Source organism: Culex quinquefasciatus, chromosome 1 (assembly GCF_015732765.1).
Source record: "Culex quinquefasciatus strain JHB chromosome 1, VPISU_Cqui_1.0_pri_paternal, whole genome shotgun sequence".
In the NCBI taxonomy this organism is placed as follows: domain Eukaryota; kingdom Metazoa; phylum Arthropoda; class Insecta; order Diptera; family Culicidae; genus Culex; species Culex quinquefasciatus.
The window spans coordinates 130,140,281-130,212,369 of NC_051861.1; the positions used below are offsets into that span (position 1 = coordinate 130,140,281).

Sequence of the window (72,089 nt, forward strand, 5' to 3'; positions counted from 1 at the left end):
GTTCAGGTACAGTCATCCCACATATTCGGAACGGTTTCCAGATCGGCCAATGTTCAAAAAATCATAGCAAATCGATCATTGAACTTAATGGTTCGCTTTTACCTTCATTTGAAAGCTTTTCTTGCGATCTTTCGAATGCTGTATCGAACATCTGCAAATTTCAACTTTTATATGAAGTTTTTGAAGAATTACTTTGACCCTTGAAATCCACAAATTCGGAACACTTTTTTTTTACGAATGTAAACAAACTTTGGATCTCTCCAGGAGTACATATTTATTACCAAATAATGACTTCACACACTGAAACCAATGAAACTCAAGCTTAGTCATGATTTATACATGGTTTGATAACTTTGTTTGTGAAAATATCAGTTAAATTCAGGTGTTCCACAATAGTGGGAGGCACAATAACATCCCACAATTATGAAACAGGCCATTTGAAGGCAGTGTTTTGGTGCTCTGGACAAAATGGTCTTGGAATGAAGTTTTTTGTTCAAAAAGTACTACTTTTACTAGTGAAATAGCAAGATAATGTCCATACGAAGTTTCTAAAAATAGTAAGGTGGACAGAAAAGCTACTTTTGGCATGCTATTGACAAATTATCATAAAAGTGTTCCGAATTTGTGGGTGTTCCGAATATGTGGGATGACTGTACCATGGGTTGAACTGAAAAATTCGTATGAAAAGTGGGATTTGGAACTCAAAAAATCATGATTTTTGGTAAGGGTGTGTGGTGTAATGCTACACTCAAAATCAGAAGTACACCTCAAAAAAGGTTCTGTCTACACGCACGTTTAAAACTACTCAGTTTTCGGCAAAACCAAACCTACACAAAAATGAGTAAAGGGGGCATCTGTCAAATTTGAGTGATCAGATCAGGATGAATATCACTTCCACTTTCGTGGAATTCTGAGTGAAATTCAATCAAATTTGACAGATGCCCCCTTTCAAAGGGTGACGACGGATGAACTTTATGAGAATTCATCTGAAACTGATGTAAATTTACCAGTTCCTGATGTAATATTGATATTACAGAACGGATTCGCTAATTCGAATGGAACTGCATTCGAATGAGCGAATCCAAATTCGCTAATTGGAACGACTGACAGCTGTCAAAAGCTTGAAACCACGTGTTCGGAAATTGTCAACAATGGGGTTGAAACGACAACATCAGTTTGAAAACTTGTTTTGACGGATGAGTGCTTTTAAATTCGATTACGTTCGAATTAGCGAGCATTCGAACTGGGTCCTAAAATGAAGCATAGATTGCTGATAAGGTTTACAGCGATAAAGCTTATTTTTCTGAGTACAATGACCCTTTGGGAGCGTTCTTTTATTACGTAACGCGAAAAATCGGACTTTTAGACCCCCTCCCCCCCCCCCCCTCGTAACAAAATTTCCATACAAATTTTAAAAATTTTGTATGGAGCGTAACACAGCCTCCGACCCCCCCTCCCCCCCTACTGCGTTACGTAATAAAAGAACGCTCCCTTTGTACGACCAGAAAGAGTTTAAAATAGTTTTTAAATCAATTTTAAAAAATTAACCTCGCGGTCCTTCTTGACAGAAAAGTTCCTACTTGACAGCTCGTTCCAAGGGGACCATAGTTGATCGATCGAAAAAATGTTGTCTAGTCAAAAAAAAAATTTTGCATTAAAATGAAAAAAAGTGATCAGAAATGGATTTTGATCGTATTTTTACCGTTGTACATAAAAATTGACATGGGGTTTTAGTACCGGACATTCGAAGTAGCGAAATTCGAATTAACGAATCCGCTCTGTATGTCATATACAGAAAAGATAACATTTTTTCGATGGATCAACTATGGTCCCCTTGGAACGAGCTGTCACAGGTCCTACTTTCCTGTCAAGAAGGGCCGGGAGATTTATTTTTATTAATTCTTTTGCGATCGTACAAAGGGTCATGTACTCAGAAAAATAAGCTTTATCGTTTTGAACAGTAACATTACAAGTTGAGGCTTAATTTTAGGACACAATCAATTACATTTTATTTTAAATCCTAAATTTAGACATTTCTGATTCAATCGCTTTGATTTTTTTTAAATATCAAAATTACAAAATTGCTAAATTGCCCTAAAGTATTATCTTCAATACAATTAAAAAATGAAATGCCCTTAAACATTTCTCGGGTGAGTTTTCAAAAAGCCGTAAGAGCCACTGTGACCTCTGACACTAATTTTCGTTTTTCTCGAAAATGAAACATAATTTCATTTATTTCAAGTATGGGGCACTTGAAGGACGTGTAGATGAACAATCTCGAGCATTTCTGGTATTGGTTTTTCGTAAGTAGGTCGAATACCGATGCAAAAAGGACTTTGTTTACCAATGGCTCTTACGGCTTTTTGAAAACTAATCCGAGATTTATACAATTTCAACAAAAAAAAAATAATAATTGAATAATTTAATTTAAACCAAAAACGTTACTTAAAATATCTGAGATCCGGCCTCGAAAAAAAAAAAAAAACGTAAATATACTTAGGTGCTTGCAACTTTTGATAGATTTGTTAGATCTTCAATGTCTTGGACGCGTTGGAAAGGTCTTTTAAAAACCTTTCTGAAAATGTATAACATGACGGGTTTTCTTACAAAAACCACCCTTTTTACAATCTTCCGAATTTTTGTTAAAATTGTTTTTTTTAGCATAACTCTTGAAGTACTCAACTAAACTGCATAATTTTTAAAAGCTAATTATGGGACCCCAAGACGGATCGAATGGGGCCAAAACGGACAAAATCGGTTCAGCCAATGTCGAGAAAATCGAGTGACAATTTTTTGATCAACATCCCACCACACACACAGACATTTGTTCAGAATTTGATTCTGAGTCGATAGGTATACATGAAGGTGGGTCTAGGAGGTCTAATTGAGAAGTTCATTTTTCGAGTGATTTTATAGCCTTTCCTCAGTAAAGTGAGTAAGGCAAAAAGACAAACTTCTCGTCACAGTGTCCTGATGCAAACAATGATCGAGCTCGAGCTGTCACTGTCCCTGCGAAATATGTTGGCTGACGTATCGGGCGGTCAGTCAAACAAATCCAACTAGAAGTCACCTGACAAAAAACTTTTGCTAGAAAGAGATAGCAGATCTGATGCAAACAAACCCCCTGCCGCCATGTAAACATACTTTGAATGTGTCTGACTAGAAAGCCTTATTAGGTATAATTTAAGGACTTTGTTCATTGGTTCAAAAAACTCGTTTTTTCGGTTTCAGGATCGCTCCCATTTGATTTATTGAATCTAAACTGTTGATTTATTCTTTATTTCAGCATTTATTTATTACACGTAAAACTTCTTCTCTTCTACAGTGACAGTAATGTGTATTATTATCATGTTTAGTAGTAGTGCTTTCACTAAATTAACCTTCATAATTCCATTACTACATTTCAACTAGATAGCGTTTCAGCATTCAACGCAGCCTTACTTAAGACAGTATATAGTTTCGACAATTAACACCTCATAGCTACAATTGGAAATTTTATACGCACTTATCTCTACTTTTAGTTATTTAATGAACGATTTGATTTTTTTTTGTTTTTTTTTTCATCTCTTTTTCCGCAACAAAACTAAGCACAAATTTAACCGAAATTCTCCACGTAATTATGTACAAATCAAGCAAAACTCCCTCCTCAGTTGATAACGGCGGACCGCTTATCGCGGTTCTTGCCCCGGGTGATGGTCCGCGCCTTGAAGGCGGCCGCGTTGATAAACTTCTTCTCCGCCTTGGCCGCCTTCGCGTTGCGCTCCAGCTCGTCCAGTTTGGCACCGAGCGCGAGCACATCCCGCAGGAAGCCGTTCTCGGCGAGGTGCACGTTCATGCCGAAGCCGAGCGCGTTCCGCAGGCAGATGTACTGGTGGTGGAGGGACCACGTGTCCAGCAGGAGCGTTTCCTTGCCAAACTTGATGGTGATTTCCGGCGAGATGTCCTCCTCGAGGTAGCGGTGCACGTCGCGGAAGGTGGCCCGTTGGACCTTGCGGTCACGCTTGGCGCGGTACTTGTGGGCGTCGGTGGCCAGCTTCTGGGTCGCTTCGATCAGGTCGGCCAGGTCGGGCTCGAGGAAGTCCTCGTCGTGGGAGCGGCCACTCTCGAGGATGAGGGCGAGCGTTTCTCCGGCGGCCATGCGCACGTCCAGGTGGGGGCTTTGCAGCATTCCGGTGAGTTTGCGGATCGAGGGGATCATCTGGTTGTTGCTGTTGACGAGGGACACGAGATCGCCGGATGGAATCTGGGTGAGGAGGAGGGCCCACGCGCTGAGGGCTGCGCTGTGCATGGCGGCTGCTTCCGCGTTGGCACTGCTGGGTTGGTTGTCGCCCTTGAGGAAGCTTCCGGCGAAGATGCCCTCGAAGGTCTTCATCAGCGGGAGCAAATCTCCGACGTCGTCCGATCCGAGGAAGTTTAGCAGTCCCAACGCCTGGCAGCACTTGGCACGGGCATCGTACGAAGCCGCTCCGTCGAGGGCGGTGGCCAGCAGCACCGGCTTCAGCACCCGGATCATTTCGTTCATGTCCTCTTCGGCGCCCTCCAGCTGGATCACCAGCAGCGGAATGATCCGTGCCGCCCAGGCCTGCTCGGCGCCCTTGCCCTTCTTGATGCTCTTCTCGATCGCGTCCAGCAGCGTCATCTTCCGGTCGTCGATAAAGTCCGGAATGTAGTGGTGGACCAGCGTCTCGTTGATGACCTGGAACGCGTTGATGCGCGTCTGGAGCGACTTGTCCGAGGCGTTCTCGATCGCTTGCAGCAGCTTCTCCTCGTACTTTTCAAAGCCACCGGTGGCGCCCCCGTCCGGAGATCCGCCGCCATCGTTGTCGTTGTTGTTGTTGTTGTAGCCGTCGGTGGCCGTCGGTTCCTGGGACGCGTACGAGTACACGCTCGCGTTGTCGTTCGACAGGTCGTCGTCCGAGTCGTTGTTGTGGGAGTTGCCGTTGGCTGAAATTTAAAGAGAGAGAAAAAATACGCAAATTAAAATTGAGTCGACACCATGCAAAAGCGACGTCGTTGTCTTTGTTCGCCACTTAGCTACTTTGCTGAATGACTGACTGCTGATTCATTGCAGTACCTCGTGCAAGCAACCAGATTGCACCTGTGTCGGTGAATAGCGGACAGGCTTGACACGTTGCTCTCAGCTGATTGGACTTGCGCACATACGTGGAACTCCGTACAAATTCTCTCTCAAAAAGTGGGCCCAGAAAGATTTGTCTAGTGGTATAATAAGGATTTTGTCCACGACATTGTCATGGCATCCTTTGACCAAAGAAATTTCACTATACCAGATAGACAGAAACCAAATGTAAACAATCAAGCTCTGCTCACGGATGCGAAAATTGGTATTATTTAATCGCAGCTGAGAGGTATTTTCAACTAAAACATTTCAGCAAGTAATATTACTGAAATCTTACTGTAGAAGCTTCCTTTAAGCACATAGGAAAAGTTGCTGACCCCGTCAAGCTGCTTGAAGAAACACGACTGTCTGTAGTACAAGTCCAATGACCAATCACCAAAAACATTAGCAGCAACTCCACAAATTTTGTTAGATTTATACTTGCGTGAAACCAATATGGAAAACTTATAAGTAGGTTAATAAACTTAAATGATTTGAACGGCATTATATCTAAAAAAATTTAAGGATTATTCCATTTCCAACCATTTTTTATTTATTTTGTCAATCGTATTGATTGACTGTCCCAGTTTCATCCATGGATTACTTTGATTGTGTTTTGACAGGTTTATACCAGAGTTTCACCGGGCAGCAATATACGAGGGGTATAGATTTTGAAATCTTAATGTTTTACACAGTTTTGAAACCCCTCGATCCCATCTGGCAGAAAATCTTGTCTAATTGTTGCAGCTCTCCACCGCTAGAGGCAGGACCGTACGATTCTCTCTTTTTGAAATTAAGTTCCACCTATGTGACTTGCGTGGCAATTTTTTTTTTTGACGATTGAACTGCTTTCAATCATTTTAAAATCCTTGATCGACAATCGAAACTTAAAGTCGTGTCACAATCACGCTGGTCGTGATCGTGGTCAGGAAATTGTTTTTGTTATATATATTTATTTTTTCATATTCTAAAATACAGATGTTACTTTGCTTGGCACCTTTGTTTGGGCTACAGCTACAGCAGCTGCGCCATAACAGCTCCCCTCTCCCCCCCAGCTAGACAGACGACAATGCAATAGCTAACATTTTGCTTGCTTTGTGTGTTTGTGGGGGTTTTTTCCCCTCCCTCTTGCTAGTGTAAGTTTTGAGTAATTGCGAGCTTACAACAAGTGTAATGTGTTGTTTTTCCTCTAGTTGTTTTTTCACAGTGTTGTGCAATTTGTGATGTGTTTATGTGATTTGATGTTTTGGTGGATTTGTACTAATTTGTGAAAAACTTTCATGTATTTACTGGAAAATTACACAATTTTTCAGTTAATGGTGAAGATGAAATCTTTTTATTTTAAAATTTACTATTTATATTAATTTCTCAAGACGCCCACATGATTGAAAAAATAAAATATAGATTTTTTAAAATCAATATTAAGATACAATGTTTGAATTTCATGTGCTTTCCTATAAATAATTGTAGAAAGTTTTTGCTGCAAATTTTACTCATCATTCAGAAAATTTAAAATTGCAGTTGCATCCGAGATGACCCGAAAAAATATGGCAAAAATAAAAGCGGCCAGGCCTACTACGTGTTGCATTAACCGCAGAGTCAAATTTTGTGAACGGACCACATTTCACCGAATCAACAGGGGTGGAAGGATGCGTGGACATACCGTACCAAACGCTTCGAATTCGTAGTGTAATTTTCTTCAATAAGATTGTGGTGTTTAAAAATAATTTAACAAGGAAATCGTGATGAAATTCGATTTTTTTTTCTGGGGTATTTAAAAATAAGTAAGTAAAGTTTTATCAAGAGTTTAAAAATAAAAAAAATAAATTTAAGAAATAAGGCCTTGTTTTTTATATATATAGCAGTTATAATACCGTCATCAGGGGGGACATTGGGTCTGGGGGGTGAGATTGGGTCATACAAAAATGCTGAAATTTGTATGACCCAATCTCACCCCCCAAACCCAAAGTCACCCCTGATGACGGTAATCAAAAAATGTCTCAACCATTATTATTTTGAGGCTTATCTTAAAATAAAGTAGAATATCTAAAAATACAAAAATCGTTCGTAACCAAATGTTATTTTCCTGATTTTTTTACTGTCAAAATATGATAAGTATTTATCCAAAAATGGGTAAAAATAAGTGTTTAAAATTTGAGCCAATTGAAATGTGGTGGTTATTTCTTTATAAGGTCCATTCTCAAAATATAAACATTGGGGCCATACATAAACTTCGTGGGGAGTCAAAAATTAATAGTCGCAATTAAATTTACAAGCCAGAATTTCAACACTACAAAGGCAAACTGCTTGAAAAACTCATCATACAGCAGACAAAATAAATTTGCAACTGCCTTCTGCACATACTTAAAGTACGCAAATGCTTGATAAAATTCGAAAGTTTAGAAAATTAAAATTTAAGAAAATCATAAATTTAAATAATCTTAAAACGTAGAATAAAAATAATATTTTTCAGAATTTCAAAAAAAAAAATCAAATCTTGAACTTTTTCTTAAGTTTGTATAAATTCTAAACTAAGGCTTCAAAAATTTATTTGAAATTTTTGTCCCTTGATTCTGATCCCAAAATTCACTTTTTTATAGGATTAAAAAGTCTTCTTGTGATTGAAAATGCAAAAATAAGCGCTAAACATGTATTTTTAATAGTTTCAATAGATTCAATAGCTTTTAAACTTTTTTAAAAAATATATATATATTCTTTTTTTTAAGGTTTTGTAAGCTGTGGGGTTTTCTATAATTGGGTACTAAAGCCCTATGCCAATTTTTATGTACAACGGTAAAAACACGATTAAAAACCATTTCTGATCATTTTTTTTTTTCATTTGAATGCAAAAAAAATATTGGCAAGACAACATTTTTTCGATGGATCAACTATGGTCCCCTTGGAACGAGCTGTCAAGTAGGAGCTTTTCTGTCAAGAAGGACCGCGAGGTTAATTTTTCAAAATTGATTTAAAAATCCATTTTAAACTCTTTGTGGTCGTACAAAGGGTCATTGTACTCAGAAAAATAAGCTTTATCGCTGTGAACAATAATATCAGCAATCTAAGCTTCATTTTAGGACCCAATTAGAGGAGATCTTCAAAAGAAAAATTCTCAAATTGAAATCGATAATAATTATTATTTGTTTGCCTTCTTTAATTCCATGAACACATGAAATTACATTTAAAATGGCCTAAAATTAATCGAAAACCTTGAACTTCATAATTTATATATTTTAAAAAAAGTTTTAAAGTTTTGAAATGTTTATTTAAAAAAGCTTAGAATTTTTCTGAAACCATACAATTCTAAAATTTTAAAGACTATTTGTTTGAATTTGTATGTTAAGTGTATGTTACGTGTGTGTGTGTGTGTGTGTGTGTGTGTGTGTGTGTGTGTGTGTGTGTGTGTGTGTGTGTGTGTGTGTGTGTGTGGGGACAGAGAGAGGGTTTATCAATCTCTAATTTTGCATAACGTAATAAAAAAAAAGTTCCCTTGATCGAATGCAACAGATAAACTAGACAAACTTTTATTTAATAGTAGTTTATGCAACAAGTTGCAAAAAGAAGATTTTTCAGCACGAGTCGTACATTTATCCAACGAGGTTCACCAAGTTGGATAAATACGAAGAGTGCTGAAAAAATCAAGTTTTGCAACGAGTTCCATACAACATTTTTTTGCAAAGTCAAATTTTCATGTATTTTGTCAATAAATCGTTTAAATAAAAAAAATATGTGTTGCTATTCGATTCTGTTATTTTTGGTACAGAAAAGTAGGCTATTTCGTCGTTCAAGAATGACAGGAAAGTAAGTATTTTCACGAATTGCAAAAAACACTTTTCCACCTAAGAATCTTGGATTTTTTTCAAAAAGCTAGTTTTTTTAAAAAATATAATAATAATAGGGTAAAAGCCTTAACTCAAATGTTATGTACAATGGTAAAAAACCACGATTAAAAAAACATTTGTGATCACTTTTTTTAACATTTTACCTCAAAAAAATTAATTGACAAGACAACATTTTTTCGATGGATCAACTATGGTCCCCTTGGAACGAGCTGTCAACCTTTTCTGTCAAGGGCCGCGAAGTTAATTTTTAAAAATTGATTGAAAAATCCATTTTGAATCCTTTGCGGTCAAACAAAGGGTAATTGTACTCAGAAAAATAAGCTTTATTGATGTGAACAATAATATCACAAAACAAGATAAATTTTATCAAAAACTTAAAAAACTTTTTTTTGTTATTTATTTTTAACTATTTTTGATTATTTTTATGAAGTCCTTGATTTACCAACCTATATGAAATTAGAGTCAATTGTTTAATAAAAATGTTAACATTTCATAATGTGGCCGCATTTCTTCAATCAAGCAAATTCAACTATTTATTTGGATCACTTGAGTCGACACCATGTTTTGGTTGCACTAGTCCAACTGGCACGGAAAATTCGTACACAAAGAGCGAGAATCACATCGAAATTCGCTGCTTTTCCTCCTCCTCCACAAGGAAAACTAAACTGCTGCCACGATAATTTTAGAGCACTTATCCGAGCAGAATGTTTGGCATTCGTTTTGAAATTTTGAAAAAGTAATCTTCAACCAAGCGATATGGAATCACTAAGTTTTAGATATGTCCAAGCTGAGCTTGCTCAACTTTCAATTTTTCTACCTCACTCTCTGCTTTGTTGTTGCCTTCGTTTCGTCCCGCCAAGGCCACAACGTCCACGACGACGACGCACGAATCGAACCGTTCCATCATAGCTAAACGAAACCAACTTGAAGTCGAATAGCCTTGAACTACTTAATTTAAGCGTGTTTCTAACTTTGAATAATTTTCTGGATTTGTTCTAACAAACTCACCCTGGTGCTTTCTGCGATTTCGTGGCATTTTGCAGCTGCCTCCGCGACGACCTCCGGCTGAAGTGGATCTCACCTTCGAACTGATTTCGCGCTCGCGACCAAGATCTTTCGAAATCGGTTCGACTTGACTCTCCTTCTTCTCGTTGGCAGCAGAAATAAAAAAAAATTGCTCTCGCTTCTTTTTCCTGGTTGTGTGTTGGGTGAACTTGTTGTTGGCTTTGTGTTTGATTATTTCTCGCTAATTTTAAACAAACTGCTTCTCCGATTTTACTTGTTTGGCTTAACTTTTTGAACCTTCTTTAAAATTCACTTATTTGCTCGTAATTGCCAAAAAGTTGCTGCGATCAGGACCTTCTCCCGCGTTGACCGCACTTTCTACCGTTAAACTGTCCGTCGTTGGCTTTACCACTGAAGCTGTTCCGGCCCGCGGCACCAGTTTTATTCAAGGCAGCAGCAAAATCAAAACAATCAACAAACGACGACGACGACGATTCACTGACAGCAGCAATGTTGTGCAATGAAAAACTTTGCATGGTGTGCTGCGATTGAGATTTCCCCCTTTTTCACCGCTCTCCTTCCTTCCTTCTGCTTCCTCGAGAAGCTGCGGGAACTTTTTTTTTCTGCGCTCCACCAATCAAGAGGGAAAAAAAACGTCGACCTGGCCTACTACTCCTGCTCGCTGGAATTGACTCCCGAAATTTCACCACACTTGACAACAGTAATCGCCCACGATCGCGCACCTTCGATGACGATGACTAATCCGGGCAGAGAATTCCTTCGAAAATTACGATTTGCAAACGGCAGAGAGCGAAATTCTGAATCACCACCACTTGGCTGAATGAAAATCGATTTTTCACACGCGTGTGCGAGAAGTTTCGCAATGAATTTGACAGCGCTGACAGCGCGCGAAAATGACGTTTGCGGAGTTTGGTGCACGGAAAAAGGGACTTGCTCACATGCGGAGGTTTTACTGATTTCGATGCCAACATTTCAAAAAGCATCATGTACAAACCATGCGTTTTGAGAAAAACGCATTTGAATGTTGAGCATCCATTTTCAATTACCATTTTTATATAAAATCAAAATAAGATGTTATAATGATAACAAACGATGAAAAACGTTGTTTTTGTTGATACTTGATCATCCATATTCAATAAAACATTATTTCCGTAATTTTGTTTGAGAAAAACAAACATAACTTCTTTTGAAATCACCAACGTCGATATCACCCTGCTGTCACTGAGGGGGGTGCTTTGTTATGATTCGTTTTTCTTCGCCGAATGTGCATGGCGCTTTTTTCATGTTGCTTTTTTTTTCGTCACGAGGTTTATGTAGCCTTTTGTTTGACAGTTTGACAGGGCTATATAAACAGGGACTGCTGATGGCAGAGATTTTGTTTATGTTACTTTATTTAAAATCATGATTAAACAGACTTTACTGAAGTAACTTTTGCTCATTTTTGATGGAGAGGTAGCTTATTAGAAGTACTTTCAGAATATACAATAACCCAGAAAGTGTCAAAATGTACATGATGCCTTTTGAAATGTTACCGTCGATTTTTGAGTTGAGGCACACGGAAAAAATGCACTAATTTGAAACTTTTTTTTAAATTATACACGCAGATTTTTTTTTGTAGAATCAGCCTGTACGAGGCTTGAATGAAAAAAAAAAAAAAAATGATGAATATAATCAACAACAAAATTGCGTTGAAACAAACCTTGATTTTCTCAACATTCCACAAAAGTCTTTGTTGTTTTGAAAATGCTGCTTTGACGTTTAGCGTTGATTCAACAAAAATCATGATTTTCAAATCAACAAAACGTAACTTTAATTTTTATATTTCAGGCTAGTCTGCAGATCGGAAGGAAAGGGGTCAAGAAACAGCTTTACGAACAGCAGAACAAAGGAGAGGGAACGTTTTCTTGGGGCTTTTCTTCACCCTCTCTGACTTGCTTGCGCTGCCGCTGCTTCCCATTTGAAATTTTTCTTGACCGATTTCTTCCGAAGTGCATACCTTACATTCATCTCGAAAATATTATGCATCGGTGGTCCCCTGCCCAGACACGGAATTTTCTGGCAGAATTGGTTCTACTAGAATCCTGCTAGAATGATTCTAGCAGGCTTGTCAGAACTCTATAAGAATTTTGCTAGAATATTCTGACAGAGCGAAATCTGCTAGAATTTTGTAAACATTTTGTAAGAATATTCTGGCAGCGCAAAATCTGTCGAAAATGACGTCATTTTCGCCAAACCACATTGAGACCGCCATCTTGTCTGGTAACTTGTGTTAAAATGTTGCCATCAGAAGAAAATTTTGCGTCGACGCCGAGGTCGACGCTGTTCCGTTGGTCGCCTGGCCACCCACAAAATAGTAAGCAAAATATTGATAGATTGGTTACTTGTAAGTTATCTTAAGTTTTCGATTTCGATTCCACAGGCGCGGTTCCCACTGCCTAAACCTGGAAGGCTCGACCAACTTTTGGAAAACCAAGAATCACATGGCCCACGAGGAAATTTCAAAGCAAGCAGCCTCAATTCCGTCGGCCGCTAATTGGACACCATCTTAGATGGCACTTTTCCCGGACCCCGTTTTCCTACCAAGAGCACCGGGTTCGGTTCGTGACTCGGAATTGCGGACATTGTACGGATATGGGTCGAAGAAAATGTTTTATTTAAGATTAAGAGACACATGTGTAAGTTAAAAGTAAGTGTACAATAAATGTATGCAGTTTTTTGTGTTATATTTATTCAAATTACACATTTTTAAATGATTGGTTATTTCCAAAATTCTCTGCCATTTGATTCTAACAAAATTCTAGCAGGATTCTAGCAGGTTTTTTTGCCGTCTCATTCTAGCAAAATTCTTATAGAATTCTAGCAGGAGGCCTGTCAGAATAGTTCTAGCAAAATTCTAGCAAGATTCTAACAGTACCGGTTGATTTCGCCGACTCCTGCTAGAACCGGTTATTGCATTTGAGCTAGAATTCTTTGAGAATTCTTGCAAAGTTCTGGCAGGATGATGGCACAGTTCTAGTAAGAATAGTTTCGCTCTGCTAGAATTCTGTAAGAATCCTGTGAGAACGCCGTGACTGGGAGTTAACGAGCAACATTCGGTGACTGGGTTACGTTCTCAACAAGTTGGGGTAGCTTCAAATCAAAAGATGCTGACCCAAACTCGGACTCAAACTTTTACCACAGACAAACAGACGTGCAACTCTTTTTCAAACCATCGCCAACTAAAACCGTCATTTCAAATTCAAATCAGTCAAAAAATGGATGCCGTAGTACCGCAACAAGACACGAAAGTCGTTGGTGGCGCCACCGTATCCCTTGGCCCTTTGACGTTTCAGTGCATCACCGTGTGTGTGTGCAATGTTTTCTTTATAGCCAACACGTGGGGAGAAAATCCAATGTTGCATTGTAAAGGCAGTAGGTCTTGTAGGTTCGAGTGATAGACAACGAATGAATAGTTTTATTGCTGCACTCCAAGTCATAGCCTATTCTTATTAATAATTAATTCAACGGTTGCTTCGCCAACATCCCCCCTCAACCGTGAATTCCGAGAGCCTTCCGTGCTTCAACAAATTTTGAAACAGCTACCGGCTTCGTGAACACGTCCGCCTTCTGCGCCTCCGTTGCGACGTGCTCCAGCTTGATCAGCTTCTCCTCGACATTCTCGCGCACAAAGTGGTGCCGAATATCGATATGCTTGCTCCGGGGCGAGTAGCCGATCTCCTTTTCCGCCAGCTGCACCGCGCTCATGTTGTCACAGTGGATCGTGACCGGTTGAGCGACACCAAACAGCTCCTTCAGCAGTCCGCGCCACCACAGTGCTTCTTGAGTAGCAGCTGAGACGGCCATGTACTCCGCTTCCATTGTCGACAGCGCCACCGTGGTTTGCTTCCTGCAGCTCCATGAGATCGAACCACCAGCCTCCATGTAGACATAGCCAGTGATCGATCGACGGGTCTCGGGATCGTTTCCCCAGTCCGCATCGCTGTATCCGACGAAGCCCTGGTCTCCGTGCTTCGAGTAGGTCAGCTTCATCGTCTTGGTCCCCTTCAGGTACCGCAGCACTCGCTTGGCCGCAATCCAGTGTGCCTTCCTGGGTTGCTGCTGAACTGGCTGACCGCGTTCACCGCGTAGCAGATATCTGGCCGGGTTGATAGCGCCAAATACTGTAGTCCGCCTACCAGTTCACGGAACGGAACTTTCACCATCTGCTCCCGTTCCTCGACAGTGCTCGGGCACATCTCCTTGGTCAGCTTCTGAGCCGGATCAGCAGGCGTCGAGACGGCATTACAATCGGCCACGTTAAATCGCTGCAGCAACTCGTTGATGTACTGCTCCTGGTCCAACATCACCTTGCCGTCGCCTCTGGTCACTCGCATGCCAAGAACTTTGCTTGCCATACCCAAGTCTTTCATCCGGAATCGCGCCATCAGGTCCTTTTTCAGCTTGGTCACCCACTGCTGGTTGTTCGAGAACACCAACAAATCGTCCACGTAAACAGCAACGATAAGGACCGTGTTGCCCTCCAGCTTGAAGTAGACGCACGTGTCGTACGCCGAACGCTTCAGCCCAGTTCGCTTCAGCTCGGCATCCAGCTTCTGGTTCCATACCCGGCTGGCTTGTTTCAGACCGTACAGCGCCTTCCGCAGCTTACAGACTTTCGTGGGGGCACCTGATTCCGTGAATCCTTCCGGCTGCTCCATGTAAATCTCCTCTTCTCCCAGGTCACCCTGCAGGAACGCCGTCACTGCATCCATCTGGTGCACCTTGAGATCCAACTTGGCAGCCAACGACATCAAGTATCGGACGGTAGCGTACCGGACTACAGGTGAGAACGTCTCACTGTAGTCGACGCCCTTGATCTGCGAATAGCCCTTGATCACCAAGCGGGCTTTGTAGCGCTCAACTGATCCATCCGAGTTCGTCTTGAGTTTGTAGACCCATTTGCAGCGTAGAGCTTTCCTCCCCTTCGGCAGATCGGTTAGTTCCCACGTCCGATTCTCCACCAGCGCTCCGAACTCCGCAGCCATCGCACGTTTCCACTGGTCGCTGTCGTCTCGAGCAATCGCCTCACGGTACGTGTCAGGCTCGACCATCATCAGGGTGGAACGGTTCTGTCTGGGTTGGGAATCTTTTTCAGGTAGGGTACTGCACACATAATCTTTATACTTGCCTGGGGGCACGTGCTCCCTACCACTGCGCCTTACCAACACTTGTGGGTCCTCTGGTTGTGGAGGGAGCACCAACGGTTCTTCCTCCGCCTCAACCAGCGAATCGGCATCGCCTTCGACCGACTCGTAATCGCTGAAGTCCGACTCGTCTTCTTCGGGCTCAGCTTCCTCTTCAGCAGCTGGACCGACCTCGATCGGAATACTTGGCACGATCAGCTCCATTTCTTCATCTCCGACCTCAGGCTCCGTCAAAGCAACGTCAGTCCCGGTCGACTTCTCGTCCAGGAAGATGACGTCTCGGCTTGTCACAACGGACTTGGTCCTCTGGCTGTAGACCCTGTACGCCTTCGAGTTGTCGCTGTAGCCGACGAAAATGCAAGGTTCCGACTTCTTGTCCCACTTTCGTCGTCGCTCCTTCGGTACGTGCGCCATGCACTTGGTCCCGAACACGCGGAGATGCGACAGATCCGGTCGCTTGCCCGTGAACTTCTCCTCCGGTGTCACCGACAGTCCCTTCGCCGGTGATCGGTTGATCACGTGCGAAGCAGTTGCCACTGCTTCCGCCCAAAATCTCTTGTCCAGGCCAGCGTCGAACAGCATGCTTCTCGCTCTCTCGACGTACGTACGGTTGCGTCTCTCAGCCAGACCGTTCTGTTCCGGATTGTACGGAACGGTCTTCTCGTGGTGGATACCAGACTTGCGCAGGAACTCTTCCATCTCGCGGTTCACGTACTCACGACCGTTGTCGGTACGAATCCGCTTGATCCGCTCACCTGTCTGGTTCTCCGCAAACGCTTTGAAGTTTTGAAATGCTTCCAGCACCTCAGTCTTCGACTTCAGAAAGCACACGACGGTCTTGCGGCTGGCATCGTCAATGAAGGTCAGAAAGTAGCGTCTGCCTCCGATCGACTCCGTCTCCATCGGACCGCACAGGTCCGAGTGGACCAGTTCCAGGACTCGCTCCGCTCTCTGCCCTCGCGCGTTGAACGGTTGATGCTGGTGCTTGCCCTCGATGCACGGTACACACTGCAGCCCGTCCTTCACGTCGAACTGCGCGCCAGTCGTCATCTCTCGTAATCGCTTCATTCCGCTAGCAGAAAGATGTCCCATCCGGCGATGCCACAGCTCGAACTGGTCGTCTGCTTGCACCAGATTCGCACGAGATCGCTTGGTTTCGGTGAGCTTGTAGAGACCGTCCGTCTCTCGACCAATCGCTACCACCGTGTCACTCGCGTCCAGCACCGCACACGCGTCCTTTGTGAACTCCACACGAAAACCTTTCTGGCACACTTTACTTACAGAAAGCAGGTTAATCGCCAGGTCCGGAACGCACATCACGTCGGTCATCGTCAGGTCCCGGATTTCTCCATCACAGTCAGCTTCCAGCTTGACGGAACCCTTTGCGACGACGGCAACCTCCGCGTTGTTGGCCACATTGATCTTGGCCGACACACTCGATGGGTTCTCCAGGATTGCTTCGTTCCGGCACATGTGAGTTGTCGCTCCGGAATCGATGATCCAGTCACCACCGGCTCCTGCCGGTGACTCCACCGCGTTGAACGCAGCAAAGAACGAAGTCGCATTCCCCTTGTGGTTACCAGACTTCTCCTTGCTCTTCGCGCTCGTCCCGTTCGTGCACTCCGACGCGTAGTGTCCCAACTTCTTGCAACGGAAACACTTGACGTCAGACTTCTCTACGGGTTTCTTGAACTTCTGCTGCCGCTGCTTGCTGTAGAAGGCGCCCTCGCTCTCGCTCGAGCCCGATCCAGCCTCGACCTTCACCTCCTGCATGATCGTGGCCTTCACCTTCTCCGCCGTCAGCTTGACCCCGGACGACTCCAGTCCAAGAATCATCGGCGCGTACTTCTTGGGCAGGCCTTTCAGCAGCAAACTCGACACCCAATCATCGTCGACCTTGAAGCCGACTTCCGCCAGCTGGTTGCAGGTCACCATGACCTCGCTTACATACTCCTGGGTCGACTGGCAGATGATCTCCTCCACCTTCTCAGCTCCCACCAACCGAATCCCGGTCAGTTTTCTCAGGAGACCGATCCTCCGGGTGGAACCGCTGTCCTCGAACGTGTTGCGCAAGATGTCCCAAGCTTCGCGCGCCGTCCATGCCGCGTAGGCCCCGGTCCATGCTGAGGCAGATAGTCGCCAGTGCTTGCTCCGAGGTATCCGCGTCCACTTCCGGTTCTCCTTCTACAGGATCCCGTACGGCGCGCCAGGTCCGTTCCTTGATTAGGACCATCTTCGTGGCAAACGCCCAGGAGTTGTAGTTCTCCGAACCACGCAGCACCTCCTTCACCGGCAGCGTAACGGAACTTCCGGGTAGCCTTTGACCGCCAGGTTGAACCGCCGCCACGCCTCGTCCAGCGCCAGGAACTCGGACTTCTTCATCGGCCATCGTTTCAGGACAAACTTCTTCCAAATTCTTCAGTGAAAAATTTTCTTCTAATTGTTATTTTCTCCAAACAGCCGTTGCTACGGGACTGTCTGGGCCCATAACCTAAAGGCAGTAGGTCTTGTAGGTTCGAGTGATAGACAACGAATGAATAGTTTTATTGCTGCACTCCAAGTCATAGCCTATTCTTATTAATAATTAATTCAACGGTTGCTTCGCCAACACATTGTTAATTTGATTTGGTTAACTGCGGTAGATTTTCTTGAAATAATTCGATATGGTAGAAGTGTGACTTTCGGTCGATGACATCTTGACCAACGATCTGTTGTTTGGTAAAGAGACTTGGAGGAGGAGACAAAGACACGACACTGGAGTTCAAGGCAGTCCAGAGTAGATTAACTGAACATTTTGAAAACAGGACATGTAAAAGAATAAATCAGTTTAACACAATTTAATTGATGGACTTCCACTCCCCTTCACCTCTAGCAGCTGCATTGGTTTTTTCGTCCGACCGACATCAGTTAAACATGCTCATAATTTGGTGAAATCCGCCAGTATAAATGCTATTTCCTAGGTTGTTCCCCTTGAAGACCTTGAATCTGAAGCAACCCATTCGCCTTGGCACCGTGGCTATTTTTTTTTAATGTAACATGAACTAATGATATTGCCACTCCGCTAAAACTAAATCGGAACCTCCAACCCTTTTACATGCCCACATCCGGCACAGCCAGTTGGATTAGCTTGGAAGATAACAATCACGCAACCTGCGATCAGTTTTATTCAATCTTACGCGACTTGCCCATCACACCGGTTCTCATCTTATTTCCTAAACAAAACTGCAGGTCACGGGGCAGAACATGCTGCGGAATACTAGGTGGAATGTTATTATGATGGGAGTTTAGCAAGATTATTCAACTTTCCAGCCCATCTTTTGCGAATTTTCTGGGCATAGAATGAGAAAACAAAATCGACAGCAAACATAAACAAACACCTGTCAGTTTTCATTCGTACACGCTTAGAGGGGGTGGGTACACGCTTAATTTGGTTTATCGAAATGATGATGTTTTCGCAACAGGACTGCAGATAGCGCTAGTGTGCAGCCCAATTTCGAACTTTCTTTAGTAAACGATGGATTTTTTGATAAAATTAATGATGATTCACGTCTGTTTGTCTGTGCTTTTACTTCGGAGCATCTAAAATTAACAAAAATGCTATAAAACCAACCTTTAAGCTTCGGAAACACAAAGTTTCTACAACAATAAAAACAATTTTGACAGTTGCACTCTTAAGAAAAGGATTCCAAAGATGGTTGCTACACTCAAAACAATATTGTCCGTAAAAAAATAAACAATTCTGGACTGGACTGGTCTGTGATACCGACAAGATAAAGAGGTTTTTTGACTAAATACGGAAGTTTATTTACGGTTTTATTAATCTGCTTTTATTGAACATTATAGCAAATGAGGTTCGCACTCAGATATCTGTAATTTGTTTTTCTCTCCGTCTCACCTACAACAATTATTTGGATCGGTTTTAAGTCTGTATCTTGTCGAATCATGCTTCCTAGGTCTAGTGAAAAAAAAAAATTTAACCCAAAAATGACGAACTGCGTCCTGCGAATGATGTTGGCTGACATATCGGGCTGTCAGTCAAATAAAATATCAGCTAGAAGTCGCCTGACAAATGTAAACAAACTTTGAATGTGTTTTTAAATTTCCTAATTACACAACCATGACACAACCATTAACATTAACAAAGAAACTCGTACTTTTTCGTGTTTGACAGTTTGCCAAACTCGCAAGACAAAGCAGGCAAACTGTCAAAAAGTGCGACTTTGCTTGTTTGTTTGCCGTAAACTCTGTTACTCTCAAAAACTCTGTTAAAACATCAATCAACTCTGTTCTGTATTCTGTGATTTTTGGGATAGAAAAATCTGTAAAATACAGATTTTTCTGTATGGCTGTTGAGCATTCCAGGCGCATGACCCAAACAACAATATTGTGGTTTTTGAAATAAATCAAAATAACAGCGCGAGTGTTTTTCATCTCGCGAAGCAATTTTCTGTTGTTTCTTTTCTGAGTGTACCTCAAATGTCACACGCGAAACCAAAACAAAATTTCGCCGCGGCACCAAACTGAAATGTCGCCAGTTGAGCTGCGACAAGACTCGCGCCGCGTCTTACACGGAGCATGGAATCGATCACGAAAATCTACCGGAAATCGTTCTGTGAGCGTGGATTCGACCATCCGGTTGGACCATTTCATGATGTCTAGCTTGGAGAGTACAATTACGGCGCTTTTGATTTTCAAATTGGTGCAACTTAACCAAGACTTTTTCCCTTCTGCGTCTTTTCCTGGAGCTGGAAACTGACTGAACTTCATAAATTACCCCAAATGAAACAGTTCTAGTGGTAGTAGAATTAAAAACCAAGATTTTAAACAATAATTTAATTTAAACATTCCATTTCCTTGGCAGACCAGAAAAGATAAGCCACGTTTTTCTCATCATCCAAAGCCGTCAAAACAAAAAAAGCAAACACACTGATTCAAAATCACTTAAACATGCTTGACAGATATTTCGCGACAGAAAATCGTCGCGAGAGTTAAACTTGCTCAATTCGGTTTAGTGCCGCGGCGACAATAAATTCAGCTAAATTTTACACCGCCTACTAGTTCAAACCCTCAAACCGGGAAAGGGTAAAATGCGAACTGCAAAAAGTGTAAAAGTTACACCTTTGCCAGTTCAGGGGTCCGAACTGAAAAAGTGAGATTTCGACTTAGCGTTTTTTCAGACCATGGTGCACGCACGTTTAAAATCACTCAGTTTTCGTCAAAACCGAACCAACTCAGAAATGAGTAAAGGGGGCATCTGTCTAATTTGAGTGAATTACGCACAGATCTGGGTAAATTCTGAGTGAATTTCAATCAAATCTGACAGATACCCTCTTTACTCATTTCTGAGTAGGTTCGGCTTTGACAAAAACTGAGTGATTTTAAACGTGCGTGTGGTTTCATGATGAAAACAACAAACAACTGTCATGTCAAATCCCTGCCAGATATGTTGGCTTTACATCGGGCGGTTAGCCTACACAAACACGATTGATACGCCATTTTTGTGCGAAGGAGAAGACAGAAAATGATAAAAATTAGTCTTAGAGGGATTTTTTCGGATCATGTCTTCAACAAAATAAAGTTCGCAAAATACCCATCTAGTTTTGTATATCCGTTTGTTTTTATTTCTAGCTCTCGGTTGTTTTGGTGGATATTTTTTTTTGTTAACAATGTTTCGTTTTGCTTGTTTGTTTGCTCTGCTAGCTGTTTTTGATTTTTGATTTTCTGTCCCTGGTGCGCACACAATTTGCTCGCGCGCCCACTCGCTCGACCTGTGGCTAAGCAGAATTGTTTTTCGTTTGTTTGCTTTTTCAATGCAAAAAAAGAGTTGATTACAATAGGATACTAATATACAATAGTGTGTGTGTGTTTTTTGTTTGTTGATTGTGTGTTTCGTGTGTGTGTATGTAATACATGTATCGCGTTGATATACAACAATATACAACTACGGATGGCCTATCATCATTCTTGCTGCTGCTGTGACACGCACGTCCAAATAAACCAAAGGTTTAGAGCCCTAAACAAAGTTTACACACGCGTGTAACCTAAACAAAATTATGGCATGCTTGGATTTCGCTCTGATTGCTTCGCAATCTTCGGCAAACTGCTCAAAACTGTGCTGCGTGATTTTCTGACTTTTTTTTTAAAGGTGTGACTGCCAAAATGAAAGAAAAATACTGCGTTTAGTGCGTGGTTTAGTGTGAGGATGAGAATAATTACGATAGTGAGGGTTTGATATTTTTTGCGTGATTGTGTGTTGAAAATGTGTTTTAATGTTTTTTATAAATTTAACTTTCGACAGTTTTGTATCGTGTTTCCCTTTTTTTTCGCCGTCAAAAGATTTATTGGTTCAGTGTGTGTTTTGTGTTTCGATTGTTTTGTTAACATCAGCAATTTTATTTCAACTTTTTTTCTCTCTTTTCATTATTTCTCTTCACTTTACTCTCAAGATTTAATATATCAGTCTTCTTTGGTACGTGGTAACAGGAAAAAAAGCAGTTCAAGAGTTGTTTGCTTTTTCGTGTCGACCTCTATAAGTTTGTCTGTTTTGCTTAGCAGAAGTTTTAACCTTTTTCTTTTGTGTGTATAAGTTCTAAAAAAAAGCAATCGCAATGTGTAAGTAGTTTGAATTGATTAGGTTTCACGTCTCTCTCTCTTTTACTCGAATCTCTCGCGCGTTTTTCTCTTTCTTCAAGAACAATTGTTTGTTGAGAGTTTTCCAGCTTCCTCTTTGCATACTGCTTGTTGATGTTGTTGTTGTTTGAATTTCCGAACAGCGCCGCTTTCGCTCAAACGCACGTGACTAGATTGTCTTTCTAGAAACAGTATTTACTTTGTGTGATTGTGTGGGTGGCGTTACTGGCGTTACGGGGGGAAAAAAGTTCGAAACTTGATTGCGAGATCAATTTTCGGAATTTTCGTCGGTTGGTTGGTATCTATTTACAGGCCCGATTTTTCTCAGTGTGGCCGCCAGAGCTGTCAAATTACACGAAGAAAAATAACCCACCGCATTGTTCTATCTTTCTTTGAAATCTGATGTTTTTATTGTTATTAATCCTTTAAATAATCTCAAATTCTAGCGTGTGTTTATACAGTAAAAAAAGCATTTGCAACTTTTATTAGTATGAGCGCTTGGCTCCGTCTCCCGCTCTCTTATTCCGTACAGGGTTTTTTGTTTAAATGCGAATGACCTATTCTGTTTTTACTGCTGTGTGGCGCTGACCAGTAATTCTAGTAGACCTTTAAATAAATATGTTTCCTTACGTGCTAGTACCTAGTTAAAACTATGCCTATTTGTAAAAAATATAAATAGTTTTTTGTTTCTCTGATACAAAATCTGTTTCAACTGGAATAATTTCTTTAAAATAAGAAATTCCCAATTATTTTTCCGTCCCGCGCTTCGACCTCGTCTCGCGACATTTTTTTTATCTGAATACCCTGCATTACAATTTCATACGTAAGTTTACGTTTGTTTTTTTACAATAACACTTAATAAAAAAAAAGAAACAACAGACACATCATCTGCCCGCGATTGAAGCTTTTTTTCCTAGGACTGTTTTGCCGTGTTGGGTGATTGTGTTGGTTGCATGACTCTCCCTCTCTCTCTCTCTCTTGTATAGGATACTGTTTTGTGATAGTTTTTAGATAGTTCTCGCGCTCGCCTCATCATCACACATCGAAAATAATGCGTTTCCGTTTTGGCACACACTCGTCTCACTCTCACACCCTTTGTATCACTGCTGCCTTACACGCTAAAACGAGACACACACACACCGCATTCACTCGCTCTCTCCCTTACAAAAGCTCTCGCGAAACTCCCTAATCAATTCAACTCTTTACGGATATGGCCGTCGTTTGCTTTTGGTTTTGCTGCTGCTGTTGCCGTCTCCGGTGCTGCTGGTGCCGGCCGGCCGTCTTCGGACACTGGCAGCACTCGTCCGCGGGGATGGCGTTCTTGCGGGCGCCCAGGTGCTGCCGGGCGCACACCGACCGCGCGCATCGCTTCCGTTCGCACTTGATGTGGCCGTCCTAGGGAAAGAGAAGGGGAAAATTGCGTTAAAATGTGATTGTTTTACATTTTAAGACGAAATCTCTCGAAATTTTGACTCAAATTAGCTTAAAATACGCGAAAACATCAGTTCAAATCGATTAAATCAATCAAAATTGCAAATTTATCAAAACTATTCAAATTTGACTAACTTTTACTCAGTTGAAATTGTCAAACTAAAAGAAAAACAAATCGGAAACTTCAACTAGTTCCACCTAACAGTGCACATGACGTTTCGTCGCAAGCGACGCCAACGCCTCTAGTTGTCATCTGCGGAAGTTCGAATGATTCTTTTCTACACTGCTCACACAGAACGGCTCACTTTGCTTAAAATTTTGACATTTCTAAAAATACTCATTTCTGAGTAGGTTCGATTTGGACGAAATTTCGTAAACAAAAGCCGTTTTTCGATCAATTTCCGAACAAAAACCAAGAAACAAGCGAAAATTCTTACCTTGCACGAGCACTTGACGCACTTTTGCTCGCCGTGCGTCGCCAGCACCGGGTGGAACTCCTGCCCGTTCTCGTACACGTTCGCGTTGTACGAGCAGCCGCCGTTCGCGAGGATCGTCTGCGGGTTGCGCAGCGTGCCGACGCTGCTGCCGGCCTGGTCGCCCATCTCCCCTGGGGCACCCGTGCCGCTTGGTTTCGATTTGATGACCTAGAAAATTAAATTTTATTAGAAATCGGCTTTTAAGTCTGATTTAAAGTCGGTCTTACCTGAGGGCACACCTTGCAGCAGGCCTTCTTGTCCGGGCGGTACGCGACCTTGTCAGAGCAGTTCAGCGGGGGGCACTGCGTCCGCGGACAGTTGATTTCGAGCGAGTTGGCGTCGCAGGTGCACACGATGCAGGTGTCGTACCCGTTCGGCGGCAGGTACGGATGCCAGGTGGCGCCCGCACTGTGGAAGTGGTCACCGAGGTGGCAGCCGCGCGGTTTGGAAACGAGCGCCACGGCCGTGTCCTCCGGGTAGCGTGACACTGTGGACGGAAGGGTGCGGTTAGACTCACTTGCCGCGGCCAGCGAGACAACACCGGTGGTGGTCTTACCTGCACAGGTCGGACAGCAGTCGCCCTTCTTCTGCACAATATCCTCTTTCCGGCACTTCAGCGGGGGACACTTGATCGGTTCGCACTTGACGCGCCGGTGGAAGCACGAGCACATGGTGCACTGTTCGGCGACGTTCCACATGTCTCCTTCGTCGTAGAAGCGGGAAGAGTGGTAGCATTTGGTTTCACCCGTCGGCAGATTGTTGTCATTGTGGGGCGTCGAGATGACCGAGTTGTTCTGGACGTCGTTGTCGTGGTACTGATTGCCGGTGCAGTGGTTCGGTACCTTGATCGACTTCAGCTTTGCCTTCAGGATTGGTTCGTCTTTCGATTTCGAGCGGAGTTCTAAATAGATGACGCTGGTCTCTAGCTTGGCCAGTTCGATCGAGGGCATCGCCAGGACGAACCCTTCGAGGTAGTTTCCGCTAAAGTCCTCGAGGGGCGTCCGGCTGATGGGTGCGTTCGGTGCTTCGATGGGCAGTTCCTCCAGGAACAGCTGCACCGGATGGTACGAACTGGGCACGCCGGCTAGGGTCACTTCGTAGTGTAGGTTACATTCGTTATCGACGGCCACCCAAGCCATGCCGACGGAGTGCGGCGGTGCGGCCGAGTTGGCGATGCGTTTCAGCAAAACCGGTGCCGTTGAGTCCCGGGCGTCGGCAACGGGGCGCGAAACGTACTTGCCGTGCACGAGGTTGAGATTCAGATCGTTCGCCACGTTGATGGCCAAATCGCCAGAGTACAAGGGCTCCAGAACACGTGGTCCCATCCGATCGACCACTCCCGAAACGTGCTCCGAACTGAAGCCCAGGTTTTCGATCTCGGCCTTCCTCTTGGCACTGTCGTCGATCAGCGTGATCACCGGGTTGTAGTTCATGTGCAGGTTGTGCGTCTGGATGTTGTAAACCAACGATCCTTCCTTGTTCAAATACATCCACGACAGTCCGGTGGTGTCCGTTCTCGATTCCGGATTGTGCGACGTCAACAACGTCTGGAACACTTCACACGCGACCCTCGTCTGCACAATTCCCTGAATCCTCAAAGCCTCCGGCTTACGCTTGGACTCGACAACCACCGTCAACTTGCCACGGGTCAGCAGTCGCAGATCGTTCACCGACAGCGGCGAAGATACCTCAATAATATTAATGTCATGAGCCGGTTTCTTAACCCGTTGCGTCTCCTCCAAGATCACCTGATCCTTGTTCTGCATCTCAAGCCTAATGTTCAGCGGAACGTCAGCGATATCATCCGGAGAAAAGATCCCATTCAGCACGATCGTCAAATAGATCGAGGAAGTCACACCACTCTTGGTAGACACGATCGCCGTTCCACCAGCTCCGTTCATCTGTTCCGGATTCGTTCCCGGTGCCGGTTCCAACAGCGAGCTAAACAGTTCCTGCGGCAGCGCCGGATACTTCCCGATCGGCCCAGCGATCGCCAGCTCAGCCTGATACTTCCCTCCCCACAGCAGAACCGCATTCATCATATCGTCCCGCAACAGCCGGCGATAATCACGCGGAACTCGGCGCCAAACGCCGCAAATCTTCCCCGTAGCATTCTGGTACACACTGAACGGACCCTCCGGCGGAATCACCAACGGGTGCTCCTCCAAAATATTTCCCTGATTGTCCACAAACTGAATCGCCCTCGGGCGAGGCGCCTTATCCGAGATGTAAAAGCTATAGTACAGGTTCTTCTTGTGGAACACGAACCGCCCGGTGGCGACAATGTTCTGCGGGTTGATCGTCGAGTACGTCGACCGGATGTCGTCCCGCTTCAGGATCGAAGAGGTGCGACCGGTCAGCAGGGCTGCAAAATCTGCAAGATAAAAAATTAATTAACCATCACGTAACGTTCGCTAGCATCCAGAGTACTCACGTTTGCTGCGTTCCTCCTCGTCCGGTTGGGCCTGCGGAAGATCTTGTACGATGTCAGGACCTGGAAAGAGGAAGAGAGAGAAAAGAGGGGGTTGCATTATAGTAAACATTTCCGATTACGTGACGCGCACTGGAGCAGGCGCCAACGGCGCGACGTCCGTACAACAATTGAGAACCTGCAAATATTTGCGTTTTGACTCTGCCGGTGATGCTGAGCAAAACAAAAGTGGAGAGGAGGAGCGCGTGTGTTTTTCAATAGTCGGGGCTTCACAGTCATAGCAGCAGCAGTGTTCTAAAAATATCTGCCGATCCTGACGCGCTGATAATGGCAGACTAATAATAAGAGTGCGGTGTAATGTTTTCATAGCGGAGGACCCTCCGCGTCGCGGAGGAAAGCACACTGGGAGGCGCGTTATCAATTTAAAATTTAGAAATTCAAAATTTTAACGTCTATTCCGAACGCAAAATTGCGCGTTTGGATCAAATTTTAACACTTTGTGGCTAACCTCAGTTCACGGTGTAGTTTGACGTTTTCCCTCCCTTCAGCGACGGCAGCGCCTCTGGTTGTCAATTTGGTCGCGTGGAAACCGAAGCAAGCTCAAAACACGTGTGTTTTGGGAAAAGTTCTAAATTTGGCCTAGTTTTGAAGAAATTTGTTAACGTCGTCGGGTGTTTTGCCTAGGTAAGTGACCATTTCAACGTAATTGATGAAGGGACAGTGAAGTTCGCACTAGAAAAGAACAATTTGAACCGTTTTTTGTGCAAGCAAAATCGCAGAGCCCAGTCGATCAAAAACCCGAATTTGACGTAGAACTACGTCATGCTTTATTCAAAGTCGAGATTTAATCAATTTCATAAATTGAAGAAAAGGTTCTAGGAACGATTCAAAAGCGCACCGAAAAAAACGCCAAATTTCAAACAATTCCAAATAAAGGATCATTGTTTGGCGGCCCGGCAGATTGAAGAGGACCGATAGCGGTGGCCGCTCCGCCGCTAGAAAGATCGTGATTTCCTTTCCCGCAAGCGAACGAATTTCAAACGGTCGATCAGATAAGGCCTCGAATCCCGAATGGATGTCTTCATTCTGGAACGGTTTTCGAGTGGCGTTCGCAACAATGAGGGGAGGAATTTCTTTGAGCTGAATAGACCGCTTCGCTTCGAAGTACGAAGAGGAGAGGGAGAGGGCGACCGTTTAATTAAGTAATTGATTGATGAGAGAGCAATTGCGGGCAAGAGCTGAATAAGCCATTCATGCGTGATGGAGCACAGCATCACCATTTTAGGCCCGATCCCCTGTCAATATCTTAATTGGATAAGAAAAATCGAGTCGTGACCGGGCGACGATGGAAGGGAGGAGGGGTAAAAGGCGCTAAGCCCTAAACTTGGGAACCCGCCATTTTTGGGCATCTCTACGAGACCAGCGCTGAAGGCGATAAGCCACAGCCTGCTTGGACGTCAGAGAAAAAAGTCGAGCTTGTCGCCTAGCGCCACCGCCGACTTTATCTGTGCGCCTGATGGACTTTATCAGCAAACAGTCTGCCGCCGGGAGCAGCGCTGGAACGTGACCCCGGCGGAAGTTGAAGCATTTGGTGGCCTGTCCAGGCGCGGATGAAAAATGGACCTCCCCTGAAAGAGTGACGCGTGCACAAACAGCCATTAACAATTAAAATCGTTTCAATTATCGCTTCGCGACGTCGTCGCCGTCGTCGCAGCCGTCTTTCGGCGAATTTTGAGTTTGCGACAGTGAGAGGGTGAGACAGAGAGAAGAAGATAAAAATAAAATATTTATCTTTTGCGCGAGTCGCCTTTGCGCCTTTCGAGCGGTTTTTGGTTTGAATTATTTTCCTCTTTTTTTTTTCGGCGGTCCTTGTTTTAATTGTTGTTGACCGAATGAAGGCGTCCATCGATTGCATAAATTATCATTTTCGCGCGCCCGCGATTGCTGCGCGATCGTTTGCGCGCGATGATGTTTGGATAAGACGAAAGACGCTTCGGATCGTCGCCTACTTCGCCGTCCGCTGCGGGCTGTTGGACTTTGTCAGAAAAGAATTTAAATTGATGAAAATAAATTAAAGTGTCTGACAGGCCGGGCCGGGTGAGAGTGTTAGCGCGGCTTCGCCGCACCGCACCCGGTTTTCCCTTCTTCAGATTTTGATGTATTATTTTCACTCGTCAATTTTTCGAAAAAAATATGCTTCTTCTTTTGTTGTCCGAGTCGGTCAGCCCGCGGACTCAGTGACGGCTCTCTGACAGGTCAACAGAACATAAATAGAAGTAATTTGGCTTGCCGGCCGGCAACATGGACGTCGAAAGGTGGCCGGCGACACCCCACAACTGAGGAGCTAAAGTGACGAAATGGCACGTTGCATAACACCTCCTCGTCCGCGCCACATCCCCTTTCTCCAAACATATGAAAGAGAAAAGTCGAACTTCATTCATTCACAGCGCGCGTTTCGGCGAAGTTCAAGTTGAATGCCTCGCGGGCAGGCTTCTTTTTTTAGACCCCCCCCTTTTCAGCAATCCTGTCCCGCAGAACAGGTTCGGATAATCTCGTTTTTTTTTGTTGGCCCCCCAACCACAAACCCGGTTGCCGAGATCGATAACGCGATCATTCTCTCTGGGTGCACAAAATAATTTCATAACGTCAGACAATCGCACGATTGGGCAAGAAAGCATGACCTTTGCGGCGGGTTTTGCGGCGACATTTGCGCGGAAAGTTGGCCCCTGGCCAATCCGCGGTCGCGCAAATTAAGGTGGAATGCCGCCGCACGATAACGATCACCGTTGTTGTTGTTTACTGTGCTGGCATGTCAGTGTCAAAATTTATCAAGAATGCCCTTCCCACTTGTGCAGATCGTCACCACAATTGATCGCAGTTGGCGATCTGTGGGCAATGAAAAGTGACGGCTAGTTAGAGGCGTAGTCCTACGTTGATATCGTAGCTGTCAAACGGCATCAATCGAAGTCAAAGTTCGTTATTTCACGTTGGCGTGTAGAATGACAGTTGTCACCCGCTTTTTATGCCACCAAAACAAAACCGCACACGTTTAATGGGAACCGTGCAAAATTTGGGTAAATGCTCAGTTTGGCGTCGCTAATGAACGGAAATGTTGCTAGTTGGCACAATCGTGCTAAAAAGCAATCGTTTTATTTATTTGCTTGGCACTTTGTTGCATGCCAGCCGAATTAGACCAAGTTATCCCACTTACGGGCGTTTTGACGTTCACGGGGTGGACCCCATATGGGCACCCGTGACGTTTGTGGTTGTTGGTTGAAAATCAGTCAAACGGCAAAGTTTAATTGTCTGGCCTTTTGTTGATGTTTCGTGAATCGTTTAATTTGTTCAAAAAAGGAAAACAAATATCCTTTTTGACATTTTCTTGCTCAAATCGCAGAGTTCGTTTGGCGTTTGACAACGCCCAGCTTGCTGCGATGATGGCTTCTAAATTTATTTCGGTGTTCGGTTCGCTGTCGTCGCGAACGAATAACAATAATGTGCGTATGTACCAAGAGGAGTACACGAGGGGTGCAAACCAAAAAAAAAAATTAGGCTGGGAAAATGTTCCAAATTTCGCACGCGAAAAAAAAACTGAAAAACTGAAAAACTGATGAGAGGAACGGGTGAGGCGGGCGCTATCAAAGCAAGCCATGAACTGCAATACGCCCCTCAAATCTTGGTCTTCTTTGATAGACTCTCCCTCTCGGGTAGTCGCGGCCTGCTGCGAAGCTAATATGAAAAATATTCTTTTACGCGAAAATGTAAATATTTTGATTATAAAAAAATACTGCAGATCAAGAGTGTAGAAAAAAAGTGTGTGTGTTTCTGACTCACGGCAAAACAACACAAAAACAAAAACCGGGCGCGAAAAAATACACAAATTCGCTTCGCGTCTGTCAAAATTGAGGCGGAGGAGGGGTGAGGTGTTCAGGAAACGGTTTGTTTATGGTACTTTTCTTCGCGTTTTGATTGAAAATGTTCTGGCCGCAAAGTCAGTTTCATTAATTTTCCCGGCGGCAGCGTTTTAAGAGTGAGCGCTTCCGTCCGGCTGTCTGTGTCGTCCGAGTTGGGCCAGGAAGTTGGTGCGTATTTTCGGGTTTTGTTGTGACTGGATTGACAAACGTCAAAGTTCGCAACTTGAGTGTTTCCGCTTAGCCGTGCAGCGTGACAGAAGGGTTGTCAATATTGCACGCACGTTGGAACTCACTTAAAATTGAGTCAAAAGAAAGCTCTGTTGTTGTTTTCGCCACCGGCAAGGTCGTCTGTGTTACGCACCCAGAAGGAGGGGGGTTTGTTTTTGGATCACGGTTGGCCATGCCGTGTTTGTTTTTGTACTCCATCGCCTACTATTCAACAACATTGGCCCGGCGAGCGCAAATACTTGATTTGCGCGCGCTCGTGCCTAAGTAAACAAGAGAGTAGCAAGTAACTATCAGTCAACGGCGTGCAATATAGGCAAATAGCTACGTCTGGTGGACAAGGGGGGTAGAGACACCATGGATCCTTCTCGACAAGTCACCACCACCAGCAAAAGCCGCTGTCGTCGTCGTCGTCGTGTACCAGTAATTAGCAGGTTCACGAAGGAGTTGTCAACACACTGGTACTGCTGCATTAGATAAGGAATCGACAGAGACTCACACTTGGACGGCGGTGTTTTTGTCTCGCCACTGACCACAATAACCACGTTGAGAACAAAACTGCAAGGTTGTTTCCCTGGCGCCACCGTCCGAGAGACGCTACAGATGACACGGTTTTCCGTGTCGCGACGACGCCCGACACGGCTTGTGACGCGAGAAATGGTGCGGGTTGTTGATAAAGGAGATCAATTTGACGGGGTTTGTGCTGGTTTCAGCGAAAAAAAATGAGGAAAAATGTCGAAAAAACTTTTAAGCGGTTGAAAATTAAGACTAAAAGCCCCTTTTCACTTTAGCGTGTAGAAGATTAGCTGTCAAAACAACCCTGTCAGTTCAATTCGGTTCGAATCGTATACAAATTTCGTTTCAAACGCAACAACCGCAAGAACTTTTAAACGGTTGAAATTTAAGCTTAAAATGCCCCTTTTCACTTTAGCGTGTAGAAGATTAGCTGTCACAACAACCCAGTCAGTATAATTCGGTTCGAATCGTATACAAATTCCGTTTCAAATGCAACAACCGGTTCGAACGAATTCCGTGTCAGAATTCCAACTGAATTGACTAGAAAATTGAAAAAACGAACCGGTTAAGCCTACTGGAATTCTGTACGACTTTTGTCAGACTTCAGTTCGCCGCCCTCAAACAAGTTTTAGCTATAGGTATAGGTTTATTTCAAGTTACTTACTGTGTGCATCTCCTGGACAGCTCTTGCAGCATCTTCCGGGCAGCAGGATCGGCTCGTCGCAGGTCGGTTTGGGGCACTCGTTTTTGATGTTTCGGCACTGAACCCGCGCCACTATCCGGCGCTTCTTGTGGACCTGTCAGATTAGAAGAGAGAGAGAGAAAAAAAACAGACAATTAGCAAAGCGCGAAAGTGTTTTGCCTCCTGCTCCTCCTCCCTCCTCGTACGATTGAAGCAGCTGATAAGAGGCGATAGCGCAGCTCGCAGTTGTTGTTGTTTGCGATTGTATTTATACGGTTGGGGTCATTGATGGTGAGGGTGATAAAAATACGGCGCGCTCCGGAGTCCTACTTTAGTGTGGCGCCTAGCCGGTTTATGGGCAGGCGCCTGATTATGGCCGACCCAAACTTGCGCCCATATCTCTCTTTGGAAGAAGGAGGCTCTTTTATCAATGTCACGCAATTCACGGTCGTCGTCGTTTCGCCCGAATCGCAAATCCAACCGGCTTTGCCCTTGCCAAGGCGAACACAAAGGCGCCCTCTGTCCGCGAAGATAGCTCAACCAGCATAATTAATCATGCGTGTAACGCAAACTTGCTACTCATTAACCGGCCGCAGGCCACGGTAGCGCTCTATGACATAAGGAAATGTCGTTCCCCGCGGGCAAAGATCATCGCGTCATCTAGTTTGCTACTTTGAACCGGTTCCCGGTGATTGATCGATCAGCTGCGTTCACGCGCAAAAAGGTTTTGTTTTGACAGGATCGCGAGCTGTCGATCTTTTTCAATTTTTCGAGCAGGGCGGGCCAAACTATACTCTTTGTTGTATTACGCACATCGCCTCGGAAAGTTTGTCGCGATTGCGAAACGCGGCCAGACCACCCCCGGATGGTGGTTTGCGGTTGGCGTCTCCAAACCGGTTCGCGATCGTGAGATATGGGACAGCGCACTCGAGCTTCCGCGATCCGGTTTCAGCGGGTGAAAGAGGGTGCCGGATTGGCGTTTGAATTGGTAAATTTGCGAAAAGCAGTTAAACTGTTTGAACCGGTTCAGATAAAAATTCGGTTGGACTTTTACTTAAAACTCGGGGTTTCAATTTGACAGCTCTTAAATTATCATGGCATTGCTGATTCTCCAATTAGAAAAATAATATATTATTCTTTACTTTTAAATAAGTTTTATCTATTCGAATTTTTCCGGATTTTGGATGAAATTTACCTAGATTTTCAAGACTGGGTAATTTTTTACTCCTGTAAAGTTATGCTAGATTTTCATAATTTAAAAAAATCTGATTTGTCATGACTTAATTAATTTTAACAGCTCTTTCCCAGTCAATTTAATTCGAATTTTGAACACGAATTCAACTTGAATCGTATACGAATTCTTCATCAAACGCAAAAATCGGTTCGAACACGGAACCAGTTGTTACGTTTGGAACCAAATTCGTGCACGATTCGATTATAATTTGATTTAAGGATTCGAATTGAGTTGACTTGGATACGATTAGATTTTTCACTATTTTTAAATCGGTTCTTATATTCGACTTTTTCTAGTCATCCAATGAGCCTAAACCTAAAAAACTGGTAATAAATTGAACGTTTCCCGTTCCCACGTCAACCCAAGAGAGGGGAGGCTCAAAAAAAGGCGTTTCCTGCAATCTTTTTGTACTGAAAACGTCGTGTTAACCAGATTCGAACCGTCCGCGCGCGCTCTCCCCGCAAGAGCACCCAGAAACCGCACCTTCTCAGCATTGAAATTAAAAAAAAAACGCAGATACGTTCGAACGAAACAAGAAATCAATCCAACTTACCGCCACACATTCACATTTGATACAGTACATGACGCCGAACGGGGGACCCAAGTCGGCGAACCAGGTTGAGCCGAGCTCGCGGAGCGTTTTGCCAAATAGACATTCTGAAAATATAAAATAAAGGAAAGAGATAAAAGAAGTGCGGTTAGAAAACTAGATTAGCATATGTATTTTACTTTTTTTTTATTTCGATGTGTGTTTGTCATTTGGCTTTGCAGAAAAAAAAGACACACAGAGCTCAGAAAGCGGCTTAAATAATTAAGTCGATTATTGAGGGAAAAGTCGAGCTTTGTGAGCGAGAGAGAGATAGAGATAGCCGAGTGTGTCGGGTTCGGGCTGCGATAGCCGGTGCATAAGTCGACTGGCGGCACTCTCCATCATGTGGCGCCACCGGTTCGCGACTCGATTAATACCAATTTAGAGCCATTTCGGAAATCAGCGGGTTCCCTCCACCTGTCAAGGCGCTAGTTTTGGGGCGGCTTTTCGCCTTCTTTCACGCCCGGGCCTATCTTTGGGCCGAGTCGTCAAGGATCGAAATTTATGAATGAAAACTAGCCGCGCCGCCATCACGCCATTCATGGTGGAGAACTGGTCGGCGGCGGCTTTTCGGTGTGGGGGCAATGATATATGTGTTGACGCCGGCTTAATTCACTCTAAAGTCGGATCTTCATGTTAAATTTATGAGGCGCTCGTTTTGGCCCCGCCAGCGATCAAAGTCAGAGAGAGGTTGCGGTGGCGGCGGCGGCGGCGGCGGCAATAATCAATCGATCTTTAATTTATGTATGTTTATATGTGAACGATCGTGCGCCACGGCCGCGGCCACGTCCGCGGGGACATATTTTACATTTAAATCATCTTTTTACGATATTTATTTACCCGTACGCTAATTTATTGCGCCATCCCATTGGCGATCGACGTTGCGCGACGACAAATACCTCGAACAATTTACGATTTTCCTCGGCTAAACTATTGTAATTTATGAGCACGAGCGTTATTTGTTATGTATTGGCCCCGGTGCGACGACGTTTGACAAGCCCGACTCTTCGACAACCGCGCGCGAGCGAGCGAACGAGCAATTGATCGTGTCGTATCGTATTTGTTGAAAGATATCGTCAAACAACTTGTTTGAATAGAGCATTGTTAGCTCGCAAAAGGTGGGAGTCGGGGGGCCGGAAATGTGCAATATTTTCCACTTCACCACATTAGCTTCAATTTGGTCCGCATCTTCTGTTTTTCCGGCGCTCAATCGAATTTGTTACGCAACGTGTGACCTTGGTGTCGAAATTTGTTGATTTTGCTCGAATTTGGGTTGATTTCAGCTCAATCGGATTTTTTCCCGATTCGGGCGTGCATTTCCAGACTGGGCGACACTTTTGACAGTTTGCTGCACCCAGTCGGGAAAAAGCAGCTTGAGGCTGGCAAAAGTAGGTCGGTGATCAAATGAGTACTTTTCATGCATTTCAAAGCTGCGCAAGCTGTCAAAATGATTCCCAGTCGAGATTTGCTCGTACTTTTCGGGCTCATTTCCGATTGGCGCCGATTTCGCAAATTTTGACGCGTTCCGAGGGGGGAAACATTGCAGGAAACAAGCCGTTAATTACTTCCAAAGGTGACACGAAATGTCGCGCGCGCGGGTGCGTAAATGGCATATCTCAGGCCGCCGGACGAGGGAGTGTGTAAACAACACGCAATATTTCGAGCGAACACAGGGCCGACGACGACGTCGTCGCCGGTCTATAAATGGATAATTGGTGGCGCCAACGAAGTAGGCAGTTCGTCCTTCACGACGGCTGTGGGAGATCTCTTTTTCGGTTTTTGTTGTTGTTGTTGCTGCGCTGCAACTCGCGACGACGCCTGCTACGATGACGATGCTGGCGTCGTCTTCATCGAAAATGGCGCAAAATTTGGCCCGTTCTGCATCGCCGCACACAGCCGCGGAGATCCAGTTTTTGAGCCGCGTCGCGTCGTGATGATCTGTTTTTTTTTTTCGGGCAGCTCTGTCTGACCGTTCCTTGTGCGATCTAATTTACATACAATTTATAAGACGCCGAGGCAGAGGTGCGCGGGGGTAAAAAAGATTCCGATTTCTTGATCGATCGACAAGTTTTCGCGGGTCATTTTTTTTTTTTGCTGTTTCTGCGAGGTGCTTAAGGGGGCGAGCAGCAAAAAATAAACAAGAATGTGTAAACGGGAGGAAACGATCAATCGAAACTAGCTCTTTATCTCGAAGAGTTTTTGCGGGCGTGCGCGCGCTCGGGTTATCTCACCAAACAAGACTTGCGTTTGCGTTTGGGATAAATGGATTTTGGTCGGCCTGACGGATGCGGCGGCTAACGAAATTTGTGCGAGTCCGGTGTCTTAATTGACGTCAATTACCAAAGAAGGGGGGTTCGGCCCACCGGACTGACATTGATTTATCAGTTTTTCATAAACTCCTTTCTACTTCCTTGGTCGCTCTCGCGATAGATGGATCGCCCGCCAAGGTCAACCACTGTTGCTGTTTTAGGGGAACCATTCTAGAACGCGCAGTTCTAGTTGCTACGCGCCTTAAATTCGGATCACCTAGCGACGAGGTACCCGCTTTGATCCCCGTCCTCGTCGTCGCCGACGACGACGTTTGAAGCAAGAGCTATTGTATAATAAAACGATGTAGAACAAGACACTCGTTAGTTAAGTATTCATAAAACGGTGAATTAGTCGTTCCTTCAACGACACTCTGTGGCAATGATACGACGACATCGTTGGCAAGCGCAACGAGTTTCGGCTCATCGCGTTTTCCCTTATGGACTTGATCGCGGCGATGCAGAACCGACCAGATTGACGTTGGAACCGGTTTGAACCGGTTCGAAAAATTTTAAAGTTTGGTTGCAAATCAAATTCGATTTGATCGCACTGTTTGAAGTAAGGACTTGGACCGGTTCGGTTAAAAGTCGTTTTGAGGGCGTTTTCACTGTGCACCGCTGCAACGGTCGGGTTCGCCCAGACGCGGCGGTGGGACTCAGAAGGAGAGAAAAAATCTCATTCTATGAATTAAAGATTTATTAACAGATAAACGGATCGTGTACCGGGAATGAGTCCGGCTTTGTGTGTTTGCTCGGATTGCATTAGAAAAGTGTAATGATTCATTTCGCTGGCCGTGGCCGAGCTCTGGAATCGTCGTCGTCGTCGTCGTCACCCGGTGCCCCATGTGAACGGAATGGTGAATTAGAGAAAAGGAAGGATTCTCCTCTGCATACGAGATGCGACAGACCGCGAGGGGACTGCGATTGCTGGCTCTCCGGTATATTGCGTATTTGCATTCTTCACAGCGCGGCCGCAAAGTCGTCTCTTCGTCAGCTGTGGGGGCCGAACCGTTTCACAGATACTCACAGACACACACACACACAGTTGGTTCATTCTTCGCGATCGTTGATGTGATCATCGTGGCAAAAATAGAGATGACTTCAAGCTTGTGCATAGAGGGCAGCAGCACCACTTTCGCACAATCGCTTGAATTTTGCATCAATTAAAATCAATAATATGCATTATCAATCAATTAAAGTCTCATAAAAAGAGAGCTCGCTCGCTCCCGCAGCCGGAATTGGCGAAGAAACACGCGAAACGGTTCGCGGCGGTCCGGGACCGGTCATCTTCACTCGAAAAAAAAACTCCAAACTTGCCAGCATTTCAGAAGCTAGCAAAAGATGATGAGCTCTCGTCTAACCGCTCCGGTGGGGATCAAAATCAAATTAACGATAATTGAAGGTTTCCTAACCGAATACGGCACACACACATATACGCGCGTGCCCGTGACGCCCTCCAATTATAGGAGGAGGTGGGCGAGTGTCGATCAACCGTTTAATTATACGGTTCAATCACGCCGGGGATGTGCCCCCCTTCTCCTTCAGTGATAATGGGTTTGTTTTGAAAGGTCCGCCCGTGGGCGGTGCCGGTAGCTTAAATTTCCATTTCATTATTGGCGATTTATGAACGGTGGCATTCCGCGGTTTCCGATTGCGAAATAGCTTAAAATTGTGGTAAAAGGTATCATTTTGTCAGAAATGCTTGTCCGGTAGTCAAACCGATTTCAGCTGGAAAGCAGCGTAGATTTATCGACTGGGAATCAATTTGACAGTTCGCAAACCCAGCGCGAAAAAGTTGTTACAGTGTGTGTTAAATTAATTTCAGTTGAACCGGTTCAAATTTGTTTAGCTTAAATGTCATTTTCCAACTATCACTAGTGTGAATTTCTAAACGATGGATCCAAATTGTCTTTAGCCGGATAGTGGTGATGATTTACAGACTGGGAATCAATTTGACAGTTCAGCAAACCCGGTCAGAAAAATATCTGGCAGTTTGATGAAAGTTCGATTTAGTTGAACCGGTACAAATCTTGAATAGATGGCATTATTTCACTACAATTTTTTTCTGAAAGGATTCCAGTTCAAACTGAACCACTTCAATGATGAAATTCGGTGAAATTCTGCGTAATTTCCTACACGGTTCGGCTCTAAATGCTTTATTACGTCCAAATGGGGTCCAACCATTTGGTGAATAATAACCATTAACCACCATGATGTAGCTGGCCGCAGCGTTCAGCTGTCCCACGTATTTCTCGGGAAAAACACATTCCCTGCCACCGTTGGCAATAATCGTTTGGCCTAACAAGACACCTCCTCCTCCTCGCCTTTTTTTTCGGAAGCCGAGTGACCCAATGGTCATAAAATTGCGGAATTTGGCGAAAAACAACCACCGCGACGGCGGCGTCGGACGGTCTCCACCTCTAATTTTTTTTCGTCAAATCCAGAGTGTGTGGATCAAAAGCGAAAACACGTGTCGGGTCGGGAAAAATTTACGACCCCACGGAACGCGCTTTTACGACGCTGTTTTCGTCACACCGATTGATAAGCTCTCTTTTTCGTCGATATTGGTGACAAGATCACACACCTCGACTCGTCGGCGCGCCTTATCAAGGCATGATTTATGGCCCACTCTCTCCATCGTCAGGGTTTCGTGTCTATTTTATTTTATCTACACACCTTTTTTTTATTGGGTCCATTTCTAGATCAAAAAGCGTCAGATAGCCGCGCGATGCATCGCGATGTCTTCCTGCTGCTGCTGCAATCAATCTCCATCCGATTAAGGTCGTTGACAGCTGGGCAAACACGCAGGTTCCGGAATTATAGCGGACACCTCTCTCGCTTATCGTCATTGCGAAGGTGTGCGACCATGTTGCCGGTCGGTTCTAATCGAAAGTCGATCATCAGCAAACAACCGCGATCGGGAAGGAATGTGCTGCGTCAACGCGCTTAAGCCGGTTTGATTGATCTTCGGAGCGTCGCGTTTGCGGCGCTTCACGGGCCCCATCGGGCCCGGACTTGAAACAAGAGCCGACTGACGCTCTTCGATTGTTTACTTTCGGTGGAAAGTGTCCTGTGACACGACGGAAATGGATTGTTTAGAGAAATGCGAGCTTTGAGCAGCTTGAGACGAATGTTTGTTGTTTTAGCTACTCGGAACTGTGTTTTGCGCTACCGGATTTTGGTAAACAAACGCTGCTGTTTGTGGCAGGTAGATGAGCAGCCTCGTGGGAACGATTTCTGCAACCAACCGGTCAACCAAATTTTCATGATTTTACAGACTGGCAATTGCAAGCTGTCAAAAATACCCACTTTTGAAGTTTAGACGCGTAGAAGTCATCAAAATAGTTAAATTGATCACCAACCGCAATTTTCCCGAATATCGCAAAATTTTCCCGACTGGGAATTGCGAGCTGTCAAACTGTCACCCAGTCACGAAAATCGCTCTCCAATCGAGCAAAATTCCAAAAAAGTTGGCAAACGTCACCGCAAGGTGCGCTGCAAGCGGAAAAGAGTCAAAACGACCTTGCACCGAACATTCCATCCAATTCCTCAAAGAATTTCCCCAGACCCGCTGTCGACAAGTGCTGCGCGGACTAAAACAAGACAAATGGGCCTGCCGGCAGGGCCCGGCACTGATTTTCTTCCTCCTCCTGCTCTTCATCACTCTCTCCGCAGTGTACTTTTTTTTTCGTTTGTCGCATCGCGTCGTCGTCTTCTTGTCTTCTCCGAGACCGTGTCCAGGCTTTTGTGTTGTGTTTTCGTTTTCTTCCCCATCCGATGACGACGATGACGGAGGAATTTAAGAATGGACCGAGCCAGACCATTAGCCGCCGAACTTACCTAGAGAGTGTAACCTCTTTGGTTTCGTCTTCTTCTTGGCTTATCTTTTCACACATAGTTGCGTTAGTGTCGGGCTCTTTTTTTTCGGGGGTCTTTATAGACCCCGGACCGAAGATGACACTTTTATGGTTCCCGAGGAGGAGGAGGAGGGACGAAACGAACACCGAACAAGATAATCGGAACTACGGTCATAAACCCGCGTGAAGGTAGGAAACCGAACCTACGGGATCGCCCACCACGATTTTTTCGTTTGCTTCGCCAAGAAAATCTGATTAGTACGGCCCTTTTGGCTCGCCACGTGGTCGGCGGTGATTAATCAACCGGTCGGGAATAAATTGAATTTACACCTTTGAGCCCCGGCTGAGACGGGCGATCGGGCGCGCAAATCTGCCAAGATGATGGATTTTTTGGCCGCGGTGACCCCCCGTCGAGACGAGGGTTTTGGAATTATGGACCGATGAGTCAGCGAACGTGGGTTTGCGAGCGGTTTTGGCTTGGTTCTGTAGAAATTGCTTTGGAGGCTTGGTCAGTTCTGTGCTTGTTAGATCTAACCTGTAAACAGCTTTTTTCTAGACTTTGGATGAATTTTGCAGACTGGGTTTTTGACAGTTTGAGGAATCGACAGAAGAGATTTCCAAAAAAACTGAATCGGCTCAAAAAAGCACCGTTTGACAGCTCGTCAACCCAGTCCGGAAAAATCGTCGATAATCCGGCAAAAGTCCGATCGAGGTTCCCAGCTTGGACCGATTCAAATCAATTTGGCGCAAACAACGTAACAATTACCAGGCTGGGATTTTTGACAGTTCGTCAACCCAGTCTGGAAAAATCGTCGATTATCCGGCAAAATTCCATTTCAATTTTCCAGCTTGAACCGGTTCGCCCAAATCACCGCAAAACGTCAAATTTAGGTGAAATCAATTAGTGTGAGTGGCGTGGCTCGTCTCCAGAAATTCTTGACGCCCCCGCCCCTCCGACATCGGGTCACCTTGATCGAGTGCAGTCGGCGACGGTGCGTTATCCATCTTCCAGCGAAGCTGGACTTTCGCGAGAATTCGCGTGAGAAAAAAAAACTACAGAGACGACCGTATAATTAGAAGCAATCTGCGGTCGGATTTCTCACCGGAATGAAACGAGTTCCAATCTCGCGGACCGTAGTTTTCCTGCGGACGTGCAAAAATGCGTGCAAGAAGGGTGGGGAAGGTGCGGCTAATGACAAATTCATGTTTGTTGCTGCGGCGTTGCCGCCGCGCACGAATCATATCGCAAGCGATCTTTTTTCGCGATCGTAGTAGGCGGGAGCAGGAAGAGGTGGCGGCGGCGGCGGCGGCGGCGAAGAACGCCGCCGACAAGAAAGATCGATTAAGGTGATTAAATCGCGTGATATGGCTGCTGAGATGGCGCGCAGAACGTTCTTCTTCGGCTGCTCCAAAATCATGGCAAGCTGGGATGTGGAGAATTTCGAACCTTGTGGTAGGTGCATATTTCCGATTCGTTACGGTTTGGACGAACGAACGGCGGGTGGTGGCGTTTTATTGCTTTTCAATGTTGGCAGGGCTGAGAATTTTCGGAGCTGCCACATGTGGACCCCATTCCGCGAATACCGGGCGTTCCTGGGACGCTACGTAGTGCGGATCGGGTGGTAATTTTAGAGGTCGGTCGAAAAGTAGGCAAGAATATAGAAAAGCAATTGCGCGACGGGTTATAGGCGAACCGTAAAGTCGACGACTTTATCGGCCGCGGCCAAGTGACAGTAGAGCGAACCGGTTCGGGCGGCTAATGATAATGATGATCCTCGCGGAAACAGACAAGTCGCAAAGTGCATCTGCTATGCTGATGATATTTCCAGCAGCCTACTGGGGTCGTCGGTACTTTCCGCCGACGGCGGCGGGCGTCTTTACGCAATAAAAAGCTAGGAAATATGTGCGAAAATCACCTCGGCTAAACCGCACAGAGCCGCGCGGCGGCTTTAACGATCAGCTGGCGCCACCAGCTGTCAGCTCGAGTGAGTTGGACAACACTTTCAGCAGAAAGGATTATTTTTAATGTGCTCGCCGCGTACTCGCGGCGACTTTTTCAGTCGAAATGCTCCAAATCGCGCACGCAGCGAAGGACCCCTCGCTTATCGAAGTTGGCGGCGAAATTCGCTGACTCAAAGTGTCAAACCGCGCCGTTATAAAACCGCCAGCCGGTAGGGGGGGTATAAATAAATGTGCAGAGTGCCCTTTTTCTTCGAAATCCAAGAGCGCCATGAAATTAGACACTTTCTAACTGTTTCGCGCGGGCAATTGACAAATGCGGCCCCAAAACTGCACTGGCGAGTGGGACGCGCTTGATTGGTGGTACCTTAAGCAACCCAAGAAGAAGAAAAAATCCCACATTGACCGGAGATGATCGAAGTAGGCGGCGTGTGGCGACTCGAGCAGGTTGTCATAACCCACTTGGAGAAACAAACAACAGTACCAATCTGTTTCGGGTTGAAAGGAGATCTCGCGCGAGCGCTTGCACCCACCGGTTCATAGTAGGCCATGGAACGGTGCGACCATCTGACCACGCTGCGAAGGTTATAATTAATAGGAAACATCTTGAAGCCGTTTGTTGGCCGCAACGACGACGAGTTGTGCAGCGGCGAGAGAGATGTGTTTAATTAGCAAAACAGCTACATTAGTCAACACCTCCGCAAAAGATGGTAAGCCGAGCGCGCCCTAAAGTAGACAACCAACGCCTACTTGGATGACAGAGGTGGGCAAAAAAAAAGTCCGATATTTAATTGAGCCCGGTGACGCGGGTTCGATGACCTCAAAAAAAAAAAAAAGAGTATATCTTCACCGTGGACGGATCATTTTTCGCCGTCTCACTGTACGATTGCTAAACGCTGTCTGGATAGCTGTGTGAGTTGCTCACTTTTACGACATTTAACTACATTTGTACGGTAATGGTCGGGTATCGAACGCCGTGACGCGAGTGGCCTCACTTTTTATCACTTGACCAGTTTTCCACCCCGAAAAAAAAAAACAACAACCGCAAAACTGATAACCCGTTAGGTAAACAACCCAGTGCAAAATAAAAGGGTCGCGTGGTCAATCGCAGTGGGCCGCGAGCGGAACGTCAACTCCCGCGTAGTAGGCGCGCTACAACAGGTTATCACGCACCTTTCGGGGCCGCCGCCGGCGCAGATAATTATGGGGCAATTATGTGGCGCTAAGCGGTAATCTGGCCGAAGGTGGAGCTCCAGACAGGGCGAACGCGTGGGAGTTGCGTGATTTGTCAACAATTTTGTAACCGCGGGATGTTAAATTTGGGCCATTTTGGTCGATTTTACGGAGGCGGTTAAAAGTCGAGTAGAATTCGGATAGAAAATTGATTGATTTGACAGTTGTTTCCTATGCAGAAAGGACCTTTTGAAAATGTAATGTAGAATTGATATCATGAATCAGAAATCGCTTAAAATCTTACAGATTGTTTTAGTAAAAAAATACTATTTTTCAGCTGTCAAAAATCAATAAACAGTTCAACAGACTTGGAAAACTGTTCTGATCATAAATTCAGCAGAATTTTTTTAGTTCAAAACAGGCAAAAATTCTATTCTAAAATAGGTCTCTAGGTTTAGGTCTAAGTCTTCTAGGTTTCAAATCGATTCATTGATATTATGAACCGGTTCAGGCAAACAGAAACCGATTAGAAATCGTGTAGAAATTTGTCAGTGCCAAACAGCTTTTTTCAGCCGCCAAAAATCAATATAAATTTGAAAAATATTGATTCAATGAACCAGTTTAGTGAAACAATATTCAACTTTTTTCAGCTGTTAGAAATCGATTAAAAGTCTGTTAGAAAAAAAAAACATGATTGATTTCATAAACCGGTTCAATTAATCAGAAATCGATTTGAAATCTTTCAGGTTTTTTTAGAGTAATTTTTTCATCAGTCTAAAAATTGAAGTATTGATTTCTTGAACTGGTTAAAACAGTCAAAAATCGTTTAGAAGTCGTTTAGAATTTTTCAGTGCAGATCATCTTGTTTCAATTGCCAGAAAAAATCGATTAAAAATCTTTAAAATCGTTTGAAAATCTTCAAGATTTATTTTTCATTGCAAAAAGAATGAAATTTTGCCGCAACTGCTTTTTGACACTTCGCGACGACATTTTTTTCCGAAAGCACGTGCTCTCTTCTAGTAGGCTCTGACCGAACCCACCGCCGCCTTGATTGAGAGCTCCTCTTTTTCCGAACGGGGTTCGACGAACAACGCCGTCGCCGCCACCGTCAAAACTCATAAAAGTCAGCAACTACCCGTCAAAAGTAGAACTTTTCCTCGTTTTTTTCCCTTCATGTCAACGCGCTCAAACGCGTTTTGCGCGTTTCCTGACCCCCTTCTTCAAGAGTCGCCTGTGTCTGGTGTCTAAATTTAACACTTTTCATCGGTCTAAGCGATTCTCGTAGATCTCTCTCGTATAGCACGCCAGACTCCCACCATAATCATCATCATCTGCTACGACGAGGCACCGCGAACATTTTCCTTCTAATCTATTTTTCAAATTTGCACGGCGCGACGCGACGCGGCGCGTTGCTGGCATTTTCTTTTATTAGAAGAAGAAAAAACAAGTGCTGCACACACGCATTGCACATTATCGGAGCTGCATTCCGATCCAAGTAGGCACGGCGGCGTCAATGCGCCGCGCCATTATGGCAGAATTGACGTTTCCGGCACTTTATGGCACTTTGACGTTTCTGAAGGGATTTTTATGGCAAACAAGGCGGTTTGACGTTTCAGCCTTTATGCTAGAGGAAACCAACAGGATCAACTTCTCACGCCGTGACAGACGGACAGTTGTCCATCATTATTCAAAGAAAAAAAGTGAAGAAGAAGGGGGCTCATCATCTTCGCGCAGCCGGCGGCGGCCGCCGCGTCCAAGATTCATGGAGTAGATTGCGAACACGCGTGCTGGGACGCGCAGCATCAGGTTCGGAAATAAATTCGAGAACGCGCGGCGCGAGAAGCTATTTATTATGGTCCGTAATTGCCTGGAATAATTTCCGCCCCGATTTTCGCTTTTAAGCCCGGGGTTTTTCCTTCTTGCCGGCGCTCAAGCTGCTGTTTTTTTTCCCTCTTCCTTTCCTCATGTTTTGAGCAATATGAGATGCTACCGAATAAAATAAATCAAAAATGAAAGTCTGCTCGCCTGGCAGACGGCAGCGGCTTGAGGGCGGGTTGACGGCGGATTGAAACTGCACCGCGGCTCAAATCTGGGTGTGCAAATTTAAATTTGCTGTCACTTTTTTTTTGCGCGAGCTTTCCACGTTCCGTGTTGCGAAAATTAGTGCCTCAATTTGTTTATGGAGGCGAAATTTATGGAAGAGTGCTTGATCTTGTTTTTACCTTGAGAAATTGGCAAACTTTTTTTTCCGTGTTATGTTTTGACAGCTGCGCTCGCCTGCACCGAACCAAATTTGCGCTGGAGAATTACGATGTTTTTGTTTTGATTTCCCGGAAAGGGTAACTTTGATCGAAGTTCGTCTTGTTTGACAGCTGCAAATGCACTGAAACAAATTTACAGTGTAGATTTATCTAACTGCTTCATTAAACGCATGGAAGAGCAAAAAAAACAGAAATATTTGCAGAGGTCCCAAAATCTCACCCTCCCTAACTAATTATACGCATCGCCTACTGTTTGCCAGCAAAGACAAACACGCCGATGTCGGCTAAGCCTACTGCATCTGTCCAACGGGTCAGCTGTCCCTCCGGGATCAACGTTTGGAAAGCGAAAATATTTTCGTTTCTAATTTTTCTGGCCAACAACCCCCGGAGGTCACGTTTTTACCTTCGAGCTTTTGTGTGTAGTAAAAGAAGTCATAAAACCCCGACCCGGGGGTGTAAAAAAGAGGACGCAAAATTCATTCTGGAATTTCCCCGGATGATGGGCTTTGTTTTCGTCGGAACAGCGGAGAAAGGTTCACACACAAAACGGACACAAATCCGACTAAGAGAGGGGTCTCGACCTGTGTTGTTTTGTGTGTGTTAAATTTGGACCTCTCGTCCTCGGGATAAAATGGATTATCCCGGGCGAGCTTCTGCTGATTTGCCGAAACTATTTAGTATTTTCGACGGATTAAGCGAGATTTTCGAAATCCGTCGCAGCATGCCAAGCCGGGAACACAGGGTGCCTCCACAAAGAAAAAAAAAACAGGTTCGTCTGCCGCAGGAAATTTGACACCCAGTCGCGCATCCACCACCTTCCAGGTCAAAGTCAATGTGAGAGAGAAACGTCACCGTTTCTCACCTCCCCAATTACATCACCTTGCGCGCCGTCGGTGTAACGCGTTCTCGACGTTCAAGGTTTCCACTTTTTTTTTGCGAAGCGAAATCGAGAAGTGTCGTTCCCTTCTAAAAAAGCAGCACGTGTGCCCACCCGGATCGGGTTGCAACTCTGTCACGTGCACGCAGGCTGAACCCCCGCCTGCTACGATCGAGAATCGCCGTAGCGTCACGACGTCACGGTCAATCGCGTGATTTCCCCCCACCTCGTCTAATGATGCACACCTCTCAGGTACGAAAAAAAAGAAAACACCACGCCAACTGAGACGCGATGTCGCGTGTTTTGATGGACCATCCTTTGCGGGGTTATTTTTGGCTCTCACCTGAATTGGGCAATCTCACGGTGGTCAGACGACGAAAGTTTCGGGAAGTGGAACTATTTTTGGGGCGACGGCGACGGCGAAGGCGACATTGGGGCCCTTTGACCTTAAAAGGGGGACGATTTGCGCAAATAAGTTGGGGGTGTGGCTTTTCGAGGCGGTTGGAATTAGAAATTCAAAAAAAAAAAAATGTAAATTTTGACTGGTTTAAGAATATCCAAAATATGAATTTCAATGCTTAATTTTGATATTTGTCAATTTGAGCAAATATTAATGTCAGTTTTATTATTATGAAATTATTCTCAGTTTCAGGATTTAAGAATTTTTGAGATTCGAAATTATGCTCTTCTAATTTTTTTTTTTTATAAATTCGTCATCTCAGGTTTGATAGTTTATTCAAAATTGATTTTGAGGTGAAGATTTGTTTCAGTGTAGGTGACAGAAAATAAGAATTCTCGGGTTAGTTTCCAGTTTTAAAGAAAGACCTTTTTTATGATCGGTTTTTTCACGAAAAAATAATTTCAGCATATTTTTGGTTTTACTTCTTACATGATTTGAATTCAAAAGTAAATTAGTTTAGTTATTTCAAAATGTACATATACGTGGTAACGGTGATTTTTGCGTTATTTTTGGATTTTTAGAACATAGTTGAGAATTCATGCAATCATTTATCATTGCTGAGTGTATTCAAAAATAACATAACAATGCTTTTATTGTGAAATCAGTTTACAATTTTCTTTATAATATTTGGTTTTTGAATATGGAACAAAACTTGTTTTAAACACAACTTTAAATATTATTCTTCTGTAGCATCTAAATTAACGAAAAACCCCTTTATTTTTGACATTAGTTGGTCAATATTTTTAGCAAACCAGATAATAAAACGCAATCATTAAATGATAATAAAACTTAAACCTTTTTTTTAATCCCATTAAAAATTCAAAAAATTAAAATTTGTGTAGCTTCGCTAATGATCGATCTACTGTGATCTTAAAACATTTATTATTCAGTTTACTGTTAAAGTTCAAATAGTCAAAATGGTTGAAATCCGGTAAAAATTTGAGCAAAACCAGAGAAAACAACGAGCTGGGATGACTCTTCAAAAATTTAATGTGAAAAACCTTAAATCTAGATTTTTCTCAAAACATATATTATGATTGAAAATCTGTCAAATTTTGATAATGGGAACATAGTGAAATTTCATAATAAAAACCATTGACGTCCAATTTCAGCTTCAGAAGTAGGTTTTCGGCTGAAATCGAGTATACGAGGAAATGCTCATTAAAAGTTTGGCAAAATAGATGGAAAGAGCAATCCTAATTTGCTGAACCCAAGCAAAATTCCCCTTTTTTTATTTTTTTTTATCGAAATCTGACAAATTCTGAATTTTTGATTTGGTTTTTAAATCTGACAAATTCTGGATGAAAAGATTCTGACTTAAAAAGATCTGAATTTCGATAAAAAATCAAAGTCTATTCAAGATATATAAAATGAGATAACTTATATGATTTTTTACAACATCTATATTCTGGATAGTTAATAATAAATATTTTGAGGCCTTTAAAATTTAATCCAAGATTTTGTCAGTATTATTCAAAATGCAGATTTTCACATCTATTTTTTTTTATCTGATTCATGGCTCCTTTTTGAATGTTTGTTTAAAAAAAAATCATTTTGAGTTTGATTGACAGCTTACAAATCAAGATTTTAAAAATAAAATCATTGAAGATATTTGTGGTTTGGTTGAAGATATGAAAAATTCTAAAATTACTCAAACTTTCTTAGCTCAACGAATTGAATGAGTAGAATGTTATGATTTATCTCAGTGTGGATCAGAATGACAGCTTGTACTCTAAACGGAATTTATGTAGATAAAGTGGATTCAAAATGATTAGTTTCGGAAGCCGTTGACTTCTTTATGATGTTAAAATATATGATTTGATAAAGCACATGATTGAATCATGAGAAGTTGGGTGCAGTAAAGGAAATCATAAGGGGATTTTCCTCTTTTTATTTGCTAAGTTGAATGATTAAATTGTGACGATTTGTCTCAGTGTGAAGCAAACTGACAGTCTCACGTTGAATTAAGTTAAATCAGATTTTGTGTCCTTTTCAAAACTTTGGACTTTGTTCCGATTTCGATTAAATCAAAACAAATATAGTTGAATTAGTGTTTAAACCGGGAAAATTCATGGATTTTATAATCAACTTTAAATTTAAAATGGATATAAAAGTCTAATAAACTTAAACCAATTTACAATGCGTTTTCCTGTGATTATTAACATATTTAGCATGTTTGAGCTCATTTAAAAATACTTTAAATATTAGTGCAATTTTTACGTTCAGTACTTCAAAAAGTATTTTTCTCATTTTCTTCGTTCAAACTTACATTTTTACATACTGTCCATTGTAAGAAAACAGTACTGCTATATAATGCAATTTATAACAATTTTTTGATTGAAATATTGAAACCGAGTCGAGCGACATAAACTTTGAAAAATATTTGCAATGGCTCTAACGGAATATGAAAAAGTTGAGCAAAATAAACAACAAATCCAGAGGAAATATATAAATAATCACCTTTGCAGATAGGACATTTTAAAAATTTAATTAAGTGATATTCACTTACTTCAATTTTTTAAAGTATTTTAGGAGTTGAATGAATTAAATGTGACGATTTGTCTCAGTGTGATTCAAAATAGTTGTTTCTACATTAATTTAAGTTTAATCAGATTTATGGCTTTATGGCTTTATGGCAAAATTCAAGTTGATTTTTTTCAGTTAAATTATTGATAGAAATTGATAACTATCCTGTAATTTAAAATTCCCAATTTTCATAATCGACTAAGTAGACTCTGCAAAACCCAAATTTTCAAACACAAACACGGAAAGAAATCCTTCTGTCAAATTTAAGCAATTCAAAGAACTTTTATCATTCAAACTTACCGGCAGGCCGGTTCCGGCGGGCCCCCTCGTCCTCGACCAGCAGCGGGCCGTGCCGCTTGGCATCGGTCCCGCCCGGCAGCAGGCTGACGGCGGCGCACAAGCCCACGATCAGCATCGCGGACAGTGCGCTCGCGGTTGTCGTTTTCACCATTTTTGATCTTCTTGTCTTCTTGGTTGATTTAAAAAAAAGGACTTTTCCTCTCTCTCTCTTCCTTGCTTTCTGATTGATTAGTCTGCTGATGCAATTTTCCAACTCACTGCACAATCACACTCACTCACTTGATTTTTATTTTTTTGTGTGAACTCTCTTTAGGCACTTGGCAGACACTTTGGTTCTTCCATTTTTTTTTCTGCAATTTGCTTCACGGTTTTTCTTCACTATTTTTACATTCACACAAGCAGACGATCGGCTCTTTTCTTGCCTTTGCTCGCCTCACACTCACGTCACGTCACGAAACCGAAATCAAGTTGTCGTGGGAAAAATTTAAATTTAATACAACAACAACAATCGTAGGCAAAGGCACTGACATATACAGCGTGCGCGAGAGTAGAGTAGAGAGTGCACGCGGCACGGCACACTACGATTTATGGTGTGTTGTTGCAGCAGCAGCGCCTACTACCAAGTCGTCGGCGGCGCGAGTTTTAATAAATATAAATGAGTAATCGTCACTGGGTGCACGAAAAAATCATGACCTGCTCTAATATTTATAGTGTGTGTAGAGTAGAGTAGAGCACGCACGCACGCGGCCTCCTTGGATGACGATGTGTTCTGCTTCGTCGCTCGGTCGAAACTGAAATGCACCTCGCCGCTAGGATACTGCTTCCTTTTGGTCTACACACCACCCGAAAAAATAGAGGCAACACTCTGCTGAGCATACACACTCACACTTCTTCTTTCCGCTGTAGGAGTATGCGTCTGCTGCCTGCGCGAGACTGCTGCAGTCGGTGGTTGCTTGGATGACCCGTCGTCGTCGTCTTCGCACACAAACATGCGCTGCAGCAGCACCAGCAGGTACTGTTAGTTTTCACACCTCTGCGCGTACTTCTCCGCCTACTACGACGGACGATGCCTGCGCTCGTCGTGTGTTTTGGGAAATTCCCAGGATCGCCGCCGTCCGCCTACTGGGATCGTCCTTTTGTTGACACAGTACTCCCTCAGTACTAGTCCGCGCCAACTACTCCTCGGCTGTTGGGTTCTTTCGTAGCGCTTTTCACGACACCGCGAGGCGCCTGGACCATCGTGACGTGACCCGGATGAGGTCACAAGTCGTCCCGAAAGTTTTCACTCCCTTCTGCGCTTCGCGCGCACCCCACGTATCTGTCAAACGTATCTTCGCCTTCCCTCGCCTGCTGTGTTTTATTTTCGCGATAACACGTTACATAAAAGCCTGTCGCAGAGTCTTGCGGCGACAATTCGCTAGACGTTTTTCGTTTGTCGAGTGGCGACACTTCTTCCTCCTATTCTTCGCCCTCCCTTCTCGCGAGGTTCCGCTGCGCTGCACGCACGCACTGCTGCAATCCGTTCCCTGCACGCAGCCAGCCGCTTGCTGCGATCGATTCGCGCTCCGCCGTTAGCCCTGCACGCTTGCGCACTAAACGTCCGGTCCCGCTGGTGGTGAATATCTGGGTTTCGTGCGGTGTCCTGCTGCCGTTTTTTTTTACTTCAACACTTCCCCTCTTAGGCACACACGGATTCAAAGTCGAGTGCGCGCGCGAATTCCGACTTGTGTGTGACGCTCGCTCGGTTAGCTAAAAGGTGACTGACGGACCCAAGTCCACGTCGTGTCGGGCCCAGGTTCGGCCCGGCGCGGTTCGCTCTCTTCTCTCTCGCGCGCGCACGGATATCCATCATCACTCGAACTGAGAAAATTGCACCTCTCGCGTAAAGAAAGAGAGAGAGAGCGAGAGTTTTGGCGCGGAGCGCGCGCACGCGAAAAAGATATACCTTAATCCTTGCGATCGCGGCGCGGCTGTGTTGGTTTGATAACGGATTTGGGGTTCGTAACTTTGCAGCTCTCGCCATTGATAAGGTTTGATTGTTTTTGTTTGGTCGTTATCGCGGGGAGCGACCAACAATCGAAATGATTAGCGTTTTTTTCTTCTTCTTTGCTTTCTGAGTAAATTATCACTCCCCCAGTTAAGGCGCTGTTTCTTGGGAAGTGGGTGCTTAATCCGTGGGAATTGGCTGACCAAACAATAATGCTCGTCGAGGTGATTTTGGTGAAGGCTGTTTTGTGCGATACTGATTGATGGGTTGTTGATTCCGAGAAATTGGATTTACACGGTACAGATAGGAAGTTAAAAAAAAAAACACAATAGAGAAGAAAATTTTATATTTATTGTTTGAAATCTGAAATTAAAAATCTGACTGGGTGATACAGTTGTCTGTGCACCTTTGATACATATTTAGAAACGTCAATTTACGTAACGCCAAGAAAGTAAATGAAAAATACATTCTGTTAATTTTAAAACCAAGACTTTCTTTCCAAAAGGTTATGTTGTTGAATGTTTGGCCCATTTGAAGTGATGATTTTAAAATCATCCCAACATTTTTTTTTGGAAGAGATCAGAAAATTTTACAAGTGGTTCAATTTTAGTCATTGAATATCGGACATATAGTTTCAGAGAAAAAGTTATTTATTGGGTAAACCAAGCAAAACATTTAGAAAATCTAAAAAAATAATTTGATTCATAACAGCCGTCAGTCTTGGATATTTGTTTCAAACAAAATTGGCTTTGTTATACACACGTGATGTGTCTTGAGAGTCTTCACTTCAAATTTCAACAGATTTGGTCCATCAAATCTTGAGATATCGTGGTACCCGTAAATCAACCCAGTGCACAGTGGGAAAAATCGAGGCAAAAAACGGACTTAATTGATGCCGGTCAATTAGAACATTCAACCAAGACTTTTCTCATGCGAAAAAATGCGAGGAATCGATTGGTGGTGGTGAGAATCCGCGGAAATTTGCGCAATTTGGCCAATTTACCCTTTTTTGCTGTTTGTATTAGAGCAGTTCTCTAGGATTTCGGTCATTCGATTTTTTTTGTATTTTTTAATCCGACTGAAACTTTTTTGGTGCCTTCGGTATGCCCAAAGAAGCCATTTTGCATCATTAGTTTGTCCATATAATTTTCCATACAAATTCGGCAGCTGTCCATACAAAAATGATGTATGAAAATTCAAAATCAGTATCTTTTGAAGGAATTTTTTGATCGATTTGGTGTCTTCGGCAAAGTTGTAGGTATGGATACGGACTACACTGGAAAAAAATAATACACGGTAAAAAAAATTTGGTGATTTTTTTATTTGACTTTTTATCACTAAAACTTGATTTACAAAAAAACACTATTTTTAATTTTTTTTATTTTTTGATATGTTTTAGAAGGCATAAAATGCCAACTTTTCAGAAATTTCCAGGTTGTGCAAAAAATCACTGACCGAGTTATGAATTTTTTAATCAATACTGATTTTTTCAAAAATCGAAATTTTGGTCGTAAAAATTTTCAACTTCATTTTTCGATGTAAAATCAAATTTGCAATCAAAAAGTACTTTACTGAAATTTTGATAAAGTGCACCGTTTTCAAGTTATAGCCATATTTAAGTGACTTTTTTGAAAATAGTCGCAGTTTTTCATTTTTTTAAATTAGTGCACATGTTTGCCCAGTTTTGAAAAAAATATTTTTGAAAAGCTGAGAAAATTCTCTATATTTTGCTTATTTGGACTTTGTTGATACGACCTTTAGTTGCTGAGATATTGCAATGCAAAGGTTTAAAAACAGGAAAATTGATGTTTTCTAAGTTTCACCCAAACAACCCACCATTTTCTATCGTCAATATCTCAGCAACTAATGGTCCGATTTTCAATGTTAATATATGAAACAATTGTAAAATTTTCCGATCTTTTCGAAAAAAATATTTTTGGAATTTTCAAATCAAGACAAACATTTTAAAAGGGCGTAATATTGAATGTTTGGCCTTTGTGAAATGTTAGTCTTGATTTGAAAATTCCAAAAATATTTTTTTCGAAGAGATCGGAAAATTTCACAAATGTTTCATATATTAACATTGAAAATCGGACCATTAGTTGCTGAGATATTGACGATAGAAAATGGTGGGTTGTTTGGGTGAAACTTAGAAAACATCAATTTTCCTGTTTTTAAACCTTTGCATTGCAATATCTCAGCAACTAAAGGTCGTATCAACAAAGTCCAAATAAGCAAAATATAGAGAATTTTCTCAGCTTTTCAAAAATATTTTTTTCAAAACTGGGCAAACATGTGCACTTATTTAAAAAAATGAAAAACTGCGACTATTTTCAAAAAAGTCACTTAAATATGGCTATAACTTGAAAACGGTGCACTTTATCAAAATTTTAGTAAAGTACTTTTGATTGCAAATTTGATTTTACATCGAAAAATGAAGTTGAAAATTTTTACGACCAAAATTTCGATTTTTGAAAAATCAGTATTGATTAAAAATTCATAACTCGGTCAGTGATTTTTGCACAACCTGAAAATTTCTGAAAAGTTGGCATTTTATGTCTTCTAAAACATATCAAAAATAAAAAAATTAAAAATAGTGTTTTTGTAAATCAAGTTTTAGTGATAAAAGTTAAATAAAAAATCACCAAATTTTTTTACCGTGTATTATTTTTTCCAGTGTAGTCCGTATCCATACCTACAACTTTGCCGAAGACACCAAATCGATCAAAAATTCCTTCAAAAGATACAGATTTTTGAATTTTCATACATCATTTTTGTATGGACAGCTGCCGAATTTGTATGGAAAATTATATGGACAAACTAATGATGCAAAATGGCTTCTTTGGGCATACCGAAGGCACCAAAAAAGTTTCAGCCGGATTAAAAAATACAAAAATTAAAATTGAAGAAAAAAGACCGATTTCGTAGAGAATTGCTCATTAGTTTTAAATATGTTGCTGAAATGCTAAAAAAGTTGATTCAACTTTTTCTTCTCTCTTCACTACTCCATCGAATTTATATAAAAGTACATTTTGATGGTTCCCACTATCACCAATCGATTCCTGTGAATTTTTCACATAAGAAAGAGTTATATCAAAATATTGAACATTTCAGCAACATATTTAAAACTAATAAAAACAGCAATAATAGGGTAAATGGGCCTTAACGGGCCTTGCGCAAATTTCCGCGGATTCCTCGGAATTTTTCACATATGTAAAGTCTTGGATGAAAGTTCTAATTGACCGGCGACATCAATTAAGTCCGTTATTTGCCTCGTTTTTTTCCCACTGTGCAGTGCTTCGAGAAAAAACGCATTAATCAAATCATGGAAAAAATCTTTCTGTCTTTTTTTAATTCTCATTTTTTAACATTAAAATCTAGTTTTGCGATCCTATTTTAGTTTAATTTGCATGGTTGAATGTGTGATAAATTACGAAAGATTCTATTTTTTTATGGATATGTCATTTTGCATACTCGTTTTCTCCATACATATTTGTATCTTGAGAAGAAATCTCTGATAGATTAAGTGTCTTGAATACTTAGTTTTGTAAAAATTTGGAGTATTTTCAAAAAAAAAAAAAAATGTTATTACATTCGAAATGTATGAAAAAATCCCGATCGTTTGATACCCATATTATAAAAATTGAAATTTTGAGTATTTTTTTTTACGAAAAAACGTAGTTTTGTGAAAATTTGGAGTATTTTTTTTTTAAATTTGTTATTATATCCGAAATGTATGAAAAAACGTTACTTAATCCACCCTTAGGTGGTTGGCGCCTTCCTCACATTTAAAGGGTGCTATCCAAAATGCAAAAAGTGCGTAAATAACACTTAAGTGCTTATAACTTTGGATAGGGATAGGGTTAGGCTCTTTCAAATACCTATCCAACAATAGGTCGCATGAGAGATCCGGACAGCATTTTCATCAAAATATCTGAGATCCGGCCACAAAAAGTGTGTAAATAACTTTTGATAGATTTATCAGATCTTCTATGTCTTGGACGCGTTAGAAAGGTCTTTTAAATACCTTTCTGAAAATGTATAGCATGATGGGTTTTCTAACAAAAACCACTCTTTTTATAATCTTCCGGACTTTTGTTAAAATCGTTTTTTTAGCATAACTTTTGAAGTACTTAACTAAACTGCATAATTTTTAATAGCGACTTATGGGACCCCAAGACAGATCGAATGACGCCAAAACGGACAAAATCGGTTAAGCCAATGTCGAGATAATCGAGTGATAATTTTTTGATCAACATCCCACCACACACACACAGACATTTGCTCAGAATTTGATTCTGAGTCGATAGGTATACATGAAGGTGGGTCTAGGAGGTCTAATTGAGAAGTTCATTTTTCGAGTGATTTTATAGCCTTTCCTCAGTAACGTGAGGAAGGCAAAAACCTGATCATTTGATACCCATATTGCAATAACAATATATTTTTGGTTTCTTTAGAGAAAAAAAATGTATTTTCAAAATACAGGAAAAATACGTATTTTTGTGAAAATTTTCATGAAATAATAATTTTAATGGATAGCTGACATCATCCCGATTTCAAAACACTATAATTTTTTGATGTTTGCATGATTTTTCGTACGAATAAAGCCAATGTCTCCCATACAGCCAAAACCCCGTAAGCTCTGTGCCTCGGTTATGCACGCCTCGGTTTTGCATTCCTCATATAGTAGGCCGTTTCGTCGCTCGAGAATGACAGGAAAAGTAAGTAGTTTCACGACGGAATGGCAAAAAATCAATTTTGACCTTTTTTTTTCTTTTTGCCTTCCTCACCTTACTGAGGAAAGGCTATAAAATCACTCGAACAACGAAATTCTTAATTCGACCTCCTAGACCCACCTTCATGTATACATATCGACTCAGAATCAAATTCTGAGCAAATGTCTGTGTGTGTGGTGGGATGTTGATAAAAAAAAATTGCACTGGATTATCTCGGCACTGGCAGCATCGATTTGGACCGTTTTGGTCTCCTTTGATCCTTCTCGGGGTCCCATAAGTCGCTATTGAAAATTATAAAGTTTAGTTAGGTACTTCAAAAGTTATGCTAAAAAAACAATTTTGTCAAAAGTCCGGACAACTGTGAAAAGGGTGTTTTTTGTAAGTAACCCTGTCATATTATACATTTTTAGAAAGGTATTGAAAAAACCTTTCCAAAGAATTTAAAAGATAGAAGATCTGACGACACTATCAAAAGTTATAAGCACTTAAGTGTTATTTATGAACTTTTTAGAGGCCGGATCTCAGATATTTGGATGAAAACGTTATCCGGATTTATCATGCTACCTGTCGTTGCAAAGGTGATCAAAAGACCTTTGAAACGAGTTCAAAAGATTGAAAATCTGACAACCCTATCAAAAGTTATAAGCACATTAGTGCCCTGAACTATGAAGATCTGACATTGGATAGTCAGATCTTCATAATTCAGGGATGATGGTATGAATAATAAATCAAGTTAGTAGAACAGTTAAAGGTCCGCCATTTTGTATCTATTTTGGATAGCAGTACCCTCTAAATGTTACGAAGGCACCAATCACCTATGGGTGGATTAAGAAACGTTTTTTATATCTGTTTTAATATAACCTTGTGAGCTTTAGTGTTTTACAGATGTTTAGTTTTTCACCAAGTTATTATTATTTTCTTTTTGATAAAATTTTATGTTTTAGAAAAGATTGAAAAATTACCTGAAAAAGGAAATTTTGGGTTTTTAAAAGCCATTTTTATTAAGCAATTTTCAGAAAAAATAGTTTTTTTTTAAATTTACTAGCTTAGTGTCTATCCACGTCCAATGGACGTCGTTCATCTGTACAAAAATATATATTTGAAAAACTGAGAAAATTCTATTTTATGGACATTGTTGATCCGACTTTCGGTGTTGGTTCTGAGATTAAACCTTGCAAAGAATTAAAAAAAAAATGGTTCGGCCCTCAATTTCCAATTAATGATATCTTGTAAACTTTTTATTAAAAAAAAAACACGACTTATATTTTAAAAGGTCAAATAGTCAAATTTAAGCCATTTTGAAATGTAAGTAGTGATTTAAAAAAATACCATTGCTTTAGAATCCTTTATAAGTACCCGTAGAAAATTCAAATAGTAAATGAAAGAAAAAGGTGGTAAATTTGCTTGGTTTTTTTTATATTTTAGTTACAAGTACAATCAGCAGTACCAACAGTTATTTCTTGACTTTATTAGATAAGTCCCAATAAACAAATGTAAACATTGAGTGTATCCCTTTCACATCTTATGTCAATGTCCATCGGAGTAAGCGGGATACACTCAATGTTTACATTTGTTTATAGGACCCTATCAAAAAAGTCTAGATTTTATCAAAGAAATAATATTTTTAATTGTATATGCATTTTTATTGATTTATTTTATAGTCAACTGAATTTTTTTTATCATTTTAATTAATTTTACTTTGACAGTTCGAAATAAAACGCAAAAAGTTCCAGTCAACATCACGTCGGTGTCACTTAAGAACGAACAGATCGTGACTCTTGGCAAAGCGACATGTTATTTAAATGTTAATTTTGTTTTGACAGAAATGCATGTGGGAAATAATCCAACTCGTGATTATCAAAAGTCATCTCATTTGTCAACGTGACAGCTTTATTCAAGAATATTCAAAGTGTTCTTCAAAAGATAACAGTTCCGGATAAAATTATTAGCAGTACTCATTGGTTTATAATTCCACAAAATCATTTCGAAGCTACTAAGACATTCATCAAACTCAGATATTTTTTACCTATAAGTCTTAGTAAACTCTCAACATTGGGATTTCCCAACAAAACCGTTTCCTCTCCAAACTACTAACAAGTCATAATCTACCCGCGTGAATAGTAGCTAGACAAAGTTTCGGGAAAATCCCAAATGCGTCAAATTCCCCGTAAAATAATCTACCTTGCTCAGAGTCGATGCTCAACGATTTAAATTAGACAAAACTAATACCTCTCACCCCGTCGTCGTCGTCGGCCATCTTGGAGTGCCCATAATTGAGTGCAGTTTGTTCGTGGAAGCAGATTACTTCGATTAATTTGCATAATTTTCGCACCACCCGGCAACTACCCGGCGGCAGAGTAAATACTAAGACCGGGTAGGTGCCGGTGGTTGCTAAGTTCCGGAATTCCCCAGCTCAGCGCGCATCGCAGTAGGCCGGAGGGGGCCGATCGCACCTGCAAAAGTCGGAAATTCCAACATTAGGGCACACCATAAACTCGACCTTCGAAGGTGAGGAGAAGTTGAGCCCCGGTCGGAACGCCCCCAATTTTGACACCACCCGGGAAGCGATCTAGTTACCTGTGCTCGAAAAGGGAGTAATTAGCAAAAACCAACAGTCGCTTAGCAGGGAAATTTTTCTGCTGTCAAAAATGGCACAACTCCGGCAGGTTGAGAAGTGTGTGTGTGTGCGTTTTCGAACTCGTCAACAAAACCCTCGAAGCGATCCGGGTTATCGAGGTTGATGATGATTGATATCGGCCGGGTGGCGGCGCCCGGACCTCGGCACGGATGTGCGTGTGCGTGTCGGCGTGGAGGACCCAAAACGAGGTCATTTGCCGATTGCAGAAATAACAAACCGGTGTGGGAGAGATAAGTCCACGCGGATTCTACCCCGGGGTAAGCGAGAGATATGGCTTATCTTGTCCGCCGGGGCTTGCGGTCAAGAATTGGCGGATGGGTTAGGGCTTGCTGGAAAGATAGAGCTGGCTGGTCAACCATGATGCCAGTAGGCCGTGGTTCCGATAAGTGTGGCGTCGCGGCGAATTGGGAGTGGGGAAAAACCCAGGGTTGCTTGGATTACTGGCAGTTGAGGAGTGACAAACAAGTGGCAGAATGTGGTTGGAATGAAATGTTGAGGTTAGGTACTGATTTTCAATGTTAAAAAATAACCTTTTTCGAATTTCATCTTCTTAAATTTTGAAGAATTGATAATTTTTGTTTAGGTCGAATAAAATTTTGCTTAAATATCAACATATTTAACGTTTCCGGATCCAGCTCGCATGTAGCTGCAAATTAAATCAAGCATCGATTCAGCTCTCTGTACAAACCACGATTCCGTCATTCCACGTGTCCACGTCCGATCGTACGACATGAGTCATTGTGGTTTCGACAAGCGGAACAACCCGATCGTGACATGACTGGAAAATGCTAGTTTTATAAAACCGAGTTCGGTCTATGTTTGGTTTCAGCTTCTTAGAATTGAAGTTAAATTCTAGTGTTTGACAGTTACCCAAATAATTAAAATTCCAAAAATATCTTCCTCCACCTTAAAATATGCAAAAATGACACTCGTGCCAACTGTCACCGCCGCGTCGCGTCGTGCGCCGTTGTTGACCGTTCCTCGATCGAAGCAGGCGGCGCGGGTCGAATGTCAAGTTCCAATCCGTCAGCCGAGAGAGGACTCTCGGGCAGCGCCTACTATACGTTAATTGCGCCCATATGCACCCAATGTGCGCCACACACAGATAAATAATTAAAAACAATTGACGGGCGGAGATAATGCGAGACAGAGAGAGAAAACCTACGACGAAGTAATTAACAATTAATCATCGTGCGCGCGCTCACAAACATTCCATCGCAAAAAAAAAAGAGCAGCGCGAGACAGCGTGCGAGAGGGAGAACATGGAGCTAATTAGCATGCCGATAAGTACGCATTCTTGCGCTGAAACCGCACCTAACCCTGAAGGGCGAGTCCACGGCGAAGGTGACAAATATTTCGCTCTCTCGCTTCCTCTCTCCCTCGAACGATCGATCTCAGGGTGACCCTCTTGACACACCTCCAAGACTTGGCTGCGGCAAGAAAGCAGGCCATGAGCAGAAAAATCCCAAATATTTCAATCACCGCATGTAATTACCCCGAGTGTATTGACTGAGTCTGGCTGTCTGTCTGTCTGTCCGTCTCGCTCGCACCCTTTCCCGAGATCTTCCCGTCGTTGAGACACGGTGACGAACGGCTGAGGTGAGCGGCAATTAGGGGAAATATGCCCATTCTAATCACTCTAAGCAGTTCGACCAATTCTCATCACTTTTCCGTTTTCCGCTATTAAATCAACATTTTCAGATGTTTCAACAATGGAGAGTTGCTTGCTCACTTTTATTTGAGCTATTCATTACTTTGGAACAGTCAAAAACACTTTATGAAAGCTGTAATTCATGATCAAAGTGCTGATAGGCCGATAATAGAAATAGGCTGAGAAAGGGTATAGTTCCCCTACAATCATGTGCTCAGCTCGTCATCATCATCATCGTCGTCGCGAGTAATTGCCGCGAGTGCATCTTCATCAAGATAACACCAACACACCAGCGCCTACTAGGTGACGTAAAGCATTCCTGAAGGGCCGCTCGCGATCGTTTTTTTTTCGTTCCTCCCAGACTCCTAGATCGCGACTGCAGCTTGAAAAAAAGGTCCACCGTCTAATGCGCAAAAATTAGCGAGTCGCTCTCTCGCGAGAATCGCGAGAAGTTGCATTCGCTTGCAAATCGCGAGAGAGCGCACGTTTGCAAACTCTCTCGTCGCTCACTCACACAACTTCGCGAGATTCTCGCCGATGAGTCGATCGCGCGAGTCAATTCGGAGGAATCCGAAGAGATCGCAGCAAGCCAAGAACTGGATCAGTGTGATTGATTGCGCGCTAGCGTGTTGGGCCAGCGCCAACTTGGATTGATGCAGCAGGCATGACGAATGTTTGGCGCGCGGTGAATTCCAGTTTGGGGACTTTCCGAGACTTTTCCATTCATGACGAGACGATAGTTTTGATTGAGCTAGTTATGGTATTGCATCATTTGAAGAATTTCAAGTGATGCACAATAACTGCGAGAATTAGGATGAAAACGATGGATTTTTTTCTTAGAATTTTTGTTTGAATTGAATTGTCCTTCTTTTTTTGAAATTTATTTTAACATTTTTGTGTGATAACTTTCAGACATCACTGACGCGCACTTTTCATAAAAGGAAATTATGACACAAGAGGTAAAACAAAACAAAAATCGAGATAATAACAATTCCCCGGCGCGACGTCATCCCCAAAACCGGTAAGGCGGCGCCGCCGCCGCATAGTAGGCCACGCAAAACATGCTGCCAGAATAGAAGCTGGCCAGCGGTCGGTTACCCCTGGCAACTCAGCCCGCACCGCCGCCGAGGGGGCCTTTCGGTGCGAATTTTCTCCGCCCGGCCGGCGCTCCCCGGGGCGTCTTCATTATCCTCCCGTAATTCTAATGTTTCGACGCATATGTTTTGCATAATTTTCCACCGGCCGCCGCCGCCGCACGGCCGCCACCAGCTCTCGTCCAAAAACGAAAAAGAGCGAGAGAGAGCCCCAGCATCTCTGCGCGAGATCACAAAAAAAAGAGGAAGAGAGAGAAGCAACAGATGAAACGTCATTTGCATCGCGTACGCGTCTTTTTCGCTTGTCAAACGTGCGCAAAAAAGCGGACCAAAAGCACAATACCTTCTGACAAGGGGGGGTAGCGCAAATCGATCGTGGCAGGCTCTGTGCCGACTCCGTGTCGCCACCTCACCTCTACCAGGCGACCACCTTGGTCATCGATGAGGCGTTGAACGGCGCAACACACGCAGATCATCATACTGCGAGAGATCCGACGGTTGCGATAGACGGGCGCGCAGGGAACCAAAAGGTGGCCGCGGCCATCAAGAACCTCGCGGGAGAGGCGTCAGAACAGGGGTGATAAGATTAACAAGCAGTTTCGCCGCGGCACGGCCGCAAAACAGGAAAATTTGTCTTCACGCGTTTTCCCAAAAAGGTCAAACCACCTAGCAGTGCAAATTTCCTCTTTTTGACAGTTTGAAATTTTACGTTACCTCTTTGTTGATTGACCTTGGAGCCAAGATGTCACGCCGCAAACTGTCAAACGCAAAACTTTCCACCGAATCCAACAGTAGCCGCCCCGTAAAAGAAGAGGTAAGTACAGGCTTAAGGTGCAACTTACCGAGAAACGGACGAATGAATAATGAAAAGATCCAAATAAGCGAATGATTGAAAACGACACGGACGGACCGCTACGGGACGGGGCGAAACGGAGTGAAGCGAAAATCACGGAAGACAGTCGGTCGAAGGAAAGACGTTTTGCATTTTTGAGATGTGCAGTTTGAACGGCTGGGAGCATCTTGGGCATGTTTTCAGAAAGGTTTTTGAATCATACTTTCTGGTGGTTGAAGTAAGTTTTTGTATCTTTTCCATTTTCAGTGAAAATAACGTCATGATTAGAATTCCGGACACTTAGTAGCATATCATTTTTGTTATAGCTGGCAAAAAATCATGTAACAAGTTGAAAATGTAGAAACATCATCAGGATGTAGTATAAACAGTCAGTTTCAAGAAAATGCATGCAAAATATGTCTTTTTTAACAATTTTTCATCAAAATTTCAAAATTAAAATGACTTGTTGTGCTTCGAATCCCGGACACTGATAAAAGCTGATTCGAAATCCGGACACTTTTGCTTCGAATTCCGGACACTCGATTTTGCTTATGAATCGCACAAATTTGGACTGAAATGTTAGTGAATGGCATTCTTTAGGTCTCAAATAAGCTGTTCACATCAAAACAATCGATAGTTTATATATAAATTTGCTAGAATTTAAGGAAATCGAACCCATACATTTCTGCTTTGCCTTCCCGGTGCTTCGAACGCCTATGAAATATTTCAAGTGAAATGTTTCGCATTTTTGGTAAAATTATAATTTTATTGTATTTAATTGTTTTGGCATTAACTACAGCGTTCAAACAAACTTTAAATGAAAGTTGATGTTGAAATTCATCAACAACACAGTTTTGACATCCATAATGCGAACTTATATCCAAATAATTGATAAAACAAGATGAAGTGTCCGGGTTTCGAAGCGTCCGGGAATTCGAATCATGACGTTAGTTAGCGATATTTAAAACAGCAGAACTGACAGTTCGACTAGATGTCAAAATAATGTTTACATTCAATGTGCATGGATAATATAAGGTGAAACGGATCTTTAAGCTGTAAAATATTTACGAGAGCCAAATATTATGCACAGAAAAAAATAATTGGGTAAATTTACATCATTTATGATGTACCAAAAGTGCACGTCATTAATGATGCTAATTTACATGAAATTCATTGTAAATTTAAATGCCATCCGTCGTAAACGTGCCGAACAAACATAGCTTCAGAAACATGTAATTTTCCGATGAAGTCGATGTAATTTTACAAAAGCCAAAAATTTTTTTTACCCCGTTAAATTTTGAATCCGATGTAATTTCAATGCGTATTATGTTTCATTGTTTACTGTATTGCGCAAAAGCTATGCTTTTCGTTATGTATCAGCTAACTTAAGCATAATCTTTGAGCAACGTACAGCAACACAGTATGAAATATAAGCATTAAAAAAACTACATCGAACTCAAAATTCAACGGAGCATGAGCATGACAAAACTGTTAAAAATAATTCACAAATTTAACTTACGGTTTATCTTCCAATCGTCATCAATACACCACAGGGATGATTCCTACAGATTGTCTAGGGAACAGATTGGCCAATGTTTCTGGACACCAAACGCGCTGGACACCAACCGCCCTTTACACCCAGCAAAACTGGCAGTGTTGCAAGCGCAAAACATACGTTGCCAGTGCCTGTTTATTTTGCATTGGCCAGTCTGTTTCCCTAGACAGTCTGTAATGATTCCGTGCCAATACGTAGATACATGTTTCTTCCCGGCCCCTGAACCGTTACTTGTTTTACGGATGGTCTAGAATCTGGCCAGTATCATATCGTGGTTACAGCTACTGCCCAGATAAACTTGTCTCGTATTATGTCCAGGCTCCTTGGGCCATGCGAGCACTTCAGACTGGTGAATCCTGGAAATTCAAGATAGAAATCATGATTTTTCATTGTGTCCAACCTTCCTGATGGACAAGGTCCAAAAGTGGAATAAAAAGTTCAAATCAAAGTTTTAGGTTTTGTTTTAATTCACAACGGTATTAAAAAATTTGCCACGAAAATCCAACATTTTTTTTTTCACTGGGAAGAGGAAGAACTCTCAAACCGTATTGTTGAACTGATAATTTTGGTGGATTATTGTTTAATGTTTTATTATGTTTAATGTTTAAAAACACCCAAAAAGCAAAAACTGAAAATTTGGTTTATTGGTCCTTTTCAAAAAAAACTCCAGATTTCATATCGGGGAAAAGTTTAGCGGGGATCGACTTTTCTTTGCCAAATATCATCCTGGCATGTGTGCTAAATTTGTGCGACGAAAAGGTTTAAACGATCCACCAAAATTATTAGTTTAACAATACGGTTCCAGTCTCGTGGGAATTAAATATTTGGACGTGCTTTTTTAGACACCACTAATTAACACCGTTAAAACCAAATAAATATTTGTGATTAAACACAGAGAATCTAGGGGGAAGCAACCGTTGCCTTTAAGGCACCCACGTTTCGGATCTGTAAAGCATCTAAACGAGTCAGGACGATGATTTCGGTTACAAATATGATCACTTTCCGGTTGTTTTCTGTTCACAAATCCTGGCTAGGTTGCGTATTCGTTGGACGACACGATCCTATTGGAATTCTACTCGTTGCGGAGAGTTTATCCGTTTTCGGTTCCGACGAATCTACCTTTGGGAGCAAATTATCTTTTGTCCAATTCCTCCTAATTGGCTGTTGTGACTCCGGCTCGATCTTCTCCACTTTTCGGCGCCCGACCGTGGACTTCTTGCGAACTTTTCATTGTACTCTAAAAATTTACCATTCCCTAGGGAGTCTTTTCACCTACCTTCCACACGAACACCCTGAACCAGTGTAAAAAACAGATTTAGCATTTGTTACTAAATCCAACAAAACTGGCAGATTTATTTTGGGCACCAAAAACATTGTTTTGTTTGAAAATTTTGACATTTGAAATTCAATAACATGCACGTTCATGAAAAAACAGTAGACTGGTATGAATCTGTCGGAGTTGGTGTTTGCTTCGCACCTACTCAATTTAGGGTACATAATGTTAGTCCACTAGTACACTGGGACTAGCATAACACCAACTCCAGTTTGATTTAACACACTTTTACAATTAGTGCAATTGGGTACTAAAGTCCTATGTCAATTTTTATGTACAACGGTAAAAAACACGATTAAAAACCATTTCTGATCAGTTTTTTTCATTTTAATGAAAAAATTTTGTTTGACAAGACAACATTTTTTCGATGGATCAACTATGGTCCCCTTGGAACGAGCTGTCAAGTAGGAGCTTTTCTGTCAAGAAGGACCGCGAGGTTAATTTTTCAAAATTGATTTAAAAATCCATTTTAAACTCTTTGTACTCGTACAAAGGGTCATTGTACTAAGAAAAATAAGCTTTATCGCTGTAAACAATAATATCAGCAATCTAAGCTTCATTTTAGGACCCAATTATGATAACTTGAAAAGTTGTAAAAGAAACCACGTAGACACTTTAGGGAGGGAGGTGGTTGCAATTGTTCACTACGTAAAATCTAACAAAACAATGCAAAAGGGCCATTGTGTGTTTGTAAACAAAGAGGGTGCTTACATCTGACATGAAAGAGATTCACTCTTTGGTTACAAGCCCACAACGGCCCTTTTGCATTATTTTGCTAGACATGTTCACGCTGCATACTGAAAAGTTTTGTTTGTATGAACAATTATTGTTAACATCAGGGGATTGGGGGAAGGGGTTCTTATTTTTTTAAGTGTCCGCGTGGTTTATGGATGGTCCCAATCCTAGTGAACTCTAAAATCTCATACAAGTGTAACGGAACATGAAAAAATTAAACTTACGCGATATTCAATTTTGCTGAAATACAACTTATTACTTATTACATAATTGATCGCATTTAAATTTAAGGTTTGTTAAAAAGTATGCACAATCGATTCAACGGGCCTATTTTTTTATCACCTAAACTCCCAAGCTCTAGAAAAAGGGGTAATTAGTTTGCCTAAATTCATCGTTAAACTTTAGTAATTTTTGGAACATTTTTACATTTTCAGGTGTCCATTGAACTTCTATTCTTTTGTGATTTTTTTTTGGCACATTATTGAAAGAGTTCCTGAAAAATTAATTAAATTATTATAAAAATATAAAACCTACTATGACATTTCATTACTATCTCTAAAGGAAAAGTTTATTTATTACGTACCGTCAACAAGGGAAAATCAGGTCTACAGCCCAGTCACGATGGGCTCGTTAGTCGTTTATCTCTACGAGCTGTCGGCTTTTAGACCACTTAAAACCTGTAAATTTGGAAATCTTAGATAAACAGCTGTCCTGATTTGCCCCTATGTCTCGATTCGCCCAGATCACGGTAACGCAGTTAAAGTCGAGGAAGAGGAGCTTCGTAACAATTCATATAAATAAATTTAAATTTGTATGGGAAGAGGGCTTGAAATCACAAATTTGGGTTGTATTATTTTAGCAACCTGCGAACCTGTGTTACGCTCCCTATTATTAAATAAAATGTATGGACATTTTATATTTTGTTACAAGGGAGTGGGAAGAGGGTCCAAAAAACATATTTATTGTTACGTAATAAAAGAACGCTCCTTTATCCCCTTCAAGAATATTTCATTTCATTTCATTTCATTTTATTAGGTTGCTTAAACAATTACATTGGTGCAGTTGTTATCCTGAGCTGAGATATGGACTACCTTTCAACAGCTGATTTGTTCAAAATGGGGAGAGAGTTTACTGGTACTAAAGAGAACGAATTAGACAGAGAAGGAAAAAATTGGAAAAATAACCTTCGAAATAGCCACCTTCAAGAATATGACTCACTTTTTTCCAATCACGAAATATTCTAGCAGAGTTGGTTCTATCAGAATCCTGAACATTTCTAGATTGAATATTCAAAAGGTCCTACCTGCATAGGAAAACCATGACTCATAGGTTGTTTTGAAAATTTACTCTAGATTTCTGCTTGAGTGCTGTAAGAATATCCAGCTTTGTGTTAGAACTCTGCTAGAACGTCGTGACTGGGGGTTAAATTGTAGCCTATTCAAATTAGACTACTCTGCTTGTCGGAGTTGGAAACCAATCAAATTTAAAGAATATTGATATTTAAAGCTTACCGTGTACTCCGACAATTTCAACGTTCTGTCAAATTTAATTTGAAAATCAAAAGATAGGGGAAATATGCCCATTTTAATCACACTAAGCCGTTCGACCAATTATCATCACTTTTGCTGTTTTCCTCTATTAAATGAATATTTTCAGATGTATCAACAATGGAGAATTGCTTGCTCACTTTTGTTTGAGCTATTTATTACTTTAGAACAGTCAAAAACACTTTATTAAAGCTGTAATTCATGATCAAAGTACTCATAGGCCGATAATAGAAATAGGCTGAGAAAGGGTATAGTTCCCCTATTTCGTAAGTACCCATCACAAAATCGCCCAGTTTTTGCCAGGATGGCCATAACACGGAGAATTCTTACCATTAGGAACGAAACGGGAACCTGGTCCGTATGTTGAGTTCTGCAAAAGGCGAACTGAATCACTGGCCTCACCGAACAACATTTTCCGCAGCAACCGTTCCATCGGTCAGCAGTTCCGGATGATTTGCCGGCCTACGCTGAGGAATCTACAGCCCGGGTCAGCGCCGATGTGTAAAGGAACATAGCTGGCCGTTGCCTTTGACGAACTTGCCTTCCTTCCAGTCCGTGTGAACAAGGAGTAAACGCGAGCAAATGGACACGACGGAGGAAGCTGCCGCCGCAGCAAGGTGAAAGCTGTCTATTTTGCCGTAAAAGACAGCTCCTGATGCCAGCAAGAATAACAATCTGCAGCATTCTGATTAATGAGTAAGTTGATCAAAGATGCGTATTTGAGTATTTTGCTCAAACTGTTTCAATATCGTTGGAAGTCCTGATGATCTTCCCGTTATTTGATTTCACGCATAAACATCAGATTCGAAAGGACCACTTCCGGCATAATAGTTTTGTTTTGGGTACGACCTGCGCGAAAAATATAGTGGCAACTTTGGCGTCTATTTTGCCTTCTCCATCCATTCCAATTACAATTGTAATCGAGTGTTCTTTGCAAAACCTTTGCATGCCAAACTACCCACTAAAGTCCTAAATTGTGCCGAACAAATGAAATCAGTATAACAATTCCGGACACCCACTCTCTTCAATCGTAAACAATGTTGAACAGTCATTCAATGCACAAAATAGCCAAATGTTTCAATTGAAACGGACAGTAAAAGCTGATTTCCACACTTCGAATTACTCGATTTTGATGAATAAATTTACATTGAATAATCGCTGTTACATGCAATCGATAGTTTATATATAAATTTGCTAGATTTAAACAGCATAATTTCTGCTTTGCCTTCCCATGCTTCGAACTATGAAATATTTCAAGAAATTTCGTTAAAATTATAAATTGTATTTAACATTAACTACAGCTCAAACAAACTTTAAATGAAAGTTGATGTTGAAATTTCAACAACACTTTACATAATGCGAACTTATATCCAAATAATTGATAAAACAAATTAAGTGTTGTTTACGGGAATTCGAATCATGACAGTTAGCGATTTTGACAGTTCGACTAGATGTCAAAATAATGTTTACATTCAATGTGCATGGATAATATAAGGTGAAACGGATCTTTAAGCTGTAAAATATTTACGAGAGCCAAATATTATGAAGAAATTCAACTAATTCACTGGAAACGTTTGACATTTTCCTGCAGAGTTTTTAGTGTATGTGCGCAGTCAATCTGATATCCTCTGGACGAAAGTGGACAAAAGGTCGAAATGACAAAGAGTCGAAAGAAAAATAGATCAAAAGTTTTTTTTTAAATATATTTTCATAAAAAAATAAAATCCGAATGAGAAACTTGCAAAACTGGTACGGATTTTTTTTAATTTCTTTATTTTTTTTCACTTACATTTTATTAAATTTAGAGGGTTAGAAAGGAAAAAAAGACAGATTTTGAAAAACTACTGTCAAGGATGGATTAAAAACAGGATATAAAACCTGCAAAAATATTTAAGAAGTCAGACTTTTTCTCTTTTTCGGAACTGCTTAGGCTGGTACAAATAGTTTTGAAGTTTTTTTCGCTGAAATTTTTGTTTTCGTAAAATATTTTTTTTCGGTAATAGATGATTTCAAAACAACTGAAGTGTAAAATGCATTTATTTTTTGTTTCAAATGTTGAGAACTAAATGATTCCAACGATCAGAAAAGTTTTTTTTTAATAACGGATAAACTCACAAAATATTTTAGAAATTACACCTTTTTTTAAAGAACTGCTCATGAAAAAACTCAGAAAAATTTTAACAAGCAAAAATAGTGTAATTTTAAAGAACCGTCATCACGGTGAAATTGGGTCATACAAAAATGATGAAATTTGTATGGCCCAATCGCACTCCCAGACCCAATGGCACCCCTGATGACGGAATGACAAAAAAACACGCCAAATATTTTAGAAATACGACTTTCTTTTAGAGGTGGGAAAAATCGCTCTTTTTTAGGAGCCACTCATTTTCGTTCGCTCTTTAAAAAGAGCCGCTCTTTTGAACGGCTCTTTCGCTCTTTTTCAAAATCTTGGCGATCTCTATGTCAAAATTTCTACTTGAACCTTAACGTTTGAATTATTAAATTGCATCCAAACTTAAATCTAGGACTTTGAAGAAATTGCTATTAATTTTAAAATGGCGTTTATTTCTGCGAACATTTAACTTATGCTGATATTTTATTAAAAGAAAATATTCTGTTAATTCTTTTCCTGCTGAAGTTTATTCGGACAGGAGGAATTTATTCGGGCAGGAGGAAACTGAATATATATGCTTGAAAACTTTTAAGTGGTGTTCAAAGATTGACATCAATTCTATTGAGAGTCTTTCAATATATATTGATGAGAAAGTTGCTATAGACTCCCCAATGAAATATGATGATACAGCTCTGAAAATAGCTCCTCATTAACAAGCCGTTTTAATTTTAAAGTACTTGAAAAGTAATTTTTAACAATCATTGAAATATTTGAAATTGTATTTTCAATTCTCAAAAACAACTTTTACAAATACAAATTTGTTACAAATTCAATAAATTATATTTATAACAAGTTAATTTTAAAACTTGGACCATACTTGAAACGATTCTTTCAAATGACCGGAGTTTAAAAAAGAACCGCGGTTCTTTTTTGTGAGCCATGGTTCGTTCGCTCTTTTTATGAACCGGCTCTTTGAGCGGCTCCATCTTTTTTTGCCCACCTCTACTTTCTTTAAAAGAGCTGTTTATTTTTGAAAGAATGAAACAAACACTCACCAAACTTTTGATGAAAATCAAGAATAAGTTATTTTTAACCATAAAATAATAAGAATCGGAAGACGGTCTTACTCACAAAATATTTTAAATGTATTTTTTTTTTTCAAAATATTTTTGGAAGTTTTACTTTTTGCTCTTATTTGAATGAATTACTGCAAAATATTTTTTTAAGGAATGGAAATAATCTCAAAAAAAAATGTTGGAAGTTATACTGTTGATTTATAAAAAAATGCTTTTTATTAGTGACAGAAAAAAATATCATTTGGTGATTTCGAGGTAATCAGAGGGATTATAACTTGCAAGTTCTCTTCCTTTATCTACTGATTGCCAGCAAGAGCATTCTTTTTCTATTATGCCTTCTCTTTTCTTCGTTCACGTACACTCGCCGAATATTGTTTTGTTTGCTTAGAAAAAACGGCAATGAAAGAACGCGATAGGGGATTGGGAACCAACCACGGATTACGTCTCGTTTAACTGTGTTGGCGAATTTTGTATTGTGGCGGCTTTTGTGGATACGCTCTGTCTGCTCATTGGATTTTTGACCCCCCCCCCTCCCCCAACTGCGTCACGTAATATAAGAATGTTGCCTTATCTCAATTCTTAAAAAAAAGTAAAAAAAAAACTTTTTTTTGCATTTCTTTTGGTGTCGTCGTTCTTGTCTGTCGCGGATGGCCTTGAAATTAGAGACCCTAAATAGGGAGACTAGTCTAAGCTTGCTCAATCGATCTGGCAACGTATGTTTTGAGCTTGGCAACACTGATAAGTGTTGCTTGGCGTAAAGGCACAAATGCTCGTTTGGATACGTCAAACTCGTGTCTGTTTGGGGGTTTGGGTACGTCAAATTTACTTCGACCAGTCTTCCTATTTAGGATCCCTACTTGAGTTTTGTTTCGTTAAATCACTTTGTCTGCTCAACAATATTGTAGAACATTGAAACACTCTGAAAATTAACCCTGTAAAGTTACAAAAAAACACGAAATTTTTAAATGAAACATTTTATTCTACATGAAAAAAACCTCTCTGGATTATTACAGATTTGTTAAAAAAATATTTCCCTTTTAATGTCATGTCCCAAAAAAACTTACAGTCAAATAACTAAAAAATCATTTTTTTTGTGAGAAAACCCGATATGAAAAATTTTGTGGGCATCCAGTTGTATATCAAAGCCAAAATTTCCAAATCATCAACATTTCGTCATTTTACTCATTTTCAAAAATATTAGGGGTCGTACAGCCCCGACGTCACAAGACATCTAAAAATTAACCTCGAATTCGTGCTTATGGACAAAAATAATCTCTTTGGTCAGGCCTTTTTTGTCCGATTTCGCGAGAGTTGGCAGAGAGTGATCCAAATACTTTGAAGCTGGTCAAAAGGGCCAGGCTTACTGCGTTAAGTTTAACGTTGACATGATTCGTTGAAATCGATTTAGATTGCTGTGAGCCGAAATTTAGTGTTTTTATCGATGGATTTCAATACATTTTTTATTTTTCTATTGAAGACTGTTACAAAATTCTCAAAAATCTGCCTAGTCATCGTATTTCCGTCAAATTTTCTCACTAAACAACCGTCACACGCTCGGTCGCAAACGAACCCTAATGAAATGTGAGAATATTTAAGGAATGCTACCCGATTTGTCGCCGTTTTTACGTACACACGATCATCATTGTGCGTTTGAAGGGAGCTACTTACGTATTCGCGATGCGTTAAACTTTGCTAACGGAAGAACCCGTGTGTGTGTGTGTGGCTGTTTTGCGTGCGCTGGATCGCAGAGACCTAGCTCGGCGTGTTCCAAATTTGTT

General features: G+C 42.0%; 2 protein-coding genes and 1 long non-coding RNA gene across 4 annotated transcripts; all 3 read right to left on the reverse strand.

Moving 5' to 3' along the window:
• Positions 1-3,216: 3,216 nt before the first annotated feature.
• Positions 3,217-10,854, reverse strand: LOC6038192 (interferon-related developmental regulator 2). Its single transcript, XM_001847970.2, has 2 exons — positions 9,967-10,854; positions 3,217-4,944 (listed from the first exon to the last, which is right to left on the reverse strand). Exons 1-2 carry the CDS (start codon positions 9,992-9,994, stop codon positions 3,647-3,649), a joined length of 1,326 nt encoding a protein of 441 aa, XP_001848022.2. The 5' UTR covers positions 9,995-10,854; the 3' UTR covers positions 3,217-3,646.
• A 9,904-nt stretch (positions 10,855-20,758) lies between these two features.
• LOC6038193 (dorsal-ventral patterning protein Sog) lies at positions 20,759-50,786 on the reverse strand. Of its 2 annotated transcripts, XM_001847971.2 has the most exons (8): positions 49,015-50,786; positions 33,260-33,363; positions 31,455-31,587; positions 26,139-26,198; positions 24,261-26,078; positions 23,932-24,191; positions 23,666-23,872; positions 20,759-23,192 (listed from the first exon to the last, which is right to left on the reverse strand). In XM_001847971.2, the coding sequence occupies exons 1-8, from the start codon at positions 49,163-49,165 to the stop codon at positions 22,992-22,994; spliced, it is 2,934 nt and encodes a 977-aa protein (XP_001848023.2). In that variant the 5' UTR covers positions 49,166-50,786; the 3' UTR covers positions 20,759-22,991. The 2 variants fall into 2 exon arrangements, with proteins under 2 accessions (XP_001848023.2, XP_038110757.1); XM_038254829.1 differs by having other exon boundaries at positions 23,932-26,078.
• A 14,749-nt stretch (positions 50,787-65,535) lies between these two features.
• Positions 65,536-67,645, reverse strand: LOC119765293. The gene is made up of 3 exons (XR_005276625.1): positions 67,453-67,645; positions 66,159-66,252; positions 65,536-66,068 (listed from the first exon to the last, which is right to left on the reverse strand). It is a non-coding gene; the product is annotated as an uncharacterized LOC119765293 (long non-coding RNA).
• Between the last annotated feature and the right edge of the window lie 4,444 nt (positions 67,646-72,089).

Coding starts and splice junctions, on each gene's coding strand:
- LOC6038192 (XM_001847970.2), bottom strand. CDS start 9,994: ATGCCACGAAATCGCAGAAAGCACCAGG. Junction 4,945..9,966: donor AAATCGCAGAAAGCACCAGG/GTGAGTTTGTTA, acceptor TTTAAATTTCAG/CCAACGGCAACTCCCACAAC.
- LOC6038193 (XM_038254829.1), bottom strand. CDS start 49,165: ATGGTGAAAACGACAACCGCGAGCGCACTGTCCGCGATGCTGATCGTG. Junction 31,588..33,259: donor TCAAATGTGAATGTGTGGCG/GTAAGTTGGATT, acceptor CTAATCTGACAG/GTCCACAAGAAGCGCCGGAT. Junction 26,199..31,454: donor CTGTCCAGGAGATGCACACA/GTAAGTAACTTG, acceptor TCCTCTTTCCAG/GTCCTGACATCGTACAAGAT.